Raw genomic sequence first — 72,089 nt, 5'->3', positions numbered from 1 at the left:
CTTTAGCTTCAATGGGAGCAATGGGGTCTTGTCCAAATGTGCTTGCGGTAGAGTCTGATTCTACTGCAGAATATCCAATTGGTCGTCGACCTGCATAAAACGGCCTCTGTGCTTGTACTACAAAGAGTAGTGCAACGGCTATTGCGATTTTGTACGCAGACATTTTATCTGGAAAAGATTAACAGATAAATAAAGTAGTTATATTATCACTTTCCATCAGATGAGTCTCCTGCCAGTTTGCCGCCCTATACATATAAAAAATTAAATAGCAAAATAAATATTACAAATAAAAGTAAATTTGAGATATGAACTTTAGCTAAAATATTAATATTAATATTTTTCTATTTTAATAAATTTTAAATTCAAGGAAATACTAATAAAACGTAAATTTACCTTTAATTGATATATTTTAGTGTTATAACAATTGAAAAAGTAACACGAGTCGTCGTCTCCAATTATTATGAGCATTAGGTGCAGCGAAACCTTTAAGTATCCACTACGCACGCGTATGTTGTACATAAATGGAAAAGATTAAAGAACGTAGAAATGTCACTCAAATTTCATAAGAAGAAGAATGTAGAAATGTCAGATATTTCATATTACACCATTTACAGTGAAACTAGTTCAGTCCCGACTTCGTACGGGTAAAATTATGAGATATAAACATTCGCCAATCGATATATTCGTATTAGTTCCCAGAGTTGGTGGCGCTGAGGCGATGTAAGCGATGATTAATATTTCTTATAATGCCAATGTCTATATATCTAGAGGCGTTGGTGACCATTTACCATCAGGTGGCCTATACGCTCGTTCGCCTACCTATTCTATATAAAAAAATAGCTCAAATTTTCAAATTTATATCTATTTATTCAATGTAGGAGAAGAAGCATTTACTTATTGATAGTCTTAGTAAATACTATCAGCGGTTCCGAAAAGAAAATTGACCTTGACCTTAGAAAAACCGGTGGAAGAAATTCAGTGGGTTTTTTAAATCTATTATAAATTAACATTTTATTTCCGATTAACGATTATATTAACGATTTCCTTAATATACCAAATACTATATATTGAAATAAATTCATAACAAAAATGATATGTTATTTTACCAGAATATGTGATTCACATATTATTTTATATGTATATCTGAAATTAACGAATTTGTTTTTCATTTTACAAGACAAAAAAAAAAACATTCCAAAATTGAAACTGTACATAAATAAATATAATAAATAAACTCTAGAAATGGTTTTGATCTATATAAGATTATATAAACTAGAAAAAATTAACCATGAAATTAGTTTTCTTTGATTTTCATGCAACGAAAATGGATTTTCATAAATTTGTAAATAATAAGTTGAGAGCCATTATAGCTAGAACACGAATATTTTAACCCAAGATTGCGGCACCTGGGGCATCAGGTAGCAGGTTAAATCACTAACCCGCATCGGAGGAGCAAGGTGGAATATGCTCTAAATTTTCCTCAAGGAGATAGGCTTACTTATAAATATGTTAGTAATAAATATAGGTACGGAATGTAAACAACTGATTTTATGTAGTAACTACATTCCGGACCGGTTTGATGTTCACGGCTAATTCACACGAGAAACGTGTAAATAGTAAGAGTCAACTAAATATTTTGGTTTCGTTTGATTGTATTAAAATATGGTAATTTTCTTTAAGTCTAAGCTAAGTCCATATGGCTTCCCACTGCTGGAAAATTGGGACTGGGAAGCCATTCCAAAATCTAAAACTTATTCAAGACGTGTATAATTATATGTCAGAATTTGTTTCGATGGTTGGACTTATGGTTTTTTGCAGATTTTCTTCAATTTTACCAATTAAATAACAAATAAAAAAATCATGATCATGATATAATTTTTTAGACTGCGCGATTAAAGCAAGAGTGCTAATAGGGCCGAGACAATAAAACATTCATATCAACATAACAATCTGGTCTGACAGACAGTCACGCCAATGGAACGACCCTGGTATTCTTTCACACCAACTCCTAGAAAGGAAAGTATGCTGTAAGATTATACGCATGGTACACTCAAAACCAAAGTAGTATAAGGAATTAACTGTATGGAATGTACTGCATCACCATCACAGCAGTCATTAGCCGTAGCCGGCAAGTATTTCGAAGAGTTCCCAAAACCCAAAGTGCATCTGCATCTTGTCTTATGTGTACTGGTCCGTTTTTACTCCATTTTTTACCCAAAAAGTTTAATTTCTTAACAAAATATATTTAATATAATTAAGATGGAAATATTTTAGTCAAGTGTAAATCAGTAATTAAAATATTAATCTAAATAAGCTTACACGGGCTATTTTAATTACATAATTTCAACAAAAACAAAAACTTTATTTATAATATAGTATTTATTGAGAACGATATTATATTTTAACAATTATCAATCAGTCGCCAAGATTTTATAATTAAATTGCTAACAATATGCTAGAAAAAAAAATTAAAGTCACAAATATGGCACAAAATAATAAACTAAAGAAACTAAACATTTAAAATTAATTAACAATTAAAAAAGCACATTGACTCGCATATAACAATTTAAAAACTAATCTTTGGCAACAAGGGCTTAATAATATTTTTATTTTCTTCATCAAAAATTGTTGACTGCGAATACGCTGGGCCTTATAGGATAAGTTTGTGGGTTGTTTCTCATTGCGTCGTATTGTCTCCAATTCAAATACCAAAACGGTTGGTTGTTAATAGGCATTGCGTTTAATCTGTTTATTAAATCTCGGTCGCCTCTAGCTTCAATGGGGGCGTATTGCTGTTCAGAGAATCGGTTTGTGAGGCCATTCGATTCTACTGAAGGATAGCCGATCGCTCTAAGGCCAGCATAAAATGGCCTCTGTGCTTCGACAACCGCGCTGATTATTGCAAAGGCTAATGCAATTTTGTATACTGCCATTTTATCTGTAAAAATTCCGTCTTACTATTCAGTTGCAATGTGATTTGGTAAATAAATAAGAATTTATAATGTAAAAAATGCAATTTAGCATAAAAAAATATAAGGCAGTAAATAATATATAATACAAAATGACTTTACGCATTAATTAATTTTAAAAATAGAACAAATAAAATATATGCAATTGAATAAGTAAACATTGCGGTAAAACGATACCGCAGACTGATATAAATGTGATTCAAAAGTTCATTTACCTCAAATATATAAAACTCTTGTATTGAACGCTAAATGCTTAACGTGACTCGTTTCCGTGAAGAGCTCTACTGTTATGAATGTAAGTGCAGCGAAACGTCTAAATATACTGCGCAAACGCTATCTATCTATACCGTACCGGTTATCTTCTACGTCATAATATATAGAACGAATAACTGCGTAGAGGCGTTATTTATTTATTTGTATAAATAAAATTCCTTAGAAACTTAAAATAAGCATTTTAAAATAAGTATAATTTATTTAAAAAAAAAAAAACAAAGTAAACAGAATAAAAGTGTACCACTGAATCAAAAACTAGGACATAAAAAAATCATTAAAAAGCCTTCCAAATTTATTATTACCGACAAAAAGAATAGCAAGAAAATTTTCAAATATAAAGAGAATTATAGTAAATATTTAATTTTAACTTTTATAAAAAAATATTTTAACTGAAATAAAAATACAATCTTATTTGCATGACCTACATTAAGTGAGCTCTTAAAATTGTGCAGTACTTTCTATCCATTCTTAAGCCCCACGTAAAACCCCAGCGTAACACGTCACGCGGGAATCATCGTTCTTGTTCATGACGTAACGCAGACCAACTAAGAAGATCTGTTGTATCACTGATTTTATGCAAAGCGTCTTATTTCATCTTATTTCATTAAATTATCAAAAACTTTGGTTTCTTGATTTTATAACCTAGCAAGAGTTTTTTAAGAGGGAGTATAAAGCAAAATTGCTAAACTTTTTTTAGAGGAAAATCCAGTTAAAAGTGAAAAATAAAATATTTTACGTAAATTGCATCATATTTTTCAAATTTTGTTGCTGATCAAAAACATCAAAATAAAAAGATCACGAAATATTTTCTAATCTTTAAAATATTCTCATTTATAATAGTAATACTAATAGGCAATTAAGACAAAAACTGGACGATTATATTTACAAATAACTTAAGCTGTCACTGGGTTTTTTTTTCAAAACCCTTTCGTTTTATTTTTGTAGCTCTCTTAATACTGGCTGTTTGTGCCCATTCTATGAATCAGCTGTCATATATAATATATGTAAGTATGATGATACAAAATTTACCTACATTTATGTGCAATATGTTTATTCTTGAGAATCATTCGGTTTATTTAAAAATACTATTATAATTTTCAAAGACACCTCTCAACTAAAAGTTTAATTTTATCTTTAAATATTATTTCGTTTAGTTTGTTTAATTTCTGTTGATTTTCAATTTGTTCTTTTTTAAAATAATAATTAAAGTTGTAACTAGTATTGTCATTTTATAGATCACGTGAAAAGTTGTGCTTTTAAAATATTGTCGAGTTTATTTTTATAATCTGTTGTTGATTTGATGCGTTTTGATACTTTTATTTACAAAACTGAATTATATTCAAAACATATTATTATTATCAACATATTAACAAATATATTTAGCTTACTCTTAAATTAAGAATAAAATAAATAATAAAAAGAAGATTTAATATTGATTTTATAACAAGACATTTACAAGAATACAAAAAGTAACTTAGTGTCGGCATTGCCTTGAAATTTGCATAATAACAAAGGCTTACTTCGTACATCACGATTCTTCCTTACAAAAGATTTTATCTTTTATGACTAAACTCATATTTCTCAGGTCCATCAGTATTCTTTTTTTATCTACTATTGTCAGTTTCTATATTCACCTAACGAATCGTTATTGTATGTATATCAGTTACTTATACTCGTAAGTAACGCTTACTAGTACTAAGTCATATACATACATGCGCCTTCGCAGCTTACTAAATGTTCTTTATAAGGACGCTTTTGAATTACGCCACTTAAAAAATTCGACCACCCCCTGGATAAACATTTTTTTTTCTGCCACCCATTTGCCAGTCTTTCTACTTATTTTAAATTTAAATAAACCCAGTTACTCTTGTTTACTAATTAAATTATATTTAAAATACAATAACATAATTAGAATTTTATTTAAAATTAAATAATTACTTATCCTGTGTTTTTTTTAATGATATTTGTGTTTAAAATTACAAAATTTTACTAATTATTCATTTAAACATAATTGTTGCCAAATCGAATTGATATGCTTATATTTTCCTCAATCAGTATCATATTATGCTCTTCATACTTATTATACGTAGGTAACTGCATTTTGTGCTCATCGAATTGTTTTCAACTATACATTTGTCCCTGTTTACAAGTATTATGACAGTTATAATAATATTTTTTATCTAAAATACATTGACTCATTCTATTATAATACCATTTCATAATATAATGACGGTTTTTACATTTTTCTAATTGTAATGAAATATTTGTAAGATAGTTGATATAATTCTCGCTAATGCTATACATATTTTTGCAGTGTAGTTTTTTTTTTTTTGTTTAAAAAAAATGTTTTATTTTTTGACAAAAAAAAACTCGGCTGCTATTATAAAAGTCCAGTTAATTGCCTCAAGATAATATTATTGTTCGCTGGCACACCTCTGTATTCTATTCTCTATTCCCTCGCTCTAAAATCCAAAGATAACACCTTAACAGGACTGGAGAATATGATGCAGGATCAATGGCTTTTACTCGCTTTTCAAAAATAGAATCACTTCAAACTTTTTAAATCCGAACTGTTATTGATTTTTCGACATAGCTCAATTAACTCATGTAGACTGAGCTGTAATTTGAACCCGAGATTTTTATATATGCAGCTGTATAACCTACCTACCAGAACAATGAAGTCGGTGTATATTAGTATAGTAGGTATAAACATAATCTTAATCTAATTATTTCTATGCAAACTTACTCTCACTCGACTTATGAAATATTGAACTGTGAGAAATTTCTTACTGTATAGATTTTCAATGATTTCTGTGAAATAAGTAAATAAAAATTTTTATTCATTTTATCACTCGCAATTTTATCCTTTCTGCTGTCAGTAAAATATAAATTGTTTGTTAAAGCTCTTTGAAGTTTATCAGTATTTCGTTATACACAAAGCTTTGCGAGATTTTTAAAGTGCTTTATTTTCTGTGGGTCACCAGCATGATATCTTGGAAAAAAAAATTAATATTCAATAATAAATTCATCTGAGATGAGAAAATTTTGAGATAAAATTAGATAACTGCCACCTTCCCGATTAAGATACACCCACGGCACTCAACCTAGAGGACAAGTCTTACCCCTCAAACGCGGGTGAAGCCGTGAGCGGAAACTAGTACTATATATAAATAGGTCAAATTCTTAGACATTTATATTTATTAGTGAATCATAATATATTGTGGATCATTATTAACTGTCTAAATGTAAGGAAAATAACACAAATAAATAGATAAGGTTCGTCAACATTGATGGGCCGTTATTTATAGCATTTACCTTTTAATTAACGAAAAAAACAAACGGTAACTTTATGTAAATATGAAATACATTCCATTCATTATAACGATACCATATTTCTGCCATTCAATTTTCTGCTTTAAACATTCCCATTTCCCCTTTGTATGTGATTGAAGGGCTTGTGAATGTAGTTTTCGGTCAAAACTAGAAATAGAACTGTCAGTAGCATGAATACGCTTTCGAACTATTTCTGAGTTCGTCTATATTACTTATCGTTTAAAAGGCTATTAATAATAAATCAACGTATTGCTTTTAAATTAAGATAATTTTTTTCAATTCTTAGAAATAAGCACAATAAAATTTAAATAAAAATTCTACGTTTCATAAATGGAATTTCAATTAAATTATGCGTTATTGCAATAAAGTACCAATAATAATTTATTTCTGAATATAAACTATGACGTCATCATTACGTACCAGTACGCGTTCGACAAAATCATAAGGAAATCAAAAACAGTCCGATCATAGATAATGTAATTACCGTTTCCTTAACACATCATAGTATTAGGAATTTTATGATTTTTATTGGAAAGATAGATTTCAAGTGTACTGCAATGAATTTCAATCGATGATTAAATTGGTTAAATATTTATGTATAAGGACTTTATTTCCTATATTGTTCGCCGGTGAACTTTAGTAAACAAAGAGGATAAATTTCCCAAGTGTGAAGACGTCATGGCTCTCGTGAGATGACTTATTTGTGAACGATTTTATCCAGAGATTATAACCTGAATTTTGATATTTTGTTGAATATAGTAATAATATTAATTATTTATTTATTAGATTTGATAAATATTAAATCGTCGCTAACTTTTCAATGATTTCACATGACATAATAAGGAAGTAAGGTTTCACTCTCGCTTACGGATTTCAATCTTAGAAAGCATTTAATTATTCAAGACCTTAATTTGGAAACGCAACAATTAATGTATAGCTTAATAATAAGAAAAAACTAAGCAAAAATTCCTAAAAAGTTCCCGATTATGCATATGCCTGCAAATTGACATTAAAGCAGACTGCCGATGACGCTTCGAATTCTTCTATATTTTTCATAATGATATAAGATCCAATTAATAAAAGAAAATAAAATATTTTTTATAAATTATAATAAATAATATATTTTTTAACAATAAATAGGTACTGAGTAATGAGTAATTACTAATTAATTATAATATGCTCTTTGAATTATATAATACAAAATGTATATATACTACTATATACGAAGGTAAAACAAATCGCCCACTGAATATTTTTTATTTAAGATTAACTTGTTTTTATTTACTTCGCTGATATGCAAAAAAGGCTTCGATGGTCGAGTCGCCTCCGTCCTATCTATGGGTGATAGGAACAAAATATAAATACAAATATTTATTATTGGTTATATGGTTGAAATAACAAATTAATGATAAATGACGGTATCCAAACGGACATGCAAAATGACTTATGAACATATATGTAATGTATGATGATTTTATACTCTGATATAAGTGAAAATATTGGGACCACGCTCGCTAAATTAATGATATAATAGATTGCTATTTTTCCTAACCTTAAGACTTCTGTCAAGTCCTCAAAACTAGATGTGATGTGATGTAAGACTTTTTGATACTTGCAACTTGTTTTTCCTTATTCAAAATCTTGAATAAATTGTCATATCAACTTTTAAACAAATTTTACTGCCATATTATTTTATTTATACAAACTGAATATCATTTAGTACTTAATAATATTCATATTTTAATAATTTTATACATATTCTACATCATAATTCAATTAAAAAGAAACGAATAAATTCAAATAAGTATAATAAAGAATTCCACTGTTTGATACTTGACTCCAAAGTAAGTAACTCTTATGTGAAGTGAAACGGGATTACTATAGAATCCCAGAAAGTATTTAAGCTGATTTCTTGTGATTTGGGTGCGAATAGTGATAAAACAGCTATGCCCTCTTTTTTGTATATCATAACGGTGTTTAAAATAACTCCCATGTTTTAAATTAGAAAAACAATTATCGATACAAATTTCTAGATCCAATTTTTCCATCCCCTATGTTACCTTTAGATGAATTTACAAATTGACAATGACCTTTTAAATGATAACTTTTGTAAGCAGAACTCTTAGAAACATTTTCCATATTGCCAACTTCAAAAATATATAAATAAATTTCACACTTTTATCCCCGATATTATATTTCTTATTGCACACTTACGTCATCGATGTCACCTATGATATTTGATATTTGCTTAGGAATTCCTTATATAAGGAATTGGTATTGAGAATAATCTCCGACGATTAGGTTTCTCTAAATCACAGTAAATCAAGTGTTTTAAATTAAATTCTACTAACTCTAAGTGTCTTCTAAATTCAAAATTTATCTACAATAAATCTAAGATCAAGACGAGTTATTAAAATAATTAATAATAAACCGGTATATTTATTTATACAGGTTTGGTTTTATAGATAATACCATTATACAAAGTGTAAATAGAGAAGGTATTACATAAAGTCAGTTTATGAGCAAATTGTTAAACGTGTAATGGGCAATCTAAATTTATTTACATTTTCAACGAGGGACTTATACTTAAATAGTTACGCATATGTTTTTAGTTTAAGTATTATTCGACAATAACAAAAGCTATATTGCAATAACAATAAATTTTATCAAACGTCATTCGTGCGTTTTCTGCGTCAATTAATGATTTTGTGGTAACTTATTTTTATAAAATAATAATAATACTTTCTAGGGATCCAACTCAAAGATTATTGGGTCTGTTCTTGGGATGATTTCAGTACACCAATCCGTTTCATATACATACATATATACCATCGTACCCTATTGATTTTGACTCGGATAATGTAACAAGTTGCACAAAATCAATCCTTTTAAAATATATCTACGCGACATTATATAATGTAGCAAATAATCAATACCGATTAAATTACAGAATATTTTAGTTCCAAAGGTTGGTGACGTATTAGCAATGGAATGGTTAATATATTATATATTCAATGTTTATGGGCGATCATGACCACTTAACATCAATCATAACATCCAATTACATAATAACCATTGCGAACCAGTGGTAGCTTTTATTTTAATCTTGTAAAATGACGATTCAAAAGCGCTTCTAAGAGCTTACTCAAAAAAGGAATAATTTGATTTGCAGCGACAAAGTGCTGGAACAGCCTTCTCTTCTGATTCTCAAAACCTTTTTACCCTAATATAGTCGTTTAGTAACAAATACAGTTATAAAGATTATAAAGAAGATGGAGGTAATTTCCGAAAATTTTGTGATTTCAAAAATTATTACGCCGATATTTCAATGAAACTAGTCGAGAAAAACGGTCGAGTTCACTTGAATACGAATGCGTTTCTTACGGCCGCTGCATTAAAATTAAGAAATATAATAAGAATGCTTTCTATAATAAAGCTGTTGAGTTTATATAGACTTGTAAAAAAGTCGATGAGGTATAGCTATATATTATGTTTAATTTATAAATTGATAAAATATAAAGAAAAAAATAAAATGTTATTAATATTTCTTAGTCAGTCGTATGTTGTAGTCAGCCGGATCTTGCTAGTATTTAAATAGTTTGAAGCATTGCTTACAATAATCATAGGTCTGTATTTTCGATTTTAATATACTTTGAGTTAAAACTGATGCGGGATTTCAATAAATTAAGATTAATTTGGATTAAGTTAAATTGGATTGCTGTTGTATTTAAATGAATTAAATTTAATTTAATTCACATGTTATTTATACATAGTAATAGATTAATTAACGAGGTAAACATAACGATAATTTTCATTGTATTTTAAATGTCGGTAACGGGCATTCCCTTAATGAGTACAATTGAGAAAAATTGTTTTTAGAACAATAAAATATAGTGATGACGTCTTGACCGTTTGCAGCAGCGGCGTCTTATCTTTATAGAGTTTAAACAACTGCACAGGATATTATAAACCGCAAGTATGTGCGTAAACACAGATGCTATATCTATTCCCCAACTTTTAAAATCTGAGGGGATGGCAATCCGACACGACCAGAGATAGCTCAGGCAGGACCGGTAACTTTACGTGCTTTCCGGAGCACGGCAGTGTACACAAATCTAACTTCTAGACTCCGAGCTGCTACTGAGTATCTTCAACAGAATAACCGAATAACTTTTTTACTATTACGACCTGGAATTTAAACCAAGACCTCGGAAATATTCGGCATAATATCTAGCCACTAAACCAACTAGGCATTCATATATAATAGTAGCAATAGGTAGGTATATTTATAAAATTGCAATAACGGAAAAAACTTGTCTTTATTAAATGAAATTATAATTAAGCTGAATTTAAAATAAGATTATTGGCCTAATTGTTTCAATATACCTACTAAACTAATAACTTTTACTTAGCTTATAATCATTAAGGATTCAAAAAATAATAAATGATAAATAATATAGTAAGTAACAGCCTGTAAATGTCCCACTGCTGGGCTAAGGCCTCCTCTCCCTTTTTTGAGGAGAAGGTTTGGAGCTTATTCCACCACGCTGCTCCAGTGCGGGTTGGTAGAATACACATGTGGCAGAATTTCGATGAAATTAGACACATGCAGGTTTCCTCACGATGTTTTCCTTCACCGAAAAGCACGAGATGAATTATAAACAGAAATTAAGCACATGTAAATTCAGAGGTGCTTGCCCGGGTTTGAACCCACGTTCATCGGTTAAGATTCACGCGTTCTTACCACTGGGCCATCTCGACTTATTATAATATAGTAAAAGCGTCATTATTGCGCTATCGGTACCCATACACCCATGGTTGTCTGTACCACCAATATTATTCCATGATATCGTATCGTTGTCGTTGAGATAAAAAACGTATTTCCTTGTATATTGCATTCCAACGCTACACGAAGATTTAGTTTGACTCAATCGTATTAGTAGAAGGAATGGAATTCCTTGCGTTCCACCCGCAGACTGAGCATTAAAGGCACTTTATAAGGTTCTTATATTATTAGGGTCCCGTAGTCAAAGAAGGAATCCTTATGATTTCATCGTGCACTATTCACATACCACAACATAGTTTCTCCGCTTGACGGATCTGCATTGAACTTTTGTGTACTAAGTTTCCAATGAACGTTCTTCACTGATAAACGTTATATAGGGGTAGATAAGTTAAAGAACATTGTGTTTTCTTCCTTCAAATGTGAAATCAATAATAACTAAAAGAGGTATCAATATTTGACTAAACATCCGCTAAATAGCGTTTATAAGTAAGGCCGTAATAGATCTTTAGTCATTAGTATCAAAGTTAATTTTTAGTTCACATAACAGAAAATTTTATTACCAGGAAACGAATAAAAATAAATCAAATAACATAGCTGTTAAAGTCATTTCTCCACACAGATTTTATTCTGATCAAATTGCCAAATCTCCGTTTCACAATTTAAAAATAAATAACGAATAGGTTTAGTTAAAAATGACATACGACACCAATATTAACAGGCAAAAAAATATCTATGGCACTCACACTGTATCGCTCTTTTAACTGTATAGAAAATATAAACTGAAGTGTTTAATCGAGTCAAAATTACTGAAACTTAGTGTATAAAATTATCCAAATTTTATGATGAGTCCACTTACTTAACAATATTACTCTACTGTCAAATAATAATTTGCTGAATTTTAGTTTGAAGGGTGAGTGAATAGGTACAACATTTTTATACTTTATTTTGGTACTTCATTGGTACCTCGTATTTACCGGTTTACTTATATAATTTGTAAGGGCAAGTAGAAATGGGCGAAGATGACTTACCATCATATTTGTGACTCTACCTATACCAACAAAATTTAAAAGAAAGTTACAATGGAATCTTCTTTTTAAAGAAAGCATCCGCTTAGATATTACTTTTAGAAATATTTTCTAGAGGAAAATTATCAGAAATTTTAAGTCAGCTGTCTTATCATTAATAAATCCATAGTAAAATATATATGTAGCATAAACTTTATATTCTCTATTTCATAAATCGATTCACGAACTAGAAATTTAACCCTATATAATAAAATCCTAATTTTGAAATATGATTATTAAAAAGGATTACGCTTCACGCAGCTTGCCTAACAATGTTGTACAAGCATCTAAACAATTTAAACCGTATGTTGTTGTAGGTTGTGTGCTTTAATATATAGCGGTCCTTGTTACCTCTAAGATATAATAGGCCTCTGTTTGATATTAATTCATAAAAGAAGTATTCTTCTATTTTTAAAGTGTAATTTGGGAATCGTGTTTGGGAAAATTCGTGAATCGATTATTATAGAAAGAGTCGCGGGAAGCCGTTGGATGCGGGCAGCGCAAGACCGGTCAACGTGAAAATCTTTGGGGGAGGCCTTTGTCCAGCAGTAGACGTCTTTCGGCTGATATGAAGATGATATGATGAATTTGGGAATGTCGACTTGATGACCATTGAACGAGCATATTTATTGGTAGATATTTACTTTCATGAAAAACACAGTCAATGTGCGGTCATACAAAATACCTGAGTAGTTTAGTCTCTTGTGCATGCCATTAAACTGTCACAAATAAAATCGGAATATATAAATACTATTAAGAGAATAATAAAGTATTGCTATTTGGTGTTTGAATAAATGGTAAATGACTACTTTGTTGCCTCACACATAATGCGCGAAGCACTAAGCATAGTCGTGCTACGTGTTTCAAATAACAGTTCTGATAATTTCTAGAACAAAAGGCCTAAGAGAAACGGAAGCATTACATAAATAGTACTAATGTTAAATATAAGGTAAATACAAACTGTAAAACGGTCGCTATACTGCCTTCCTTATATTTCAAATTTTCAAATGGGGTAATCCCGAATAAATTCCTTAATTGAGTTGTAAAAATGAATAATGTATGTTTTATTATGTACTAATTAATTATTTAATTGGTAGATATAATAAGGTACTTCTTACTGTCCTTATTGGTTTCATATTCTGTGTATAAATGATTTTATGTGTGTTATTTAAAATACAAAAAAATATTACCTCCTCGTATCTTATTACATTTCGTTCTAATCTTGGAGACTTTTAACATGTTTTTTCTTTTCATAATATAATTTAATTTCTCTTTTTAGGGGTTTTGTATTCTAGTACAAAAAATATATTTGCTAATATTACACAGCTAAAAAAAACTAAGCAGAAATTGGTCCTTTCCGAGGCGCGGGGTTGTATGTCTAACTTCCAGACTTCGGGTTGCTACTAAGAATTTTTCCACAGAAAAACCAAATATATTTTTTTCGACCGACCGGGGTTTGAATTTCTGTCCACGAGATCTGCGGTCTTATATTTAGCCACTAAATAAACGAGGAAGTTCAGTTAGTAATGTTTTATCTTAGCGCATTGAAATTACACTGTTACACTTCAAATTGTATCATATTCATATTTAATACACCTTAGTTCTTACCAATACAATTAATCAAGTTTTGAGATATAAACTTAATCTATAATAAAGGCAAGTACGAAGTGTAGATTCAATCGATTGATCAAAAATATGCTTTTATTTGAAAAGACAGGAAATATTTAAAAGGTTTTTTTTTAGAAAAAAATAGACATGATAATAGCTTAAAAAGGTACTATAGATATCTATTTTTAATAATTAAAGATCATTAAAACAAATATTTGCGAATGCCATTTTTTTGCTTTGTAGTTGTGCACACGAGCTTGCAAAGTAAATAATTAATTGGACGACTTAATCTATATATTCTTAATTTCTGAATTCATATAGCAATGAATATAACATCAATACATTTACAAAGGTACATGAAATGAGAAAATTTCATTTCGTTTCAAATTACAAATGACAAGTTGCAGTACAAACCGAATATCAATATCCTTTGGCTTTTATCTTGAACTCCCGAAATAAACTCTAAACTGTATTGTTCCTCGATCAAAGCAGAGGATTTACGGTACGCTCACGCTTTGATATTAAACGGATATGAGGTGTCTCGGGTCCCGGATACAGAATCTACATAGAAGCTATGAATGTATTGAACGATTATAGAGAACCCCGCGAGATATATTAATGTGTACTAAAATTAATATCGAAATCATACTTGGTTGGTTGTTTTTTAGTATAATCTACAATTTGAGTTACTTTATTTTACGATGAAACAAAGTTTAATTACTTAAAAATGTTTTATATGAATAAAATCATTTAAATATATGCCTTATTTATTAGTTGGTGGTAGTGCTTCGTGCAAGCCCGTCTGGGTAGGTACCACCCAGTCGTCAGATATTCTACCGAAAAATAAAAATATATATATATATATGAGTTATACTTTTCGGTTATTTATAGTAAAATTCACGGTGATTACTAAGGAGAATGACCAATAATATATGGACCTTGGTCCAAATATCCATAACTAACGAGACCTATGAAATAAAATAGTCTTCTAAATAATGAGTCATTATACCGAGACCGCAACAAAAAATATGCAGTCAGTAAAAATTTATGACTATACGAATTAATAATAGTAAATAAATAATGGTTATATGAAATTACTAATTACAGACACAAGGGACATATCATCTTAGTTCCCAAGGTTGGTGGCGCATTGGCGATGTAAGCGATTGTTAAAATTTCTTACAACGCCAATGTCTATAGGCGTTGGTGACCACTTACCATCAGGTGGCCCATACGCTCGTCCGCCTACCTATACTATAAAAAATATTATTAAGTAGTATAATTATTATTTTTTCTTCACTATTTATTTAAATAGATCCATTGTTACTTACTAAAAGTGACTCTTTGTTTAGTGAACTATAAGTCAACATAGGTCTCGTTAGTGGATATTTGGACCACTTTTGGTCATTCTACTTTATGTTATTGTTTAAGATTTGACTTTTATTGATTTGACATAGCGAATTTTCTAAACTAATTAAATTTTAATCATTTAGTTATAAGCATAAAAGATTTTACTAAACCGTTTCAGCCTTTTGAATATAGCCTCCTTGTTCATAACGTAAAACATTAATATGGTTCCAGTGAGCTGATAAAATACCAAAGCTATTAAACCCAAAGACTTAAATGACCTTATTTTGTGTATTATGTAGAAATTTAATGGCATGACAACGTATCCATCATAAGTCGCCTAATGTTATAGTGTACGGGTGTGTTGCCCTGACGCTTAATTAATATTAATAATATTTTATTTAGTTTCTTCAAAAAAATTATACAAATTGAACACTTAAATATCGACTAAAACTGAACAAACCGTTCTACAAGACGTTTATATGAACTAAAATAAGGAAAAGTAAATATATAAAGTAAGAAGTAAGATATAATAAAAATATAAATGGAACAAATATGATTTCCATGCTTATGTGACCGTGAGTACGCGTGTACGATTTAATCCTTTTTGTAATTACTCTTTGTTATTTGCCAACACCATGCTATATTTGACTCTAATTTACTTGGTGGTTTATATTATGCAAGTCTGAGTAGGTATCCACTTATCAAGTATTCTACCGCCAAATAGCGATGCTTAGTATTTTTTTGTTCCAGTTTGAAGGGTGAGTGAACCAATGTGAGTACAGGTATAAGAGACATAACATCTTAGTTCCCAAACCATTTACCATCATCATCAATCTGACTATTGTTTTTTGTGTTTTATACCTGTCAGAAGGCAACATGAGCAGTTGAATGTAATAATTGAGACCGTATAATATATAATATATATATATAAGCCGTAATAGTTTGTCACCATCCAGCCGGAACAGAACAAGACTAATGATAAATATTCCTGTTTGGCATTAAGGTTAAGCTAATGGTAACTACACTGATATATTTTTTATAGTATAGGTAGGCGGACGAGCATATGAGCCACCTGATGGTAAGTGGTCACCAACGCCCTTAGACATTGGCATTGTAAGAAATGTCAACCATCGCTTACATATCCAATGCGCCACCAACCTTGGGAACTAACAATTGGGAATACAGCAATACCAAGTACTGGTGTTTTGCGGTAGAATGTTTGATGAGTGTGTGGTACCTAGCCACCCTGAGAACCCCCTAGGAATTGGAGGCCCGCAGAGGCGGGCCAACCGTCGGGACGGCACGCTAGTATGCGCAAGCGATCCCGTGACGTCCCCCGACAAGACGGAATGGGTACCGCTGGTTTTTAGCGGGTATTCCCACATATTCCCCCACCTCATGTGGGGGAAACACGTAAATGTGTTTTTGCAGCAAAAAAAAAGGGTGGTACCTAGCCAGATGGACTGGCTCAAAGCTCTATCATCAAATAAATGCAAATTTGAATGATATACAAGTAATATTCAAATATTCATTTCAACTGATAAAATGTAGGGTGTGATGTAATGTAGTGTCGGAGCAAAACGTTCTCAACAAAATGGGTCCAGCGGAAAATCGATGCGTAGGCGATATAGCTAATTAAGCCATTGTTAGCGATTATTATTACTTACGTCATTGACTATATTCATAACAAAGTATTATTAGAAATGTATTCATAATAATTAATTGTGTATCAATTAGATGTTCATAAAATCTGATTCGAATAATTAGCGAGCACTTGGCAACTTGTTATTGACCCTTAGTATATATTGTTTGTAGTCTAAACTAAATGTTGTTTATTATACAGTTAATTGTATAATAAATTAAATAAAAAAGAAGGATAATATATGTTATGTGCAGTAATGGCTTTGTCACTTTCTAAGGATTTCTTCTAGATAACCTTTAGATTAGGAAATTTGAAAAATGAGATTAGTGTTATAATAATACACATACATAGGCCATAGGTATATGTATTATATTTAACAGCCAAAACAACGCGTTTGCTAGTAATCATTATAGATTCAAAAACGAAGGTCACATTTTTACACAATCATATATGTCACACATGACTCACAATATGACTATTTTTTTCAAAATACAGTGTCGTAATTTCTCGTGTCAAATTCGTTATGCCTTTTTCAATACATTCATTGTTCTAAGGTTTAGTTTACAAATGAATAATTTAACGTTCAAAATTTACGCTCAATTATACCGCTGAATTTCCTTTACATTTCACGAAATGGCTGTTTCTTGTTCGTATATTCACATAAATATTTTAAGACGTATATCGATGTGTCTGGTTGCATTGATTATGTTTATTCATAAAGTTTAAAATTAGGACTTCAAAAAGGATTCGATGCGATTCAATTGGCATTTGATTTCGATGTTATTGCATACAATTTGATTTATTTATTTTAGCAAATAATTATAAGGAGCGTTAAGTTATAATACTTTTTATTTATGTAAAAATAAACTAGATACGATTGGCGCATAATCGTATTACATAGCATATATTACATACACAGATTATACTGTATCAGAAACCGTCGCTCAAGTGTCAATTACAACTTCAAACTCAATCGGATGAATAGAATCTTATATGTATAAATGAATAATACTACTAGCTACACCCGTGGTTTCGCCCATTTTTTACCAAAAATAAATATAGTGTCGTTTTTTTGACAATAACTTGATTGCATCATAATATTTAATTCGATTGTTAATAAACTTAACTTTAATTTAGAAACTTTAAAATTGCTTCAATTAAAAAAACTAATTTTAGAAGGCTGTTTCTTGATATTTGTGATTATAATTTTACAAGGCTTAAGGCACGGCTAAAGCCGTTTGAGAGCATGCCTTACTTCGTCCAAAGTCAGTTGGTCCAAGTATACTCGTGCCACTTCATTTTACCCCCTCTACCCTCGCAGCTTCTATCGTCAAGTTCAAATCAAGCTTAGCTCGCTCTGTATTAATGACTGACTGAATTTGTTGGAAGTTGCCAGCAAATTCTATAGCGCATTGTAAAGAAGTTAACGATACCCATTCTGTACATTTTTTGCGAACCTCTGGAATCTTTTTTAGATCCTATATAATTCCAAAATGACAAAGGATCTTTTAGAAACTGACTCTGAACACGTTGACGATAGATTATGTGCTCTAGTATTATCATACTTTTCACCTTTGACCTACACTGAGCAATCTTTTAAAGCAATCTATTGACTTGACTGTTTTGTGGTGTCAAGTCGTGTGATTTTCATTCATGATGCAAACGATAATGTAAACGGTTTTTGCTTAAAAGCTTTTATTCAAATATCTTGTAATCTAAAAACTGTGGTTGAAATTGTTAAATCTAATGCAATTTTAGTATGTAGCGATATTAGTGTAATACAATTGTTGCAAATAGATCATCCGAAAGAATAATTGCAACAGGATTTCTAATGCATATTTCATGAAATGCAAGGTAATTTAATAAAATAATAAAAATATATAATTATTTTTCTTTTTTAATTACAGTCAAATATGTGTGAATACAAACTGATGTCACTCAGCTTTAAATTGTCTGCTTACAACCTGAAGTAATAATCACCACAGGAATGGATTTTTTTTTTTTATTATAAAATAAAATTTATCAGAATACATAATTAATTATTAGAATATATTATTAATTGAGTTCATTTGTGTGTTTTATTATTACATCTTGGTATTTTATACTCAAGGAAATAAAGTTTTTTTAAATACACAACTGCATCAAAAATTATTAAACTTCTCTGACAATAAAAAAAAAGTGAGAAATCTTAATTCAAAAACCCGTTTTGATACATTTAAACTGTATAAATAACTTAGTTTGTAAGTGATGCATTACTATACATAATGAGAATGGAATAACATTATTATTTACCTTATTTGCTTTGTATACAAAAGCTTTTATAAAACGCAGAATTAAAAGAAATCTGTTTTATAAATATATAAAATATTTGTTAAAAAATATAGTTCCTTTATTTACAAAAGTCATTTACGTTATTTATTATAACGCAATGCATATATTTATACTTTTAATTTACACTTGATTTTCGTTGACAGAAATTCTTTGGTGTCCTATAATTATTGTTGACAGTAATATTGTCGTGATTAAGTTATCATACTTATTTGTATTGTTATTTATATTTTCAAGGCTACCTCATCACACCTTTTATACATACGCGGCCGTATCTATGAATGTCTTCTTCTTTTGAATTTCAAATCAATGACGACAGAAAAAGACAAATCTCTGTTAAACTAAATACCCTCAAAAACTTTACAAATACTCTTGTAGACTTCGATTAAAATGGATTTATTAACTTTCCTCTTGATTTTTTTTTTGATTCGTGCTAAATTTGTTGCAGTAACAGCCTGTTGATGTCCCACTGCTGGGCTAAGGCCTACTCTCTCTTTTTTAAGGAGAAGTTTTCGGAGCTTATTCCACCACGCTGCTCCAATGCAGGTTGGTAGAATACACATCTGGCAGAATTTCAGTAAAATTAGACACATGCAGGTTCACGATGTTTTTCTTCACCGTCAAGTACAAGATGAATTATAATCACTAATTATGCACATGAAAATTCAGTGGTGCTTGCCCGGGTGGGTTCCAACCCACGATCATCGGTTAAGATACACGCGTTCTTACGACTGGGCCATCACGGCTTTTATTTGTTGTAGGATGTCTGCAAATGCGTTAGTATGTATATACTTATATAATCTAATATCTCACACATGTAGCAGATACCTAATTCCGAAATTCGTAGTCCAAGTCGATAAAAATAGGAAGCTTAGGTAGAATTACAAGCTTATTTTTTCTTTTATTTGCACGTTTCATAAGTTATACGTCTTAACAAAAAAAATGAATCAAAGGTAACAAATAAATTAATTAGTGAAACCGATCCAACAATGTCAATGCTGAATGTCAATATCCATATTGACATTCAGCATAGAAATGAATTTTCACTTGAGTGAACGTTCTTTAGAGTGAATGTGTGTAAACACTATTGTACTCCCGCGCTTCAAAAGCATATACAGTTCCTGCGGTTGTACTCAGTCTTGTTGAATTGTATTCCCATCTGGCTATGATCGTGAGGGAATATATAATACACCTGTTTTTGTGCACTATCGTTGCGATAATTAGTTTTTGAAATTTACTAAACCGATAATTGTGCTTAATTAATGCCTGATGAACTTTTGAAGTTATTAAAAACTTGCATAGACCAAAACTTGTTTTTAGGTTTACTGACTTTTCAGACGGTTCTATAGAACGTACTGATCTATACCTTCTGTCGTTTGCCTTTGATAATAAACGCCAACTCTAAGATAGGGTATTTCATTAGTATAATATTTAAGTGTCAATATTTTTATGTAAACATTTAGATTTTGAAAGGCGGTCCTCATTATCTCAATTTAAGTTGTATGCTTTTTTATATCAGCCTATATATAAATAATTGATATTGCGAATAAAAATCAAAAAAAAAATCTCACAATATGAACATAGCGTTATTCTATAGAAAAAAATCTATTTTTATGAAATTTTAAGCGATACACTAAAATGTATTTACTTTTTGCTTAAAATTTCATCAGTAGTATGTATTGTGGCCATACGTTTCTTTTTGTGTGGAACAAAACTACTTTTGAAAGTTCTACTGTCTCGAAAAAACTCTCAAGTCCTCATAGTTCTCATGGCAAGAACGAACATATAAACCAGATATGAACACCTAAAATTTATCATCGTCCTTATTTTTCTATCGCGATCAATGATCAGTCCCCTTAATTGAACAAAATATATTGTAAAAGACATAAAAATATAAACATGCATCTTATTTACCCATGTAACTAATTTACAATTTAAAATCTCTATATTCTTAAAATTTAGATGGAATTCATTAATCATCCGGTCATTTAAATTGTTTATTAAGTGTAAGATGAAATTATTGCTTTGGAGTCTGTATGATAATTTTGTTTTCAAGATAGATGAGCAAAATAAACGTTTACGACGCTCATGACATACATTATGTATTCGTTACTATCATACATACATCTGTAAATATAGAAAATCGAACTGAAGAATAATGCGAATCTTGGTCATAATTTTGACTTACAAAAATTGGAACCGTTACGAAACAAAAACCCTGTATTTTCAGTTCATCTTGGAACTAAATTTTCTTATTATTTTCCTTATTATTGTTTAAATTTTATTTAAATACGAATAATTGTATTTAAATAAATGTTACGATCTCCGACGCTCCAATACCCGTGCCATCAAGGCTGCGATTAAGCAAAATCGGGGATCGAAAGTGTTCGCTTGCAAGTTTGGGAGGCCGCGTCTGACAAAACTTGAAACTGAAAATGGTGGGATCGTTACCTCTAGGCCTGAGATTGTCGGAGAAGTAGAGAGGTTTTATGGGCAGTTGTTCTCTTTAAGATCGGATAAACCCGTGGGAATCAGTATTGATGACCAGCGCGCCCCTCTTACGCGCCATTACTCCGAGGAGCTCACGGTCGTTGACCAAGGCGAGATTAGGGCGGCTCTAGAACAGCTTAGAAATAACAAAGCTCCGGGAGATGACGGAATCACAACAGAGTTGCTTAAGGCAGGCGGGACTCCGGTCCTGAAAGAGCTAGCAAGCCTCTTTAATTCCGTCATCGAACATGGCAAGACCCCGGAAACGTGGAGCGGGAGTGAGGTGGTACTGTTTTTCAAGAAAGGTGAAAAAACCCTCTTGAAAAACTACAGACCAATCTCCCTCCTGAGTCACGTGTATAAGCTGTTCTCAAGAGTCGTCACGAACCGTCTCGCCAGACGACTTGACGAGTTCCAGCCCCCAGAGCAAGCCGACTTTCGATCAGGCTACAGCACCGTGGACCACACCCATACTGTTCGGCAGATAGTGCAGAAGACCGAAGAGTACAATCAGCCGCTGTGTATGTCATTTGTGGACTACGAGAAAGCCTTCGACTCCATCGAAACCTGGGCAGTGCTCGACTCATTGCAGAGATGGCATATCGACTGGAGATATATCAAGGTACTGAGATGTCTGTACAACGCCGCTACAATGACTGTCCACATCCAGGACTATAGGACGAAGGAGATCCAACTGCGCAGAGGGGTGAGACAGGGGGATGTAATATCCCCGAAACTGTTCACTAACGCGTTGGAAGACGTTTTCAAGACGCTGGATTAGACTGGGTATGGAGTCAATGTAAACGGCGAGTACATCTCACACCTTCGATTTGCCGACGATATCGTCATCATAGCAAAGTCGCTGGACCAACTCACCGAAATGCTGCGTAGCCTAGACGAGTCTTCCCGGTGTGGTGGACTCAGTATGAACTTGGACAAGACCAAGGTCATGTTCAATAGGCATGTCGTGCCGGGACCGATATACGTCGAAGGGAAACCTCTCGAAGTTGTTAGTGAATATACCTACCTAGGACAGATAATACAAGTCGGTAGGAACAACTTCGAGAAGGAAGCCGATCGAAGAATTCGCTTGGGATGGGCAGCATTTGGCAACCTTCGTCAAGTCCTCAAGTCGTCTATACCACAATGTTTGAAGACGATTGTCTTCAACCAATGCGTCTTACCTGCCATGACATACGGTGCCGAAACGTGGACACTAACTGCGGGACTAGTCCACAAATTCAAAGTCGCTCAGCGTGCTATGGAGCGAGCTATGCTCGGAGTATCTTTGAAGGATAAGATCAGAAATGAGATTATCCGGAAAAGAACCGGAGTCACCGACATGGCTTGCAAAATTAGCAGGCTGAAGTGGCAGTGGGCTGGTCACCTATGTCGTAGGACCGATGGCCGTTGGAGCAGACGAGTCCTAGAGTGGAGACCGCGAATTGGCAAACGCAGCGTAGGGCGCCCTTAAAAAGGTGGCGGGCACCAACTGGATGCGGAAGGCGGAGGACAGGGAGCTTTGGCGCACCTTGGGAGAGGCCTATGTTCAGCAGTGGACAATGATTGGCTGTTGATTGATTGTTTTTTTTTTATAGAATAGGAAGGTGGACGAGTATATGGGCCACCTGATGGTAAGTGGTCACCAAACGCCCTTAGACAAATATAATAGAAATAAAAAAAAACTTCAAAGATTCAAATTAATACTCTGTGTTGAAAAGGGATGTTTTTAGTAGTAATATTTAATGTTATTATTTAAATGACATTCCACAGCAAGTACTTTATTTAAATACTCTGCCAACAATTTTTTTAAACTTGCTCTGCAAAATTCAGATAAATTAAATGGATGGTATGAAATAAAACAAAGTATTTTTAATGTTTTATTTAAAATAAGTTCATTTATTTTTTGCAATAAACATAGACATATACTGATTTAAATAATAAATAAAAAGCTTAAAATATGTACAATACAATTGATTTTTTTATATACAGCTATATTATGTTTTCAATTTACAAAATAGTTTGTGACACCAATGTGAAATGTATGTATTTGCTACTGTCGTTTTTAATTTTATTTTAACAAACATCGAGATATGTGCCATTTAAATATTAAAATAGTCGAAGTTTTCTCCTTATTTTTAATTTATTTTCTTTTGTATGTTGACAACATCAAAGAATAATTTTACTTGGCAACCATACTTTTCTTTTAATGCAAGTTTATGTTTGACCGAGTAAAATCTGACATGGCTTACATGCTAATTTTACATTTATGCAATTTTAATTATTCTTCTTTTGAAAGTATAATTTTATTTATATAAGAAAATGCTAAAAAAATCATTAATTATTATGAACCGGATACACGGTAAGACCCAACTTGTTTTGTTCAGTTTGCGCAGTTAAGCGGCCACAAAAATGTGTATAACGATTTACGTCTACTACACGGTACGAATAAGCGATATTTGATTTATTTCGTAGTTGAAGAGATGAGATGGCATAGTAGATAGGACACATGAATAAATAATATTAGCTGAAGATTGAGATCTGAAATGTACTACTGAGTTTATATTAACCTAATTTGTGTTTACTTCTCGGTGGAAAAATATCGTGAGCAAACCAGTGTTTCTAAAATTTAGTTACTTTAAATTCTGCCAAATGTGTATGTATCCATTACTCTCATTAGGCAGCGTTTTTTTTTTATAGTAAAAGTAGGGCTACCTGATGATAAGTGGTCACCAACGCCCATAGACATTGGAATTGTAAGAAATGTTAACCATCGCTTACCTCGCCAATGCGCCACCTTGGGAACTAAGATGTTATGTCCCTTGTCTGTAATTACACTGGCTCACTCACCCTTCAAACCGGAACACAACAATAACAAGTACTGTTGTTTTGCGCTAGAATACCACCAGTACCACTAGTGGTGGTATAAGTTCGAAACATTTTCTATAATCGATTTATTCAATAGTGAGACAATTTATGTTTAATTGATTGATTGATTGAGACAATTATGGAACGGTACGCCATTTTTACTTTTGTTCGAAAACAGTTACAAAAAAGTTTATATTTGCAATACAAATAAGCCGTTTGATCAAGTGTAAGCTAACAATTTATAAATAACGCTTTTAACTGTGGAAACAGATTTATGCTAAGAAGCGTGGACAATATTGCATAAGTAAAGGCGGAGTAGAGATTAAGGCAGAGAGTAAGCGCAGTCGGTTTTCGAAATTTATTTTAAAAAAAAAACGATTTATGCAATGTGTTTTTTTGTCTTTACTAAATCACTGATATTGTAATAATAATTAATTTAAAGAAAAACAAGATACAATATGTTTAAATAACACCGACGATAAAGTGTTCTCTTTTTCGTTTTTAATGTACTTTGAATGATTACAGCTGTTTTTCATCTAAGTACATAATCGACGACAACGACCCTTCAAATTCGCCAACGGATACACAAAGATTTTTTCAAAGTATTCATCCCAACATCTTTCGCAGGAAGTACTTAAAAGATTTCAAAGATCAGCAGTGCTATTCTGTAAGAACTCACTTTATTACTCACCCGTGAAATGTTGACAACCGACTTATGGTGATATGATATTTAATTTCTGACATTTCACGACTGTTTTCTGCATTGAGTTTCGAGTTTCTTTTTACAGAATAGCCCTATGTGTAAATGACAAAATATATACAAACATTTATTAAAGTTCTAAGCTTAGCAATATTAATTTTCACTTGTTACAAGTGAAAGGATTGATATAAAATTAATTATTGATAAAAGTTGATGAATAATACTAACATTTACAGTTTTGCTTCTCTGCAATGGAATCAAGTAATTCTTTAGTATAAGGACATGTATAATTATATAACAATATTTAACATTACTATAATGAATATTGATCGTGATTGCTCGAAAAATATTCTTTATTTATTTATATTGTAAACAATTAGTTATAAACAAACAGTTTATAATTATAATATTTACTTTATATCCAATTATTTGTATTTGAATAGCGTTTCCATAACACGAATTAAACAAGCAAAGTGCGGCCATGATTTAATAAATCGCTTAAAATACACATTCATAAATTTACAAATAAATATTTAAATTGTCTTTGACATAATAGTATTAATATTTACAAATGATTTTATATCTGATTATAACTAGAGCACATTTAATAATACATAAATTTATTATTTTACATCAATTACCTTACGTTAAATGTCTTTTAATTGGAAATAAATAAAATTTATACTTGTATTTCTTTCCGTTCATGTTAAATGCTTAAAGGTTATATTTAATACAACAATATGACGATCGTTGATATTTTATCTATATTTACTTATCTATCAATGCATTTCTCATTGACATCCGCCAAGAAATCATTGGAGTCCCTGACGGTCATGATTGTGACTCCATCCGCGCTGTTCCTGGATATGATGTTGTTCTTCTTCTTTGAGCTGCCGTAGTCGTAGTTAGATATAACGACACTTTCCGTTGGATTCCTGTTAAAATAATTATTTGTTTGTTAATTTGAGAACTAAACGCAAAAGTTGTTATTTGTTGTTCTTCGAGGAAAGGAAAGGCTAAGTTACAATTGAATTTATAGGAGTTCTTCTACCTCGTCTGTTGGAAATATTTAATAAATTAGTATATTTGTTGCCTCACCTCTACGTATTTTTGCTGCTGTATTTGCTTAATTTATTTATATTTATAATTTATATTAATTTTGAATGTACCAACTTCGTACCTATTACAGCAATGTCGCTGTGGTTCTTCGATTGATGTGTCAAAAACAGCCTTTCTCGCCAGCCTAAAACTTGATGTTTCAAGTACGTCCTTCTCGCAGCAGAGATAACGCAGAAAGTACTTCTTGTAGACGTCACTCATGGAGTACAAGGCGATCGGGTTGAAGCAGGAGTTCATAAATCTGGTAGATATAAAGATAATCAATTCATACCTATTACAGCGATGGCGTTGAGTGCTTCTAAAGGACGTCTCGCATATAGCCGTTCTGGACAATCTAGAACTGCAAGTTGGATGGAGGGCGCCTCGACGGCAGCAGAGATATCGGTTGAAGTGCTGTCTGAAGACGCCACTCACGCAGTATAAGGCGACCGGATTAACGCAGGAGTTGAGAAAACTGTTTGTTTATAAAACAATATTAATTTATTTTTATACTTTAATGCACAACAAAATTAAATTGCACAAAAAGTCGGGTCAAAGTAAACTGCACTCTCTACCAACTTACTTTAAAAAATACACAACTCCATACATCAACAAATCCATAATCAAATGTAAAGGAGATCATCGCTTTCTATAGAAGAATGCTGATGAAGATACCGTTGTCGTTACAGAAATAAAATAAACCATTTGTATGATTCTAATGAAATAATGACCTGTATTAAAAAGAATGTGTAGCTACTAACTGAAAACAATTACTGGGAATCATAGTATGTCATGTCATAAATCAAGAGCTCATAGACCCAATAACAGGAAAAGGGAAAACAACATATTATTTAAAGTTTACTTATACGCTGTGACATAGTTAATTAATTAATGAGGACATAATTCTTAAAAATGGAACCAACTTCAAAAGAAAAATCTAGATTAAATATGACGAAACGAAACGGAGTGTATAAAGATAATTTCCCGTTTCATCCCAAACAAAAAAGGATTTTCCAAATCGGTTCATAAATAACTGAGTTCTAAGGTAACAAAAAAAAATACAACAGAATTAGAAATTTTCTCCTTTTGAGAATTTTTTAAATTTTTAGTTAAAAATACCTTAATTAATAATAATCATATATTGAAATAAATACAAGCCATTGAAAGTTTTCCAAAAAACGTGTTCCAATTAAAAAGACATAATACGATAAAACGAATGAAACCAATATTCCTTTGTTTCTTAGATAATTACCGATATCGTTATCATATACGTATTACATTTTACTGCGCTAGCTGATTTCATCTCAGCTATTGATGCGAGTTCCCTCGGCCAAGATGAGATGCAAATTACTCATAAATTTTTACCCTCATCTTTTTCAATTGTCAGCAAAGTAGAAGACATCAATTTTACGAACCTTAGACAGAAAGCGATTATTCGGAGAGCGTGGGTCCAGTCATTATAGTCGCTTTGAGCTGTCGGCGACATGTAGAACCAAACCTCCAGTGCATGATACGGTAAGAAGCAAATGAAAAATACTGAAACAAAAAATAAAAAGTTAAATACGCTCATACCGCTCGATATGTAATATGGCATAAATATTCGCAAAAATACATTGATCGAATTCCCTATAAAAAAAGCATTGACAAGTGATATTCGGAATTTAGGCGTCTATTTAATATTAACAGTGTATGAGATATGCGTGAATGATAGATTCAAAAATGATAAATTGAAAAATAAAAATTTGCTGCGTGTTGATCTCATATATATTTATTTTTTTATGTATAAATTATTTTTATTATTATCTTATTTTAAACTGTTCCTGTCGGCCGTAGGCGTCAAATATTTCAAGCGGTTGTGAAAATCAGTGTTAAAAGTCGAGAGCTCATCGTTAGAAGCTTTTAGGTAAATAAAATAAATAAACTGAGTGGCTCTAATATTTGTGACGTTACACGACTATGTAGTTCAAATATACTTTTTTGGTATATATTTTTTTATTGTAATCAATTCGTAATATTGTATAAATGATTGCAAATAAAGACGTCATAATTACACAGATAACTACACTTATATATTTTTGAAAACGTTTACGGAGCTAATGAACTTTAATTAAAATGCACATCATTTTAATTAAAGTTTCTACCCAAAAACATAGGTTGCTACAATTTCATTTTGTATATAAGTATAATTACAGAAAACATCAAAGTTATAATTCTAATATATATGGAAAAAATGTCGTTACAAGAGACGCTTCCCCGCTGTGAGTCGGAGGGGATTAAAGGGGAAGTCCACTGAATATTATTATGTAAATTATCATTTCCTTTAATTATGTTAACCTCTATTTATGCGAAGTCATATTTTTAGTATCATTAAAGCTTTATTACTGAATTGAATGAGTTTTTTCGGTAAGAAAAATAAGATAAATTACGTTGCTATATAAACCACATTATCTGGTAATTTGACCAAAGAAATATAACAATAGTATATATTTCTGAAAGGCTTCTTTCTCATATAATATTACACTGAACCGTAATTGGCTATTCCAATTTTCTTAACAATAGAAAAATAATACTGATAATTCGTTTTAAACGAGCCTTTTCATCTATTTCGTCTTTAATCCTAATTTGGTATTACGTTAAATTGGAGAACTTGAATCTATTATAACATTATAACGACCTTATAAATGGTTTACAAATTTTATTTTACGGAATACACGTTTTGTAATAAATAATGAACGAAAGGTATTTCTTAATAGTAAATATGTAAAGGTAATTTTAAAGTAACATCCCACTGTTGGAGTTAGACTTCTCTAGTCTTGAGGAGCAGTTTCGGAACTTATGTCACCACCCTGCTTCAATGTTCAATCTTCAATTACACATACACGTGCTTACATTATGTCAGTATTTACCTGTACATGCAGATTTCCTTATGATATTTTACTTTTCCGCCAAGCATGAGATGAACTATAAACACAAAAAATATGAAATACCAATGTGCTTGCCTGAATTTAAACCCGCAATCTCCGATCAAGATTCACATGTTCTAACCATTGGCCATTTCAGGTCATTTCCCTTCACATATTAAATATAATTACTAGCATCTTTATACTTGTTTGTAATTATGAAATAACTACTATGACTGAATTGATAATAATAACAATCAATTTTCTTATATATATATAAAATTTACTTTGAAAACGAATAATAATTTAGACATATTTTAACAATCGTCATTCTAATAATCTTATGGCACGCCAAATCTTACACGAATGGAAAGGGATTGAACAGAGCAGATTGCATGACCAATGGCTTTACATGCTTTCGAGGGACGGGAATGTTACACTGCTGACTTCCAGATAACACATAGTTTCTCAATAGAAAAATTAAAGTTAATTTAACATCGTGAGGAAACCTGCATGTGTCTAATTTCATTGAAATGATGTGTACTCTACCAACCAGCATTGGAGCAGCGTCGTGGAATAAGCTCCAAACCTTCTCCTCACAAGGGAGAGGAAGCTTTAGCCCAGCAGTGGGATATTAACAGGCTGTTACTGTTACAGAACAAAATCAACGGAAAGTATTGAACAGGGGTTTGAACCCAGGACCTTGTGGTCTACCTTTTTAACCATCCACTTTACCAACGAGGCAGATACTAGTATAAGATAAATTATATCTTGTTTGAAAATTCAAAGTTAAAACAAAACCAACCCCGCATTATTCAGTCATCGATAAAATAGTGAAGTAGCATTTGAAATGGATAAGATATCTTTAGTGTTCTTCTAAAGCTTTTAAATGGATACCCCACTTATTTTCCATTAAACATTGAGTTCCTATTTTAAATTCACAATTGGTACTTCACATAATGCACTTATGCGAACGGTATAGCTTGATTACGTTTTAAAACGATCTACACGCGTTGAGGTTCATATTTACGGTAAAAGTATAGTAGTAATTTATAGTAGCTTCCTGTATGTTTGTCATCTATGCCTTACTAAAACATTCATCCGATTGTGATGTAACTTTGATGAGTTCTTGTGCATATGCTCAATTAGGTGCATAGACCAAAAAAACAAGATTTTTTCTATATATATTTGCCCTTCAATATAAACGCTACCTTAATTCTACCAGTGCCAAGCCTGGACAGGTTGTACAGTGTAGAGTAAATACAAATGATTTCAAATTTGAATCTCGCTCTAAGTTTATATAAGAAACGATGTCGTGTCTTATGAATATTAAATTAATATAAAGCAGTACATTATATGCCTTCTATTCTATTCTATATTAAATTTCACTGAATAGATTTTCTTCTAATGTATTCAGTGATTATAGATTTCTTGTACACACATAGGTATAAAATAAGAATTATTATAATTGCCTTTCAATTTGATTTTTTGTAAACTTATAATTCTATGTTGTTAATAAATGTTGAAAAAGGTACGAATCTTGCAAGAATTCAAATATATTTTCAAGTCAATTAAATTTCTATTTAACAAACATTAAATTCATTAGATATGAATGACGGACGTTTTTTTCTTTACGTAAGTTAATCAGAATTAACTAAGTAATCATCGCCTTAACGAATGTATAAGGCAAAAACAATGTACGAACGCAATTTGCTAACCAATTTACACTTTGTATGAATATTAAAATTATACAACGAAATTGTGGAATTACATAATTTCTCAGAGTGGAGTGAAGATTCATAATAATGTTTATGAGATAGAACAAAATCTTTGTAATGTATTTCACAAGCGAATAGAAAATTTATCATTTTGCCTGTTGTCCTATAAACAGGCCGATTTTTGGATATAAGTAAAGTATAAATGGTATTAGTAGGATTTATTAAAATCATTTTGCAATTGACGTAAATTTTTCACACTTATTCCATCCGTATGAGTGATATTTAATTTTTGAATATATATTGGGCGCCTTCAATCTTTATAATATAAATAATTCACTACTTTTGTACCCTTATTCCACACATATATATATATATATATATATATATATATATATATATATATATATATATATATATATATATATATATATATATATATATATTATCAAATTAATATGGGTTTATCGTGTTTCAAATAAAATAAATCCGATCCGATCCAATAAAATATAATTACAAAAATCAGCTTAAAATCGGCGAAGCTATCGAATAACATACAAAAACAATAATAACGCTAAAATGATAGTCGTTTTATTTTAAGAGTCAGCGAGAAGAACAAATTTATCAAATTGAAAGTCTTAATACTCAGTTTTCAATTTATGTAGAAGTGTATTATAAATTTAATCCATAGAAAAATATTTTGAGCCGTTGTTATTATATCTGTACTATTAAAATTCTAATTTGAATTAAAGTGTTTTGTATAAGATTATATGATTAATATAGGATTATGTGTTCGTTATCAATGTTTGTAATAGTAATTTGTGTTAAGTACTTACCAATGACAAATATCAAGACCATGCAAGCGACAGACTTTCTTGCTTTGGCCTGTGCTTCGCCTTGCCCACCGTGTAGCGCACCCGGCATCTCCTTAGTACTCGCCAGTAGGCGTTGCGCCATTAAGGAATAAAAGAATGCAATCACTAGAAGCGGTAAAGCGTAGTAAACGACTGCCTTCGTTAAAGTCATCCATCTATTAAAATAGAAATAGAACATTAAATAAGATACTTGCTACCAAAATCGTATCAAAAAAGTAGATTAAAATATTTGCTATATATTTACTCAGGCACAGATATGTATTTAATTAAAAGGAACAATTCTCATTTCTATATATAATCTAATAGACGAATATTCACAAAGCTTACAAAAAATAATAAAGAATATGAAACAGAAGGAAAGTGAAAATAGTATTTGCTCCAATAACACAGTGTCTTAGTGTGTATAATTACGTTTCAATTAACTATGCAAACTAATAGACGAAATGGCTAATGGTTTTTTAAAAGCATATTGCATTATAATTGTCATATGTATACACAATTGCTTTCTAATTATACATAGATATTTTACATACATATTAAAACTTGAATATATTATCAGCTTGTCCTAGCACTTGTTTTCCAGTTATTATTGGTGTTAATAACACTAGCAGCTGCATAGATTTAGTAACTTTTTGTGAGAAACTTATAGCTAGGGCTATAATTTAGTTAGGGCTATATATTTATACGTGATCAAAGAAACCATCCAACCTACATCTTGTGCTAGATTAATAAAAAATATGTAAAGGAACGACCGATCGCTCGACTATCAATAAACTTACTTAGCGTAATGATTTTCTTTCGAATAATAAATTTGAATTTAGATTTAAAATATAAGGATAAGGACTCACTTGGAATAATTATGCCAGTCCGCTGGATATGGGGAGCAATAAACAATTGAGACATTGCTGTCGATATCTTCTGTGATTATTGTGGAAAAAAGCGCTGCCGGTGCTGCAAATATAAGTGCAGCGGCCCATATGATTGTCGCACACACCAAAGGAAGCTTGCGTAGCTAGAAAAAAGAAAACAAATTAAAAAAGAAACGAACTTCGTCATAAAAAATATATGCGAATTTTCTTTTGAGTGGGAATACGTTGGTATATTTTTTGTATTAATTTTGAAAATGTTTTATATTTTAAATGGCGTTCCGTTGCAGTCTCACAGCTGGGAAAATTCCTTCTATCTTCGTAACGAGAAAGTATTATATCATCACGCTACTCGATAGCAGATTGGTAGATACACATCTATTATGTGTATCTACCAATCTTTGTTTGTTTAATTTAATTTAATTATCACCGAGAATTATTATAAAGATAAATTAATTATATGAATTCGTGATCTTTGATTAATATGAAATTATATTATATTATTATAATTACTAATAGTACTATATTAGTAGTTCTTCATATATTAAATAAAATTATTATAAAACTAGCGTGGGCGATCATAAAAGGGTAAAATAACACGAAGAATTAGTTTTTTTTAATTGTGTCTGCTGATGAACACGCTAATCTTCGAAATCACTAAACAGATTTTCTCGTAGTTTTAACAGGTAGATGAAGCTTAGCTCGGAGCAACATTGGCTTTTCATTGAAACAGAATGACATTGAAAAATTATCGTCATTTAAAAGTAATTTTAATTTCGTCTTCTATCTTCAATGCATGTAATAAAGTGGTTCTACTACTCCGTCCGTACCGTCTGTGCTTTGAATAAATTTATCAAAAAAGAGCGTAGTCTAAACATAAAAGAGTAACTGAACAGGAAAATGATTTTTTTTATATATATAATCGTAACAAAACTTACTTTGTCGGGGACACCAGCTAGTCTATTAAGCTAAGCTGTCCATTTGTTTAAATAACGGGTCTTAATCATCACTAATTTTATCGCAAAACAACAATGATTTATACTTCAATGTTACAGGTGAAATGGTCATAGAGCCAGCGTAATTACAGGTACAAAGGACATAGCAATTTAGATTCCAAGCGTGACAGTACATTGGTAACAATGATCATATATTATTTACAATGACAATTACTATGAGTAAGCACGAGCATACCAAATAATACAAACGAATACAATTTTTTTATGTTATAGGTAGGCGGGCGGATAAATGGACCACCTGATGGTAAGTGGTCACCATCGCCCATGGACATTAGCGATTTAAGAAATATTCCTCACATTATTAGTACACAATTCAATATAAATTTCATTAAATTTTTTATCTGCCTTTGTATTAGAATTTGTCTGATGTAAATAAATTTTCACAGACATTTTTTTTAGATTATTGTAAATGGCATAAAACAGCAAAAATTTTATTACTTTATTAAAAAAACAAAACCAGAAACGCTTTTTAAAATTAAAATATGGATATTGATACTAACTGGTAGAACTTCGTGCAAGCCTGCCTGGTTAGGTACCATCTACCTATAACCAGCAATACTTAGTATAGTTGCGTTCCGGTTTGATAGGTGAGTGAGCCAGAGTAGAACTATATGCATAAGTGACATAACTTCTTAGTTACCAAGGTTAATCGCGCATAGGCGAAGTAAGCGGTGGTTAACATTTCTTACAATGCCAATGTATATGTGCATTGATGACCACTTACTATCAGGTGGTCCAAATGCTCGTCCGCCTATTCTATAAAATAAAAAAATAAAAATTACACAATAAAGAACACGCTATTACGTGTAATTGAGATGACACTTCTGAAAATAACAAAGTTACAGTTTAAAGTAAAATGTAACATACTTAATGCTATTCCGTCCTCGACAATAAAGTTTCACTAACGAGCTGGCTGTTCACAACTTCCTAATTAAAGGGGCGTTTAGTTTAACACTAGTTATATAGTAATTAACAATTAAATTAACCGCCCTATATAACAATGGGGACTCATTATGTGAATCTGACATTATACATATGAATACGTTTAATTTCTGGTGAGTGCGAAGACGTCGTTGTCAAACGCCCTACGTTCATTAATATTACATACATATGAATTTCGAAGATATTTTGATTCACAGATTTTAAGAGAATTGCCAACTTTCACCATTACTTTCTTTTTAATTTATTTTAAGACGTCAGACGAACTAAGGAAATTCATGAATGTAGAATAACTTTTTTTTCATTTCGTCAAAATTTAATACCACAACGATGTCAAGTCACGACATTATAAGGCAGATTTATTTTTATGATTAAAATTCATAACCATGGTGGTTCAGTTTGTATGAAACTATAAGTATTTAAATTTCACAAAAATGTAATTCAAGTAGCCTAGTATTTTCATCACGAATGTTTAATAAAACTAAACAAGAAATGTTATTAATGCATTGTTAGATCTAATAGTCTGAGATAAATATAATCGTATGCTAGCCGATATCAAACCGGTCAGCTGAGATAGCCCGGTGACGAGAACGCGTAAACCTTAACAGATGATTGCAATTCCAAGCGCAGACAAGAACCGCTGAATTTTAATTAAGCACATGATTGATTGATGCTTAATTATTATTAAGCACATGAAAATTAATCTCGGTGGTATACAAAAACATCTGGAGTTGCCGTGGAGTACCGGCTTAGAATAGTACTCCCCCAATCATATCCCGTGGGTGTCGTAAGAGGCGACTGAGGGACGGGGAAAAGGGGGGATGGGCAGCAGCGTCCCCCCTCCCATAAACATCTTACCCCCCTACTGCGCTCGCCAACACGCTTGCCCAGCGCGGCGAGTATGGGCAAACCCCTCCCTTAATGGCAGTTACCGGCAAGCCCGCTAGGCCCGACCAAGGTAGCGGTCGCGGTATCGGCAGGGCAGGGGGTGCTAAAAATCACCGGTTCACGGCAGGCTACCGTATAAAGCGACTGAAAATGGCAACGTATAATGGACGCTCGATGAGGCTGGACCATCACCTCGCCGAATTAGAAGTAGAGTTAAGTCATATAAACTGGCATATACTGGGGTTATCTGAAGTCCGAAGACAGGGGGAGGACACGATAACTCTAGAGTCCGGTAACTTACTCTACTTCCGCGAAGGTGATAACCTCTCCCAGGGTGGTGTCGGTTTTCTAGTCAAAAAGGATCTCATTAGCAGCATTGTGGAAATCAGTAGTGTGTCGAACCGGGTAGCGTACCTTGTCCTAAAACTTTCCGACAGGTACTCCCTGAAGGTCGTACAGGTATATGCGCCAACTTCGACATACTCTGATGATGTGGTCGAAGCGATGTACGAGGACATCGCAAAGGCCCTCAACGACACCTCGAAGGCCCACTACAATGTTGTTATGGGAGACTTTAATGCTAAAGTGGGAGTACAAGATAGCGGTGAATCGAAAGTCGGACCTTACGGCTTGGGCTGCAGAAATCACAGGGGGCAAATGCTGGTAAACTTTCTCGAAGCGCAGGGGCTTTTTTTGATGAATTCTTTCTTTCAAAAGAAGCCTCAGAGGAGGTGGACCTGGCGAAGCCCCGATAACGTGACAAAGAATGAGATAGACTTTATCATTTCGAATAAAAGGCACATATTTAGAGATTTTTCAGTGATCAACAGGTTTAATACCGGAAGTGATCACCGCTTGGTTCGAGGCACTCTAAATATCAACTTAAAAGCCGAAAGATCGAGAATGATGAGGTCTACTCTCCGACCTACCATGCTCCAAGCTGCTCAAGGCTCCGAAAAGTTCCAAATGGAACTTCAAAATCAATTTACCGCGTTGGAAACCATAAGCAGCATTGATGAGAGAACCGACACGCTGGTCAAAATGCTGCAAAACACATCCCGCAAGTGTTTTCCGCCACAGAGAAGAGACAACGCACCAAAACTCTCTGCTGAGACACTCGAGCTCATGAGAAAACGACGAGAACTACCATCGTTTTTGTCAGATAAGGCCTTAAATCGAATAATAGAAACGCTGAGACGGATAAGATCAGAAATGAGATTATCCGGAAAAGAACCGGAGTCACCGACATAGCTTGCAGAATTAGCAGGCTGAAGTGGCAGTGGGCTGGTCACGTATGTCGTAGGACCGATGGCCGTTGGAGCAGACGAGTCCTAGAGTGGAGACCGCGAATCGGCAAAGTTTCGTTGTCAAAATCAGTCAGTCGACTCGTAACAACCGTAACTATGATAGACACAACTCTATCGAGATATTGAGAAAAGTATAAGGTATTCTTAAGGTCATCGGTCCACCTGGCTGGAGGGCGCCCTACGCTGAATCGGCAAGCGCAGCGTAGGGCGTCCTCAAGCCAGGTGGACCGATGACCTTAAGAAGGTGGCGGGCACCAACTGGATGCGGAAGGCGGAGGACAGGGAGCTTTGGCGCACCTTGGGAGAGGCCTATGTTCTGCAGTGGACAATGATTGGCTGTTGATTTGATTTGATTTGATAAGGTATGACCCATGAGACGCGGCCCAAATCTAAATATCTTAAAATAATATGAGGTCATGGAAATAAAAATACCCGCTTACACTTTACAATATAAATTTAGTAATTTTGTATAAACGATAATTTAAAAACGAAGAGCATGCGCTATCTCTACGCTTATTATTTAAATTTTTAATTAAACTAATTTTACTTTAATTAATATCTTTTTGTTTTTAATATAATATACGTATATTATTTTACTTATCTGCTTCTATTTTGGCTTAAAGCAAAATAATATGTAATGTAATAACTTTAAATACATACTAATAGATTACCTAATAAATAAATAGAGCAGTTTAAATCCATCTAATCTATATATATACATAATAATAATAATATATACATTATACATTATAGATAGATTAGATGGATCTTGGCTATGATATTTTTTTTTTATTAAGTCATCATTTTAAAAAAATATAAAGGGTAAGATATTATGATCTTATAAGTTTGCAAGAACCGAGTCATGATTCATAAAATCCATTTACTTGCTTCGATACGAACTTGGCTCAATTTTATGATTGCAATTACGTACGAGTAAAATATTTGCCTCTGTCACGTAGAGGCTGAAATTTTATTGAAAATTCTTTACAATAATGTTAATTTCGTGAATTGTATATTATTGTTTCCGGATCGTTTACACGCCATTACATATTTTTTTTACTTTGTATTATAACATTCGTAACATGAATAAAACTAATTGATACTCAAGACATCAATTAATTACGTAACAAAAAGTTTTCTATGCATCAAAAGAAATAAACTAAAATATTTGTGTTTATAATTAATCTCGTGCTTGGCGGTGAAGGATAACATCGTGAGGAAACCTGCATGTGTCTAATTTCACTGAAATTCTGCCATATGTTTATTCCACCAACCCGCATTGGAGCAACGTGGTGAAATAAGCTCCAAACCTTCTCTATAAAAAAAGGAGAGGCCTTAGCCCAGCAATGGGACATTCACAGGCTGTTACTTACTAAACTCTAAAAGGAATAGTTAATTAGTAAAAACATGTATTAATAGTTGAAGTTATTGCTGTTTTTGGCTCATGAATTTATTTATCTAATAATGTGTCTATTACATACACCCTGATCAAGTAAAAAGTTAATATATTTTTTTATTTTTTAAATGCTGTTAACTTTTTAATTTGAATTTTATTTTTTTCCCAGACGAACGTAAAATCTCGCAAAGAATAGAGTTGTTAAACTGTATACGTAAATTTCACGAACTATGTCGAATTTTCTGTGATAAACCTTTGTGAATAAATATTTACGCATAATTTGGCAATTTATCACTCAGTCAGTTCATCTCATAATAATATACAACGTTCTGAGGAGATATTCTTATATTATAAACTATCTTTTGTAAATTTTTGACTTATATATAAATGTTAAAGCAAATTAAAATAAAACGAAACATTAGATTATCATTTTACATTATAATAATAACTAGGTATAAGTTGCAATAATATATGTAGAAATCATTCTTTTCGCTGAAAGCACTAAGCGTTTTTTTTTTATAATATATAGATTTTTTAATATTCTCTTTAGTATAAATATGTTACTAAAATATAACAAAATATTACCTGAAGCTTTCTAAAAGGGTTGACAATGGCGCAATATCGCTCAGCTGATAGCGCGGTGAGTGTGAACACGGATACACCAATACTTATATCCTTCCCCGTCTCCGATATCCTGCAAATGGCTTCCCCCCACGGCCACGATTCAAGTGTATAAATGACGGACACAAAGGGCACGCAGATTAGGATAACGAGCAAATCTGCTAGCGCAAGGGAAAATATGTACCTGAAAACGTATTAGGGAGTAAGTTTCGTTTTTTGAATAAATTTAAAATTAGAAATGTATTAGTCATCATTTGGAAAATAAGCACAAAGTTATTACACGTCAAAATTACTCTAGAACTATTAAATACACTTTTCTTTAAATATTACGTGACATTCTTTAAATAAATAATTAACAAGTGCTAAAAACAAACACTACACTTTTATTTATTAATTTCAATTAATATCTATATTTAAATTGGTTATTAATTATCTTTTAATTTTCGAAAAAAATTTAATTATTAAAAGAAAATAATAAAGTGAAGATCAGATTAAAACTCAACCTGGTCCAGACAAAAGCGTATCTCTATTAGTCAATTTTAATTTATCTTGAAATATATTCAACAATTTGGTTAGTTAAATTTCTTCTTCAGAAGGAAATATAGTGGGTATGTGTGAACACTAGTGCAACTTCAATTTTAATAATCTCATAATCCAATGAGACGGTAATCCGACAAGACTGTAGAAAGTTCAAGTGCCAACCAACCAATAACAAAGGATCAGTTTTCTGGAAGTTACCAAACCAACTTACAAACTCCGAGCTGCTACTTAAGATCTCGGATTCTACTATGAGGTCGCTACTAGAGACGGAGTACTCAACCTTTTCTTTAAAGGGGCCACATACACGTGATATTCATGTCGCGGGCCGCAAACAAAGTATTTAGGTAACAATTTCTTAGGTGTCGGGATTGTTACAATTATATGAAACAACTATGAATGGATTTATCGAACGGTGCTAATATATACCTTTGAAATTTAGTATAGTTTAAAATAATGTAACATCAAGTAGGCCAATCACAAAAGCCCGGCGTTGTTGAGTACCGCTGTACTAGACAATGGAGTCGTTTAATAAATATTATAATACATTTTAAATACTTACGTATTAGGTGCATTTCGCATTCCCCTATGTCGAACGTAAACTATAACCAATGTACCATTACCAAGAACGCCTACAATGAAAATGATGGCAAATATGATAGGAACCAAATAGGTCTCAACGCGCTCTTTGTATGGAGTGTAATCGCTCTCCGACGAATTGAAGCCGAGCATCGCCGTACTTAAATTTGACTGCGCATACATTTTCCCACCTGGAACAATGAAAAATAAATTTATTACATTTAATCACATCAATATATTTTTATTCCAGTAGGCTTAAAAAGACATTAAGTCGTAATGTTCAGAATTAAGATTCTACCGAAAAAACCCGGCATGAAATTCAACTGAGTTTCCACTCAGCTTATATAAAAGTTTCTAATTTAAATTTGGATAGTAATGATAACTTAAAATAAGGAAATAGGGCTTAAAAGATGATTTGATAATATTCCTCGTTTTATTTGTCGCCTTCATAATATTTTGATAGTGTAAATAGTGCCCTAGTGTTTAGTTTATAAAAGTTATTTTGGTCTTTACTGAATGCAATTTCTTTGCAATTATTTTTTGTTACATAATTGCTATGTATCATGATATGTAACAAGATATTTAATTTATATCTAGTACAATTTTCCCGTGGCATGTTTTTAAGATACATTAAACTGTAATAATTGTGAATATAGAACTAATCCGTTACCGAGATGACCCAGTGGTATGAACGTGTGAATCTTAACCGATGATCTTAGATTCAAACCGTGGCAAGCATTTTCATGTGCTTAATTTGTGAGTATAATTCATCTCGTGCTATATGATGAAGGAAAATATCGTGAGGAAACCTGTTGTGTCTAATTTCACCGAAATTTTGCCACATATGTATTCCACCAACCCGCATTGGAGCAGCGTGGTGGAATAAGCTTATACCTTCTCCTCAAAAAAGGGAGAGGAGGCCTTAGCCCAGCATTGGGACATACACAGACTGTTACCATGTAGAAGTAAAAATAAACCCATAACATCAACTTTGCCGAGTTCATATGAACGTCAGTGCCAATAAGAGAGGAATTTGATTCTATAAAATAAATCCCGGAAATACACCGATTTACACTAACTAAATTTAAAGCCAATTTCGAGCTCCAATAATAGAAGACGTTCTATGAAACCGCGAGCACGGATATACAAGAACGTAATAAATTGATTTTCATAGAATGTATATTCAACATGTTGCGAAGGTCATGAATACCGGATGTCATATTTTGACAATCAAATGCAAGTGTGGTGCATTGGCGTGCTTCAACATTCTAGCCAATGAGCTTAGACTGGTACATTCGATAATTTTCAAAGCAATTTCTATCGTATTTCTTTCGATAATCTTTGATCACGTGACTTTCTGTTTTTAAAAAACAAATTATAGTCTGGAATAATCATAGACAGAAGACGTTCTATGAAACCGCGAGCACGGATATACAAGAACGTAATAAATTGATTTTCATAGAATGTATATTCAACATGTTGCGAAGGTCATGAATACCGGATGTCATATTTTGACAATCAAATGCAAGTGTGGTGCATTGGCGTGCTTCAACATTCTAGCCAATGAGCTTAGACTGGTACATTCGATAATTTTCAAAGCAATTTCTATCGTATTTCTTTCGATAATCTTTGATCACGTGACTTTCTGTTTTTAAAAAACAAATTATAGTCTGGAATAATCATTAAGTCAATAGAAAACGAATGCTATTATAGCAATATTTTACGTTTTTTTAAGAATGTATACAAGCTTGTGTTTACTTGGTGATAGGGCTTTGTGTACCCGTCTAAGTACTACCTACTCATCAGATATTCTACAGCTAAATAGCAAACTTAGTATTGTTGCGTTCCGCGTGAAAGGGTGAGTGAACCATTACAAGCACTAGGGATATAATATTTTAGTTCCCAAGATCGGTGGCGATGTAAGGAACAGTTAATATTTCTTACAACGCCAATGTCTATGAGCGATGGATTTTATATATAAAAAAAAAACAAGAATTATCGAGAAACGTCTAACAGTATCCATCGTTTTGTTGTGAATAGTTACCAACTGTTTAATCGATACCAGAGCTTAACAAACAACCCATATCAACGCTAGCACGATGTATAAAGGAGAACATCCCATCTAATACAGCCGTCATAAATTCTTCCTTTACACTCATATTTTTCGTAATTAATAAACAGCATAGTGTTCGGTACAAGAATGAATTTACAATAATCAATCAATTGTATAATCATAATCAAGCATAATCAAATACTAAATCAAAAATATCTGTTTCTGTTAATCATAGACATATTGCAAATTAGCAACATTGACTGTTATGCGCACGACACCTTATACACTGGCCGCGTTATTATTATCGGGAACACGTTTGAATTTTCATAATTATTATGTGATTCCATTCAATATAAAACTACTACCGGTCAGAATTATGATTATACTGAGAAGAACTGGCAAGATTACAGTTAGTAATATGACATGATAACAGTGAATAAAATAAACCAAATAAGCTAAACGTCCGGCTACGCACGGTTATATAAGAAGAAAAATGTATCTTGGATAAAATTTGCGTAAAATCCGTTCTTAGTGAGCGTCTACATCGGGAAACAACTGTTACAAATTTCAAGTCAATGAGATGAATAATTTAGGTCTTATTTCCATAAAAAATGTGAATAATTTAAAACGACGTAATAAAACACATGAAAATATGATATTGAAATATAAAATATATTTTATGTTGCCGCAAAAGCATCTAAAATTTATTTAAATTTTACGTCTGTTTACAATGACAAAAATTAAAAAAATACGATTTCATTATCAGTATATAATTTACATGGATAAATGGCTTACTTTGTTTGTTAGCCATTTTAATTTATAAAATGGCTAACAAACAACAATAAATGCAAATCTGCTGAACCACACTTGCACGTTTTTTTAACTTTCACTTATAAAAAATATGAAAAGTAAAGATTTCTTAATATATTTTGTTTACATGGTTTATTATATACCTATTTGTTTGCTTGTATAAAGTGAACGTAGGAAACACTATCGTGAAGTTGCATTTGCCGTTGATGTACATAAAACAGGCACTGCCTTGCTTATTAGTCTCTGTGCTTTGTGCATCGCCAGTGTGCGTAATATGGGGTCATCTATGCCATAGCCTTCCCTGACAAGGCATTTTTATGCTTGTGTATATACGAAGAATAGCGCATTATCTTTTTGTTTGGCTATATGCGAACATTTGGATTGTGGAATCTTTTAGCTTCTAGGGAAATATTTAAGACTGGAATGAATACTTATATATATTATAGTCTATCGGGTTTCTGTGCGTGCAAAGCAATTGCCGATATTAATAATTGTATTTCAATTGAAATAAGTTATTGCGGTATAGATGAGATGGCCCAGTGGTTAGAACGCGTAGCTCAGCAGTGGGACATTAACAGGCAGGTACTGTCTAGTATATAACTGGCAACTAATTGTTACTGCAGATAAGCAAGGCCTTCGTCGCACCTGTAATCCTTATCACGATTATAATGGCTCTGAAATTTTTCGTCCTCTATGAGTCTGTTATAACTACCGCGGGTCTCTCTGAGGCCATTTACAATAACTAATGCTATCGTTTCCGTTTGTACTCACCAGTGGAACTTTTGTGTCGTTCTAGCGATTCTCTAGTACTGGCTACTTATTTTTGGTGGTAATTATGAATATATTGCTCCGCTGAAATATATATTTTTTTTAAATTGTAAATAAAAGTTCCTAAAATAAAGTTACGTCATTGATTTTTTCGCCGTATTTCTGATAGAAATTATCGCTTGGTAGCATTTGAGTCGCGAATAAATAATACATATATATAAAATAAACATTATATTTAAAATATAAGGATGAGAACATTATTGAAATACATTTATCTGTTTAGTAAGTGAAGCATATATAAAAAAAAATCTCTGATAATAATTTATATCACAGAGAAACTGTTATTTAATATATTGATTATTGGAGTATATACTATAAATAAACTTTAACATAAACTAGTGTCTTAGGATAAATAATACGTTATTATTATAAATAATAAAATACTATAGTTACAAATGAAAGTATATGTTAAATTATTTATCCCATTAAATTTAATGGACGATTTAAATTTTTGGAGAGACAGATTTGGTATTGTTGTGTAATATGTGGTTTGAAGGGTGAGTCATCCAGTGTAATTACAGGCACAAGGGACATAACATCTTGGTTTCCATGGTTGGTGGCGCATTGGCGATGTAAGGGATGGTTAACAGTTTCGATGTATGTGGACGTCGGTGACCACTTATCATCAGGTGGCACATTTGTTCGTCCGCCTTCCTATTCTATAAAAAAAAACAAAGAGATGAAGTTCAAATTAAGCCATATTTGTTGATTTTGCTCAAGATTATTAGGTTTAAAATGATCTATAATCGTTTAATTTTAGACGGTAGAAATGAATAAAAAAGGACACTTGCCAGGTGTAAAACATCAATATTAAAATAATATTTGAAATAATTTGTAATTAAAAACAATCAGTAAATAAATATGGAGTTATATCAATAAGAATATAGAATTTCTTTCATGAAATAATTGATAGATGTTTCACGTCCACATTTAACTTTTCTTTATTATTAATTTCACTATTTACGTACATGTAAATACGTCATACATTTGTGAAAGCAAGTAAAATATATGTAGGTCATGTCTGGGGTTTTATTAAATTTTAAACAGTTTTATAACCTTTAGTCGTATATTTTCCTCCCAGAGCTGTATACAGAACAGAGTATGAACTAAACCAAGGGTACGTGCGATGCATACATTAAATGACTAATGTTCCAACTTCGTTTACTTGTGTCATGGTGTATGTATGTTAGTTATCGCATAAAATTTCCACTATAACGAAATACATAGGTACAGATTTTGTTATTAAATTGCGTATTTAATATTATTTGTATATTTTCCTGTTTCATATATGGACGTATAGTTAATATTATACTTTTATATACATGACTTTAAAATCTATCTTGTTTTAATAAACTAATTTTTGTCTTGTGTGTTTAGTGCCTAATTGAACCTAAGTTCAAGTCTCAGATCGAGCTAATACAGATTGTATGAATTTTTCTTTCGAAATATTAGTGACGTAAGTAAGACAGTTGTCAATATCAGGCGAAAGGTGTCACGATCCTGTCACGAGTGTAACGCGCCTTCGAACGCCGCTTGGGGGGCCCCCAAGCGCCTTTTCCTGACGAGTGACAGCCATAGTCGGCGAATACATCTCGTTACCGAGCTATGGCATTCATCGTGCTGGGTGGAAATGATTATGGCATTCTCGCAGAAGCGGAAGCGAGAGTAGGACGCCTTTGCTGACCCGTTCCGCTGAAGAATACCGAGGAGAATGTCAATCAGTCAGTCTATAAGCCTCGCCGGGTCTAGGGAAGTTATATGTATCCAGTTGGCAGTATCATTGGATCACTCTACATGTATATAGGAAGCCGTTGAGATTTTTCTCGGTCGTATAGGTTTGGCGTCCCAACAAAATATGAGGGTGGTGGAATAGCGCTTTTCATGCACAAACGCTTGTATATTCTAATATCTCCTGCAGAAATTGAAATTGTGTAACATATTATATACCGTCTCACACATATTAAAACGAGTAGATCGATCAAATTCCGGTCTTAAATTAAAATGAAAACATAAAGTTTAAATTTGAAGTGACGTTTTTAAAATTGGAACATTTATTTTTCCAAAATTGATTTTAATATTTAATATAAGATTTATAAAATAAGAGCCAATCCCGGAACCCATTCGGGTTTCAATAAGGCAAACTGGAACTGGAATCTGAAATGAAACGTATCTGACGATAATATTATGTAGATGGTGTGATCGAAAGTCGATCATGGCTTTTACGAAAAGAAATAAAATATTCCAACTTCTACTACTTGCTATAGAATATGTTCCTATTTTGAATATACTTAGTGATTATGACTTCAGCATATATGTACACTTTCTAAGAATAAAAACAAAGTATCTGAAGGCTATTTCATCTGCCCACGCTTTCATAATCCCGCCCTTGGGCTGTTTACATACGGTGCCGGATTAGACAGACTATCTATTGCTAGAATAATAAGGCCAGGCTGTACTGTGAAATAATACAGTGTTGTTTTTTTCCCGGTTTAAATCATCACGAAGTTAACGTCACATTTGTATCACGGATTATAAACGTGTGGAATTGTAATCCTTGTGTAATATTGTATATACATATTGTGATTAAATCTATTACAGAAATGCAAAAATATAATTAATATACCACGGCACACGGCCTATTTTTAGTTCAATTTGGTTTAAAAACAGAATTGTAGAATTAATGAAAACAATATTTATTTACTGTTTATACAGTTCGTTAAACTAAGCTAGAAACAATAATAATATCATTTTTATGGACACTGTATGTTCAGTTTGATCAAAGCGAACAACAAAGATACTTTGGTATACACTTGGAAATTAAAGAGATTCAAACAATTTTAACAAATGAAATGTTACTCTGCATGTTATAAATGCTAAAGGAGCATAGTTTTATAAAAGGTTATGAAAGAATGAAACAGTAATATATAAAATATGTAATAATATACACGTATATAATAAAAAAATATATAACACACATTCATAATGTCCTCCAGACAGATTTCAACCACGGCGGCCATCTCAAGAGAGATTAGCCAACTACGCAAGAGATATTATAGTGCACAAGTATGTGCGCAAACACAGGTGTACTCTCTATTCCCTAACTCTAATAATCCGATGGGACGGCAATCCGACACGATCACGAATAAAACGAAGACACGAATATCAGGCAAATGCCGTGGAATATATAGTTTTAATATATATAGAACAAAGATAATATGGAAGAAACATCCACAGCTATTAACCAACAGCAAGAGTATTTGCCCAACAGTGGAGCATTTAATGGCTGTTATTTTTATTACAGACATTACACCCCATTCTACATATTAAACGTAGCGAAGGTATTTTCACACTGCATTTAAACTGCACCTAAACTGAGATAACAATATAACGAGTTAAATGGGACTAAAAATACGGATTCAGTTGAGCTCAGAGACGTGATAACAATTCCAATAATACTATAGCGTTATGGGTGTACATTAAATCTGATGGAATAAGTGTAGTGACTTTGTGTCTATTCTTATTTATTTTAATAATTCAAAAGGAGGAAACTAAATTATTTACTGGTGGTAGAGCTTTGTGCAAGCTCGTCTGGGTAGGTACCACCCACTCATCAGATATTCTACCGCAAAACAGCAGTACTGGATATTGTTATGTTCCGATTTGAAGGGTGAGTGAGCCAGTGTAATTCCAGGCACAAGAGACATGAAATCTTAGTTCCCAAGGTTGGTGGCGCATTGACGATGTAAGCGATGGTTGACATTTCTTACAATGCCAATGTCTAAGGGCGTTTGGTGACCACTTACCATCAGGTGGCCCATATGCTCGTCCGCCGTCCTATTCTAAAAAAGAAAAATATATATTGATTTAAAATAAAAATAAAAAAAGATTTTTCTTCTTTCGAATAAATTTATCTGTGATATATAATTATTTTAAGTTAATCAATATGAATGTTTGTCACAATTGCGTTCAATATTCTTTGATTTTTAAATGTCAAAGAATTTTGCAGATTTCAAACTCATACGAGAAAAAATATTCACTTAAAATAAATAAGCAAAATAATTATTCATGTTGTCCACGATTATAAGAAACTTTGTCTACCAATGACCCTACCAATGAATTGTCTACAATGTTTGTTAGCTTATTAATAATAATATAAAAAATGTTTATACAATTTTGCGCCAAAAATCTTATACATATTTCTTTGTTAAACTAATAAAGCGGGCGTCTACTGTACTCGCAACAAATAATAATTTAATTTTTGAATTTAGAAATCGAACGTATTATTTATTGATATATTTCTTTACGAGTATATGAAAAACAAAACTTGTAGCGCGCCTCGGGTAGAACTACGAAACATCTGCACTAAACAGAATATGTTATAAAAAGTAAACCAACCGATTGTTCTTTTTAAAAAAAGGACGGACAATTAATGTCGTCTTTTATCTCTTCGATTATATATCTCAAAATAACATAATTAATACTCATAATAATATATTATAGCTGCTTACTAAGAACATTTATTTGGCTGTTTTTTATGCTTCAAATTCTTATGATATGTAACCGGATAATCAAATTATAAAAATGCATAAACCATCGATAAGCTTTTTTCTTTCGTTTATTTATAATATAGGTAATCGAACGGGCACATGGGCTACCTGATGGTAAGTGGTCACCACCTCTCATAAACACTGATGCCGTAAGAAATATTAACCATTCCTTACATGCCACAAACCTTGGGAACTAAGATATTATGTCCCTTTGCCAGTGTAATTACAGGCACAAGAGATATAACGTTAATATTTCTTATAGTGTCAATGTATGTGGACAGCGTTGAACTCGGTATGTATACCAAGTGGCTCATTTGCTAGGATATCTACTTATCTTGTTATTAATAAATAAAATGAATAATTTTCCTCTATGCGTTCCTTAGCCATTCGTCGGATATTGATGAAACTTTGATGTCTTATTCTGCTTATGCTCGACAAGATTCTAAACACAAAAAAAAATAGTTTTTTTTTTCTTTTTATGTTTATCCTTCAATACAAAATTTTTAAGTACACCTTTATTCTACCCGTTAAAAATCCGGGACAGGCAGCTAATGATAAATAAATAAAAAATAACAACTATTTTGAGATACAGCCAAATATAGAAAGGCAAATATGATCGCAACATAAATTCAATAGTATGTCAAAACCAGTATATAGGTAACGAATATTTAACATGAATTTATTGCGGTCGAGTGCACACGTCAAAGGCATAATCAACAGAACTTTGCTTTTGATAAGTATGATTTATCGATCAAAAACGGTTGTTTGTAATTAAAATTATTAAAATTGTTTTTTTATATCTAATACAATTTCTTTTATTAAACTTTTTATAGTGGCTTTAGTCCATAATAGCTTTTTTTTAGCCTTTTGCCGTCCACTGCTAGACGAAAGCCCCCCCCATAGAACGCCAACCATCCCCATCTTAGGCAGTCCGCATCCATCCCATACCTGCCACCTTTTTTAAGTCGGTCCACCTTGCCACAGGGCATCCTACACTACGTTTGCCTAAGCGTGGTCTCCACTCTAACACGTGTCGGCTCCATTGGCCATCAATGCGCCTGGAGACATAACCAGTCCACTTCCACTTCAGCGAGCTAATTCTATGCACGATGTCGGTGACTTTAGTTCTCTGGCGAATGTCCTCATTTCGGATTCTATCTGCCAGAGAACCCCCAAGCATCGCGCGTTCCATTTCTCGCTGAGCGACCTTAAATTTGTGGACCAGTCCTACGGTGAGTGTCCACGTTTCGGCACCGTAAGTTTATAATAGCTATATATACTCGTAATTAGTCTATAAGATTGTAAATTCTGATATGAAAATTTTCAGTACCAGCTCGGTATTTCAAAGTTGGCAATGCTTACATAATAGTTATATATAAATTTTTATTTACAATACAGTAACAGCCTGTAAATGTACCACTGCTGGGCTAAAGCCTCCTCTCCCTTTTTGAGAAGAAGGTTTGGTGCTTATTACACCACGCTGCTCCAATGCGGGTTGGTGGAATACACAAGTGGCAGAATTTCAGTGAAATTCATGTGTCTAACATGCAGGTTTCATTACAATGTTTTTCTTCACCTTGATGGTGAATTATAATCACAAATTAAGCACATGAAATTTCAGTGGTGCTTGCCCGGGGTTGAACCGACGATCATCGGTTAAGATTCACGCTTTCTTACCACTAGGCTATCACATTTTCAAATAAAGAAAAAAAATAAGGCGACATGCGGACGAAGCTGAGGAGAGAAAGTAGTGAATACATAAAACATATTGGAGATGACCAAAAACTTGATATTGTAGATTGGTGCTGAGCCAAAGAATGGAAAAGTAATTTTAGGCGAACGTTTTAATATTTTCGTTCAAGTTACGTGATGGTATACCATGAAATATGAAGCTGAATACCGAGGTGAATTGATTTTAGTTCGCATACATAAAAAGAGAAAAGGTTTTCGACATGAATTTGCGTAGTTGGATTTAGAAAGTCACTACTGATTAATGCGTACAGTACAATACACCTAAATGCGTTGCGTCCTTAAATTCCATTGCGTGAAGACATTTAGCAACTGTGAAAAAGTTGGTATTCAGGCTGTTACTTTTTTACCTTTTCCTAACCCCATTATTATAATTCAATATGAAGCCCATCTTGATATAATTATCATTTTTAATCCCAAAGCCCCGAAGTAAACAACTTTTAATAGACTTATACGATTAAAAATCTTCTTCTTTGTATCGAGATTGTGATGGGAGTATTAAGCTTAGTAAAATTTAGAAAAATATAAAGGGCTTATAATAAAATCTATTCGACAGCACCTACTCATCAGATATTTTACCACAAAACCGCAACACTTATTTTTGTGTTCTGGCTTGAAGTTACACTGGCTCACTTGAAGATATGATCGTAGTTCCTTAGGTTAGCATTGACGATGTAGGGAAAGTTAATGTTTCTCATAGTGCTAATATCGTGTGTGACCTATATACCGGACTGCCTCGTTCGAATCGGTTCAGTAGAGGAAGTTTAAAAACTTACACAAGATTGAAAAAACAAATCTAAAATAAATTAGTTAAAAAAGTATATATATATATATCATCGTGTAACTATACTTTGAAATATTATGACCAATATAACAAATTACTCTCATAAACATTCATATTACTAATTATTTATAAAAAAACATATCCTAAATATAAAGTAGTAGCTAAAATTAATCTATCATTTTATTAATTTAAAATACTAACTGACATATCAACTCACAGCCCATTGCACAGCACAAACTATTGGGAGTAGTATCATGCAAATTTACATACTGCTTTCTTGTACATAGTGGGTGAGCAGTAAGGAATGATTTTTGGTAATTAAATTCCTAAGGTATGGACTGGAAGGTAAAGGAGGTAAAGGTGTGTATGAAAATCCTTTATTTTTGAAGAAAGAGCTATGGAAATAAGTACTTAGAAATTATGAATTATGAGGCGAGTGAAGCCGCAGGTAAAGCGCTGGTATATTATATTTCGAGCAGCAATTATCTGTTAAAAACAAAATCAATCAAATCAACGTACTAATTTAATAATAAAATATTGGTTTTCAATTAATTTTTGAACATACAATTTACATCAAGTACAGCGGTGAACGAATTAACATATTTACGAAAGAACCAAGCGTCGATAGAGAAAAAGTGCTCTCGAGGGACGCCCGGCAGATGTGAACATCAGAATTGATGGTAATTGAAATTTATAATTAAAGTAAAGCAATAAATATATATGGAATTTAATAAATAAAAAATAATTTCGTTAACAAAACTAAAATATATTTATTATTATTATTATTATAAATAGTAACGAAGTATATACTCGTATATAGTATATGTCCCACGTACACCCAACGAAGTTGAGGCAAGAGAGACGGCATGATAGTATAAGAAAGCATCACCGTCGGTTGCCAACACGGCCAACGAGCCGGTATTCTCTACCTCTAATGTGCACATATTATATGTTTCACGTAAAAATTCTAAAACATAAAAACTCCTTTTTGTAGTATTATTGCTGTATAGCCTTTATACCATCGACTTCCTTATCGACTTAATTTAAAGATTTTTTTTAATATTATCTCAAAAAAAAACTTCGGAGGAAAAAAAGGTATAATACAATATTATGTTTTCATTTCATACGGCAACTAATCAATTAAAAAAAAGCATTTCATTCAATCACTTTGTATTAACAGGGTTTGCATTTACATAACGCGTACATGATGTCATTGGAAATTTGTAGTTATTTGTGCTATCACGTATAATGGAGAAACTGCTTCTATTTTTATGCACTGATTTTGACAACTGAGGATCTAGATAATCTACGCTTGCGGAAATTCTAACCCTAACTAATTTATTATTTGGTACGATATCATATAAATCTGAATCAGAGACACATATTGATTTTTCATCTGGCGTGTTGGATTTAGAATATATTTCTTCATTTTTATCTTCAAACACAGGTTTATCGTCCTTACTTGTGAGTTTTTTTTTTTCTAAAACAGCGACACATATCTTTTTCATGATATCTGGTGGTATAAAAACAGCTGCATCTCGACTGTTACTATTTACAATGACCCGATTACTTTTGTCTGAAGTTTTTTTTAAATCTTCGTCATCACTATTTTGCATATTAATGATTTCATTTTTTCCTTCTGATTTCATTATATACTTAACGTTGTTCTGGCAATCTTGAAATTCTTCATTCATTTTATTTAAATGACCGACAAATAATAGTTCATTATTATCGAGATTAGAACTTGGATTGATATGCTGTTCGTTTTCGTTTTCGAAGGTAGTGTACACTCGACGTTTTTTACAAGATTTTTCAAATAGCAAGTAAATTACCATAGCAATTAAGATCACGTACCCAGCTCCTATTACATGGAGACAATAAATTGGTAAGATCACAATATTTTCTTCCATATCTGACATTATACCTGAAACAAAATTCCACGTAATAAGTTTAATTTTTAAATTAAAACAATGAATTTTAAAACTGGCTGTTCAGCTTCCTGGTCTATATTATTATTATAATTTTAGATTATTTTTGTATTACACATTACAACTTTACTGTAAGCAGTAATTGTAGCATTAATATCCCACAGCTGAGCAAAGACGTTTTCCTCTGTTGAACTATTCAACATTTTTAACAAACTAGGTATCTTAAGCACCCAGTAGTGCTTGCCTGGATGCGAACCTTGAACCTTTCAATCTTTGTTTGACTTTCACGTATTTTGATTACAGTAATAGCGAATCATGGATTAAGAGAATAAAAAGAATTAAGATTAAACGTTAAAAAGTTTATAAAGAGTTCTAAATCTAAGCAAAAAAAGGTATTAAGGAATTTTAACATTAAATCGTTTTCTTTTTGTGTTATACAAAAATATAATGCGTTTGGTCCACCTTTCTCTCATTTTGAAGAAGTCCTTGTTAAATTTATATTTTAAATAATTTTCATGCGCTTTGAAATGATTAAACACTTACTTTTTTGATAATAATCACAAAATTGGTAAATAGCGATAAAACTACACAGATAATAAATAAAATATATTTAACACATAACTCAAATTTTTTCTTTCACATTTTAAATTTCTTCACGCCTTATTCAATACTAAACGCTGAACGTTAAATCCACTAATTTTATACTTTCCTTGAGGACAAACGATTGCAATGACGACAGCGTGAGTCGTGATTTGTAACATTATTATTAATACAATTAATTTCCTTGCTCGATAAATTTGTAAAACATATAACATTTGTACAATGTTTTGTAATAACTGCTTTATTTCTTACGACTGGTAAATATAAGCTAGTTGGAAATTCCGAGCCTGTACGTATTTATACGACCAATCGGTATAACTTAATAGCAAAATGATGTCGTGGCACTATCATTACAAACTTACGCACTACTTTTTCTCGGTGTTGACAAGTGTTTGACTTAAGTCGCAAGTTGTTTGCTATAACTTGCTATAATTTAAATTTGTTGCTTAAAAAATTAAAATATTGTTTTACTATTCCTTCGTCGCTGATTAGTAGGGCACTAATTAAGAGTGCGTCTAAGGCTAAACTGTTTTGTCTGTTTCTATTTACTTATACATATTATGTCGATATTTTTTCATAGAATAGGAAGGCGGACGAGCATATGGGCCACCTGAGGTTAAGTGTTCAACAACGCCCATAGACATTGGCATTGTAAGAAATTTTAACCATCGCTTACATCACCAATGCGCCACCAACCTTGGGAACTAAGATGTTATGTCCCTTGTGCCTGTAATTACACTGGCTCACTCACCCTTCAAACCCGAACACAACAATACCAAGTACTGCTGTTTTGCGGTAGAATATCTGATGAGTGGGTGGTACCTATCCAGACGAGCTCGCACAAAGGTCTACCACCAGTAAAAAAAGATCATGTACAGTAGTACCTAATATTATATATTTTAAATGCCTTCTCTGTAAGTCTTATCTCACTACGGCCGGTTGCGTGTATGAGATCGCTATTAGTAATGAGTTGCATGCAATAAAGTTTTCATCTTTCTATCTTGAAACCATTAAGATTAGATTTCCTATGATTTTATGTGTGGACAACGATTGGCTGTTGATTGATTGAAATATATGGGATGAAATGCTATTTGAAAGAAACACAACAAACTAAAAAAGTGCTAATTTTTAACATCATATTTCCATATCTTACCCTCTGTTCTATCCTTCCAGATTCTTATTATTTTTGTCATTTCAGTCAAAAAAATGTTACATGAATGAAAACAAAAGATATTTTTCACACTTAAACCAACTTAAAAGTTTATAAGGAAAATGTACAAAATTATTTTATTGAATGAACCGATGATTATGATTATATACGGCTCAATTTAAAAAACACCATACCACTGTGTTTTAATATGGAAATATGATGTTAAAAATTAGCACTTTTTTAGTTTGTTGTGTTTCTTTCAAATAGCATTTCATCCCATATATTTCAATCAATCAATCAATCAACAGTCCACTGCTGAACATAGGCCTCTCCCAAGGTGCGCCAAAGCTTCCTGTCCTCCGCCTTCTGCATCCAGTTGGTGCCCGCCACCTTCTTAAGGTCGTCGGTCCACCTGGCTGGAGGGCGCCCTACGCTGCGCTTGCCGATATATTTCAACCCTATCCAATTTAACATTAATTTACTAATTAATATAATCATTTATTAATTTTCGTAACACTAAAAATATTTTTCCGTAATATTTTCCGAAGATTTTCATCAGGTTTTCTTTTTAACTTTAGTTGTAGGGCTATAATTTATATATTTTTTATAATTTGTTTTTTTTTTTAATATCTTTGTAACACGAGGTTTGTTGACGCCCGTTAATATAATAAGTTGTGGGTAGATTGGGTTTTACGCGGGTCACCGTATCGTAGTGACGATGTATTTTTTGATTTTTTTTGTCTGCAATAAACCGTTGTACGAAACACATGAGTTTTATTCATGGTTCTTCGAGTCGGATAAATAACAAATTAGTTGAAAATAAATTAATCAAATAATGAAAAAATGAAGAGAATATAAAGGAGATAACATACAGATATAAGCAAAACGGCTATTAATACGTGAGTAGTTCCTGTGTGACCAACCAAAAGTTGTTCAGGAGCCAAGACCTGACAAAGTTGAAATAGAAACAAAGTCAAGACTGCTGAGGCCGGGTCGCTGGTGCTGCTTGCTGTATGCCAAGTGCTGGGTGTCCGAAGCTGGGTGCCGGGTGTCGGGTGCCGGGTGCCGTTAGTCGTCATTGAAAACCAAGCTTTGCTAGTTCAAGAAGTTACTGCTGGCTGCGAGCATTTCCAGATGAGGAAAGTTTATAAACCGAGGTACTGAGTTTATTTATATAAAAGTGAACGTGAAGTAACGTGAAAAATAAATGATAATTTGAACTTTATAAAAAATCGTAACGGTTTTATAAAAACATTCAGTGAACTAAGTTATAAGTTAATCAACAATTATTTAGTATAATAATTTATTTGAATAGTACAATTTAATAATTAATTGGAAAGTTTAATTAATTATACAAACGAACTTTATTATAACAATAAATATGGAAAAATTTATTAAGTACCAAGAAGATCATCGGGGTCAAATACAAAGAAATTTGGCAAACTTTAAAAAGTCACCAAAGTCTAGAATTACGCAATCCTATATAGAAACTAGACTTGAAATATTAAATGATATTTGGAGTGAGGTTAAGGTCACTCATAAGCAAATAATTGACATAGCTACCCAGGAATCTAAGTTTAATTGTGATTATTTTAGTATGAATATGTATGAGTTAATTGAAGAAGAGTATACTGCATATAAATGTGAACTTAAAGATTATTTATTAAAAGTTAAAAGTGTTAACTTATCAGAAAAATCGGAATCATCGACTATAGCTAAAAATGGCGGTTATCCTATTCCTATAAAATTACCGGATATTAAACTACCCGTTTTTTCTGGTAAGTACACGGAATGGCCGACGTTTAGGGATTTATTTGTATCAGTTATTCATAATAATAAGCAATTAGATAATGTTCAAAAATTGCATTATTTAAAAACTAATTTATCGGGAGAAGCCGAACAGCTGTTACGACATATTTCTATTACTGATGCTAATTATATTACGTGTTGGTCACAATTACAAGAGCGATATAATAATAAAAGATTCTTAGCTAATTGTATTTTTAAACGTTTATTTTCGCAAAATAATTTAACCATGCAATCGGCCAATGGTATAAAGAACCTTTTAGACACAACGAAAGATAGTTTAAATGCATTGTCTAATATTGGTATCTGTACCGATTCATGGGATGTGTTACTTATTTATTTAGTTTGTCAAAAGTTAGATTGTGATACCCGCAAACAATGGGAAATAAAATCAAATGAGTTAACCGATGATTTACCTACCTTTTCTCAATTCGAAGAATTTTTAATAAGTCGTTTTAGAGCATTGGAATTCTTGGAACCTACTACAAGTAGATTTAAATCAAATAATTATAATCAACCTAAGGCACATCACGTCTCTTCTGCTTCATCTACCGTATGTCCGTTTTGCTCCGAAAATCATAAAATGTTTCAATGTAAAAAATTTCATCATGCTGATTATAAGACTCGTATAGATTTTGTGCAAAAGCAAAAGCTTTGTTTTAATTGTTTTGGGTCTAACCATAGTGTAAAATCTTGTTTCTTACGTACCTCATGTCGGATCTGTAACCGTAAACACCATACACTACTTCATCCTCAAAAACCAAATCGATCGATCGCGTCTGCGGTACCTGTTAACCATGCTGTTGAGTCAATGCATTTTAGTGATGATCAACCGCAGACTGACCAACCATTGAATATGGTTACTAATTGTTATTCTAGCAAGGATAAATATACTCAGGTATTATTAGCTACTGCATTAGTCAGGGTCCAAACTAAAAATGGAAGCTACCAACTGCTGAGAGCTTTGCTCGACCAGGGGTCACAGGCCTCATTTATAACAGAATCAGCAGTACAGTTACTTGGAGTCAAGAAAACTTTTGTAAAGAGTTCGGTGTGTGGATTGGGTGGTAATGTTAGTGTGTTGACCTCAAAGGCTGTAGTCAATATAGCTATATCATCAATCCATGACACTGAAACTGTAATTGAATTGGGTGCTCATGTTTTGAGCAGATTAACATCGTTTTTACCAATCAAACCAATAGTCATGAATAACTGGCCTGAACTTAAAAATTTGAAGTTAGCAGATCCAAATTACCACACTCCTGGTAAAATCGATATTTTATTGGGGAGTGATGTCTATGGAAAAATAATAGAGGAAGGTCTCCTTCGTAGCCCTTATGGCACCACCATAGCACAGAAGACTAATTTGGGTTGGGTACTGTCAGGTCAAGTTATTTCACCTACCACTCACAGTATATTTGTGAATTTACATACACAAATGAGCGATGATGAACTTCTCAAGAAGTTTTGGGAACTAGAAGCAGAACCTACCGATAAAATAAATCAACGCTTAACACCAGAGGAACAAAAATGTGAAGATTTGTTTGCGACCACAACAAAAAGAGACTGTAAAGGAAGATATATAGTAAGATTGCCTTTTACAAAAGAAACCCCAGCATCAAAATATGGAAATTTAAGAGAAATAGCTGTGCGCAGGTTTTATGGACAAGAAAAAAGATTAATCAGAAATAGAGATTTGAAAAAACAATATGATGACACTATTGAAGAATACTTGCAATTAGGTCATATGGAACAAATCAAATTTAATAAAAATACAGAAGCTGTTTACTTGCCACATCATGCAGTGATTCGTGAAGATAAGGCTACAACAAAAGTGAGAGTAGTCTTTGATGCATCATGTAAGGGTGAGAATGGCATTTCTCTTAATGACGATCTCATGATAGGACCACGTCTACAACCAGATCTACGACATTTAATTATGAAATTTCGCCTAGGTCCAATTTGCCTTGTCGCGGATATTGTGAAGATGTACAGAATGGTTAAAGTAGCTCAACAGGATGTGGACTATCAAAGACTCGTTTGGCGCAGAAATCCAGAGGATGACTTAAAAGATTACAGACTTCTTCGCGTTACCTTTGGCACATCCGCAGCTCCCTATCTAGCAGTCAAAACATTACAGCAATTGTCTTTGGATGAAGGTACACAATTTCCTTTTGCTGCTAAAAGAGTTTTGGAGGATTTTTACGTCGATGACCTTATGACCACTTGTGACACGTCTAATGAAGCAATATTTCTGTACAAGGAATTAAATAATTTGATGATGAGAGGCGGCTTTAAGCTACAAAAATGGTCAAGTAATAGCAAATTAGTTATGAAAATTTTGAGCAAAAATGAAAAAAGTAAAGAATCTATGGAAATGATAACCGACCATATAACAAAGGTTTTAGGGCTGACTTGGAATAGATCAACAGATAAATTCGTATATTCAGTACATCTAGAAGAACAAATTATTCCAGTTACTAAACGACGTGTGATTTCGGATATATCTAAGCTTTATGATCCACTTGGATGGATTTCGCCGTGTATTATACCAGCAAAAATTTTAATCCAAAAATTGTGGATGTTAGGTATCTCGTGGGACGAGGAGTTACCATCTTCGTTGAAAAAGGAATGGGAAGAGTATCGCAAGAGTTTAAAAAAATTGTCTGAAGTCGAAATAAAGCGTTGGATTGGACTCCAATCAACTAATTCAAAATTAGAATTGCATGGATTTAGTGACGCATCAAATGCAGCCTATGCTGCTGTTGTTTATGCAAGAGTGCTCGATAAAGACGGACGAATTCATGTAAACTTGTTCACGTCCAAAACAAAAGTAGCACCAATAAAGCAAATATCAATACCTCGATTAGAGCTGTGTGGTGCAACGTTACTTACAAAATTATTAAAAGAAGTCGCAACAATGCTACACGTAGAACCATCCAATATACATGCGTGGACCGATTCGACAATAGTGCTGGCATGGCTGCGTGGCCACCCTAGTCGATGGAAAACTTTTGTAGCGAATATCAGATATATTGACAACACTTGAAAGTAATCAATGGTCACATGTTAAGTCTGGTGAAAACCCAGCAGACATCGCGTCACGTGGGATGACTCCTAGTGACTTACAAAACAATATTTTATGGATGAACGGACCCAGTTGGCTTTGTAATGATATTGTACATTATGACAAACCAGATGTCGGTACTAATTTAGAAGAAAGGAAAATTAAAGCTTATTGTATTAATATAAATGAAACGTTTCAATCACTTTGTGAAAGATTTTCGCGATTAAAAAAAAATGATTCGAGTAATTGCGTATTGTAGGCGCTTCTTACATTTCAAGAAATCTAAGGAACCTCGACCTCAGTTTACTTATTTGCTAACGTGTGAAGAATTAAAAGTTGCATTAATAACATGTATAAAACAATGTCAACGACAGGAATTTGCCGAAGATATTTTATATTTTAATAAAATGAAAGTAATGCCTAAAAAGAGTAAACTATATTCACTTACCCCATTTGTAGATGAAGATGGATTATTGAGAGTCCGGGGTCGAATAGACAATTCGAATGTCAGTAATGAGGTCAAACATCCAATTATCATACCAAGAAGTGGTCATTTTACGAAGTTAATGGTTGCAGATGCACATGAAAAAACATTACACGGAGGACCACAAATGATGACCAGCTTCTTCAGAGGAAAATATTGGATTATTGGTATAAAAAATTTAGTCAAGGAAAAGTACAGGAAATGTGTCATTTGCGCACGTTTTAGAGCTTCTACTCATGAACAATTTATGGGTCAATTACCTACAGCACGCATCTCTGTTAATCGTCCATTTTTTGTTAGTGGAGTGGATTATGCAGGACCCATACAAATAAGAACAACCAAGGGCCGTGGCCACCATTCCCACAAAGGATATGTTTGTGTGTTTGTATGTATGGCTACGCGTGCAGTGCATCTTGAGGTCGTTAGTGATTTTACATCTCAAGGTTTTTTAGCAGCATTTAAACGATTCGTAGCTAGAAGAGGTCACTGTGGTCAAGTTTGGAGTGATAATGGAACCAATTTTGTAGGTGCTTCTAAGGAATTGAAAACTTTATTCTCCAAAGAAAATTCCAATTTGATGCCCGATATATCAGCGAGTTTATCTAACAATGGAACATCTTGGCAATTTATTCCTCCACATGCACCTCATTTCGGTGGATTATGGGAGGCGGGCATCAAGTCAACCAAATACCACTTAAAAAGAGTCGTCGGTAATTCCACGCTCACCTTTGAAGAGTTGACTACGGTTCTATGTCAAATTGAAGCATGCCTTAACTCAAGACCTATTGCACGTCAAAGTGTAGATGACCCAGAATCGGAAATGCCACTAACACCAGGACATTTTTTAGTGGGTGGTCCATTGGTTATACCTCCAGATTACAACTTTGAAATGTCAACTATTAGTACATTGAAACGTTGGCAATTGACTCAACGCATGGTGCAGGATTTCTGGAGACGATGGTCATCAGAATACCTTACGCAACTTAATCAGCGATACAAATGGGCAAAAGTATCACCAGAACCAAATATTGGTGACATTGTAGTTGTTAAAGAAGACAATCTTCCTCCAGCAAAATGGTTATATGGTAGAATAGAAGCAAAGCACCCCGGCCCTGATAACATAACTAGAGTGGTAACGATTCGGTGTAAAAGTAATTTGATTAAACGAGCAATTTCTAAATTATTAATTTTACCGATTGCAGACTAATTTCACTAAAACTTCTTTACATATATTTCACGATACAGTCCATTTTGTCAATTAAAACAATTATTTTTTTGTTAAGTTTTAAATTGCATAATTATGATCAAATGTAAACAATAATGTTGTAAAAGGGAAAAATTGTTAATATTGTAAAAATAAAATGAGTAAATTTTGTTTAATGTATATGTTCCTTAAGAACTGCGTTCTTGGGAGGCGGCATGTTGACGCCCGTTAATATAATAAGTTGTGGGTAGATTGGGTTTTACGCGGGTCACCGTATCGTAGTGACGATGTATTTTTTGATTTTTTTTTGTCTGCAATAAACCGTTGTACGAAACACATGAGTTTTATTCAAGGTTTAAAAAAATATAATATGTATTTATTTTTGTCGTAACGAGCCATTTTATATTATGATATGACATTAAAATCATCAGTATTCGTTTATTAATTGAAGAAAAAACCTCGACTATCTTCCGAAGGTTATTCTCAGGGTATTCTTTCTATTCTTTTCCGAATAGAAAAAATTTCCAGTAGTAGTTTCTAATTTGACAATCAATAAGTAAGCTTCTATGTTAAATCAATGATTTTGATTTGAATCGATTTATGGCTATTATCCGTAATTGGATCACCGTACTCGGCGTTACCAAATTTCAATAGCTGTCGTACGTAAAATCTGTGAAAACTAGAATATGATAGACGGACAGATAGACACGAGAGTGATCGAGATGAATTTAATTTTTGCATCGAACGTAACAAATCCTAAAAATACGCTTATATTTTTAGTGTGATATAGATAGTGTGACATGATAATGTTGGTATATTCATGGATACGGAAGTGAATTCTTCGATGGCTAAAAGATATTTAATGGATTTGGCATAACATATTCTCGATAGCTTAAGGGACTAATTTATAAATAGAATATAAATACGAAATCAATCTAGAAATTAACGGTTATACCCAAAAATGTTGTTTAAGGATTTGTGTTTGTTGTATAAATATTGTTTAAGAGGGTAATAATCTCATGTTATTATAATTTATAAGAATATTTAAAATAGGGTAATACAATAAATAAATTATTCTTAAACAATGAAATTTATTGTAAGTGATTAAAATTTTAAATACTAATGTAAGCTTCTAGACAATTTTATGACATTTTAATATATAAAAATAAGGTAGTCTGATATTGTGATTGCTGTGATGGGATTTTAACCATTGTAACATCAACTCATCAATTTCATGTATCTATCATCAATCTATATTAAATCTTATTTATTGTATTATTGCATCCACTGGTAATAGAAAGGCTGGTTTATTTAAAAGCCTAAAGGATCAAATTTGTTATTCAATTTTGTACTGCATACTACTATCAAACATACTATCATTCTTGCCACGTAATTATGATTTGTAGAGTAGCTATTAATATTAATTTGTGTATGGGTGGGGATCGGGAGGGACTATTTTAAATTTGACTTAAACAAAAAAAAAGGTTATTAATCAAATTTACGTAGTTATCTTTCGTAGTAATAATTATATTAATAATACGTCAAAAAAATTGACTATACGTATTAAAATGTTCAATGTATGTAATTACCACGTAAATAAATTAATATTTGAAAATTAGAGTATTTTCACGTTTTGTAAAATTCCCTCGAATTGTAAAATAATTTCCGAATAGTATGACAGTAGTTTTAATTATGACTACCAGCCATTACATAGCCAGCCAGCCAAAAAAAAAAAGCCGAGATGGCCCTGTGGTAAGAATGCGTGAATCTTAACCGATGATCGTGGGTTCGTTCATTTGTGATTATAATTCATCTCGTGCTTTATGGTGAAGGAAAACATCGTGAGGAAACCTGCATGTGTCTAATTTCACTGAAATTCTGCCACATGTGAATTCTACCAACCCGCATTGGAGCAGCGTGGTGGAATAAGCTCCAAACCTTCTCCTCAAAAAAGAGGAGAGGAGGCCTTAAGCCCAGCAGTGGGACATTCACAGGCTGTTACGGTACGGTACCAGCCATTATATAAACACATCACTCGAAGAACATTAAAATGATATCAACTACTTATGGATTAGACGCTTGAATGAATGCAATTCATATTTTTGGCAGTCATTTGACAAGTCATGTTCGTATGCTTTTCGCTTATTGATTTGCCTGACGTCATTCGTTGTTCAAAGTCTTACCAGTGAATCGTAATAAAGTTACTGATAATTTAATTATTTTGTTTAATAGACTCACATTAGGTTCTCAAGTAATTAAATTATTCCAAAATGTATGTTTAGTAATTTTATTACTATAATCATGGTAATAATAGAAGGCATCGATATTCCGTAGCAATATGAAACGATGCCTGATGTTTAAGGATATTGAAGTCAACGAGGATATTCGACTACTTTTTTGCAGCCAAACTCCTTTTAACGTACAAAGGATATTTTTTTATAACAAGAAAGCTATATAATACTTAATTATATATAAATATAATATATATTTATTATCTCCTCTTTCATATTTAAATGCACTGACCTATTCTCTTACAAAACTTCTTTTACCAAAAGTTGTCTGTGAGAGGTCGATATAAGCTATAAAACCTTCTTTGCGCACCATTTGTTGTTAGATTTATTGTTTTCTGTTACTTTTATGTCATTTGTTATATACATGTTGTGCAATAAAGCATTAAATATAATAAAATAAATAAAAAAATATACTTTGATTTTTAATAATTGTAAATATAGTCCTTGTTAATTTGTGTTTTTATTTATATTTTTGCTCGATCCTATATTTAACATTTGATTAAAATTACTTTAAGTAAGTTTTCGAAATTAACGTAACACTTTAAATTAGTTTAACTAAATATTTCCGTACATATGTGTGTGTTAATTTAGCCAATCAATGAACAAACTTTAATTTCACATAGTAATTAGTTTGATGAGCAAAAATATAGTTTAATATAGTTCATCCGTGATCCTGAAAATTAGACGATTTATACTATGTGTATATCGTGGAATAAATTGGCGTCCGGTGACCTGTTGGAATTGATCGAGGTTATTTTCATTATACATATGATTAACATTTGAAATGGGCTCAATGGAATTGTCAGCAAGCTTACTTTTTTGTAATGACTTGTTGTTGTTGGCCCAAATGGCCTCGACAGCTTCAGCGGGCGGGGTGCGATTCTTTAAGATACTTAACCAGATGTTGGAAAGACTATCCATTACAGTTACAAGAAAGCAATCTAAAGAAACTGACTAACAATTTTGAACATGATCATACTAAGACATATCTGGAAATTCTGTCTATCTATGTCTATTATACGACAATATAAGGTTATTTTCGATAAATCCAAAAACATGCATAGTCGTTTTGTATAATGACGATGTTACGTATAAATAGCATAGATTATATAAAGCCTTCAATACCAAACTATTTCTAGAGCAAAACTCCGAAACTACGGCTTTTTACGTTCAAACGCTGTCAAGGAATTTTTGCTACTTTCCTCGCCCAACATTCCGCTATTTCTTATATCGTAATAAATTTATACGAATACGCAGGAAATAGTCTGTAATTTTTATTAAACTATCTTTGCGCTTTCTCATTGTTTATTGAGTTTAATACGATACTTTGTCTTGTCTTTTACACCAATAATAATCTATAATTTGCGTTGAAGCTGTAAAATAAAATAGCGGCGTGTTAATATCTCACTACTAGACTCATATCCTGACATGACATGATGTCATGTTAAGAAGGTAGTAGAACTGATAAGCAGACGTTTTTCTACGCTGCTTTGCAGGAGTTCATTGTTAATTGTTTGCATGTAATTAAAACTCAACTACAGAAGACATCTAAAATATCTGTATAGCATGTATATAACCTGTTACTATTATATATTTCACAAAGTATCATACATATAAATACTTATATTCATAAGGAGAGCGTATTAGTAAAAGCCAATACAATAACCGTTAGAATATTTACTGAATATGGTTTACAACGAACTCTGATATATCATAATAAAATAAAAAATAAAAAATTAAGCAAATCTTTCACAAGCTAGCCAAATCTAGATTTATTGAATAACCATTATACGTATCTATTGTTCAAATATCTGTTGATTGTAAGTCGTAGCGTGTTGTTAAGTATTCAATATAAATCTATAATTATATTATATACTTGGCTCCTATATATTAAAAATATTTGCAAATTAATTGCCTTTCACTCACTTTATTAAATATTTCAGTGCTAGTGACAAGGATGAGCCAGTCAGTTTGATTACAAGCTACATAACTTAGATACCCAAACGTCTTAGACTAAGTCAATCTATAAACTTTTTATACTATACATGTACCTAAAATAAAGAAAATGAAGTTATTATTTAATCTACCTGCACCTTAAAGTTTCATTTGAGAATTAATAGTAGTTTTAATAATAATATACACTAATATTATAAATGCGGTGGTAACTCTGTCTGTGTGTCGCTTTCGTTGTTACGCTTTCACGACTTAACCATCTAACCGATTTTGTTATTTGGTATGAAGCGAGCTTGGACCCTAAAGAAGGACATAAGCTACTTTTTTATGCCTAACACCTGCTTCACCCAACACCAAGGCGAAACCGTGGCCTTTTCAAATGCAATAATTATTAACAGCTAGAAAACCCAATATTATATATTTATGTGTTTTTATACTATTTCCTTATAAATAGATATATAGGAAATGAATTGTGTATATTTTTGCCATCGTTTCAGTTCAAGGCATGATTCCGCTTCGATGACTCACGTGCTCACAGAAAAAAGTCGCATACTTCTTGGACCATGACCGACGTCTCTGCTTCCCACACAGTTTACACGAACAGCATGTGGATTGGGAGGTATACCAGTCTGCAGCACAAAGGGAAACCAACCTAACCTTAACGATTATATCGAAATAGGCATGATGACTGATTTTGAAATAACCTTCTATAGTACACGTCTACTATTACTGAAAACAATTTAATTTCAGTAATAAACTAACTGTTTACGCAAATAATTGCATTTTCATTTATCTATTTTGAATTTCGCTCGAAAACACCCGCAGGTGTCATGGCGCCTGCAGGTGACGTCACGCCTCAATAAAAGACAGTAAACGTTGTATTATGTCTATACTCAACGAGGAAAGGCAGAAAATATTGCGTATTCCCTAAGGTTAAAAATGAATTCCAAAGTTTACTAGTGGTGTACGGTACCTCTGTGTAAAAATACATACGAATGCCAACCAGATCGAAAAACAATCTACAGAAGCAGAACGACCATATATAAGTAAGCAACGAAAGATGATGGTTCTTTAAGAATGTGAAAAGCAATTAAAACAAAGTATGGTTACAGAACATTTTGAAGAAATTGAAAATTGAGGCAGAGATTCATAAAGATTTATTGTATATTTATGATATATTTAGATCTATAGAAGTATTCGTAAATATGTAAATTCACAAATTCAGTACTAGTGGAGCTAAATGAAATATTGTCTTAAAAGTTCTTATCGGTAAAAATATTATGGCTCTTCATATGCGAGTAATACTATATAGCTGATATAATGAACACTAAAGATAAATAAAAATGTACTTACAAGGAAGTTTTCACATTTCGAAATTCAGATGAGCAAAAGTCTTTATTTAATGAAAGAAACTCTCCTAACATCAAAAAATCCTGGGCAAATTAGAGGAATTTGCCTTAACAAAACCTTGTTCCATCATTAATAGATCTTGGATGTTTTCTTCACAAAAACGTGAATAATCAATGACTCAACTAATTAAATGATGCAAAATAATTTTGAAACGCGTAAACACAACAACTGTTCAAGAGAAACGGTTATAGATACAGAGGCGTGACGTCATTAGCTCTGATTGGTGGCTCAAATGAAATGGCCGATTGCAGAATTTTATACTTTTATTTTATTAAAAATCTTATTAATCTCAATGTGTATATTAAAATGGGATAATTTTTTAGAATCATTTTAAAATAGTTTCTTCTCTAAAATCATTTATTTTTCAATTCTTTAATACTGTCATCATGCCTATTGTTTGCATTTTAGTGTAAGCAAGCTGAATGCTAATTTCACAAATAAATATTTGCAGTGGGTGGCCGGAAGACTAGCTATAGAGGAGACCAGACAGCGGGTGGTTAGGGCGTTCCCATGCCTTTTATCATAATTTCTATAGCTGTTATATTAAAACAAAATCACTGTCACTTGGACAATAAAGTAATTATGAAACATTAGCGACTTCATTCGATTGCAGTGACATCCTAAAGAGTTATAAATTATGTAAAAGTAAATTCCGTTCCCAACTCAACTTGACTGGGATTGTCTCGAAAACATAAGATTGCTCTTAAAGTTTCTCAACAAGTTCTAATAATATCTTATGAAACATTTTATTTAGTCTACAGTGTTTTACAAATTATGTTGATTGATAGAATTATCATTATTTAAAAGCCTTTTTATAAGAATCCCTTTAATTTTAATTTGTTAAGAATCCCCGTCAAATGACGCAGCGTTCGCAGGCATCCTACAAGGTGGACCGACGATATCGAAAGGGAAGCCGTTGGATGCAAATAGCGCAAGACCGGTTATCGTAGAAATCCTTGAGGTAGCCCTTTGTCCAGTTGCGGGCGTTTCTCGGCTCATTTGATGATGATGATGAAAAGCCTTTTTTATAATTGATGATACTAAATATAATATTATATTTAGTATCATCAATAACGCGTCAATCTTAACCGATGATCGTGGGTTCAAACCCGGGCAAGCACCACTGAATTTTCATGTTGCATTGGAACAGCGTGGTGGAATAAGCTCCAAACCTTCTCCTCAAAAAGAGGAGAGGAGGCCTTTAGTCCAGCAGTGGGACATTCACAGGCTGTTACGGAAATATAATATAGGATCTTTCAAAGAAACTGATCCACACAGCTGGTACTTACTTAACCCAAAGACCACGAAAGTACTATCCACTCAAAACCATTTCTACTGCCAAACACCAATTGTTAGAATAGTTGTGTTACCATTTGAAGATAACATCTTAGTTAGTTGTTCGTTTGTTCGTGGCGCATTTAATGTGTAAGAGATAATAAATACTCAGAATCAATATGAATAAACACAAATTTATCTAATAGAACCTCATTGGTGTTTAATCAGATATCAACCCTCGACCTTCGCTGGAGGTCCACGTCCACTAAGCTCTCACAGCCTTACAGGGCAATATTTAAGTAATGATTTTCTAAGGAATGGAAATAACCTATAAAGTCTTCTTGAAATACTTTTAAGACAACTGTAGCTTAAACTTTTACCATCAAATCTGTAATAAAAGACAGACACCAGAACTTTCACAGATAAAATTTTTAATCGTTAAGCATTCAATTCTGTCCAATTCTATTACAGTCTTTTGAAATATATCATAGCACGACTCTTATAATGTGTGTGACGTATGACATATTTATACATATATTATCTGTATGTAATATTATTATTAAGAACTGGCTCATAAAAGATAAAAATTATAATAATAAATAAGGAAACTCTCAAAGTCACTGACGCTAAGGAGACATATATAACAATAGTATTATCGTTTGACAATTTAGTATAGTATAAATTGTTCTATATTTAATATTACGGTTATTTTTATCAAATCTTAAAAAAATCCGTTTTTAATTTCGGCCATCAAAATAAAGTCACATTTCATGCAAAAAGCAGACTTGAGTAATGGCGTCATTTCCCGATTTTATTACGTCTATAAACTTTTAAGGCACACAAAGGCGATACATAATGATCTCAAATAGAAAATTATAACATTGATTTTTCACAAAAGATTTGCTTTCAAACTATCAATAATAATTATACATAAAAAAATTACCACGGATTTTTTGCATTGTTATTCTGACAATTTTGCGTAACTCGAATATTCAAAATTTCAAGTCAAACTCAACAGAAAAATAGTTGAAAATCAATTAAGGAATTTCACCTTTACAGAAAGCGAGCATCGAAAGACAAGAAACAGCTAAGATGTTATTATTTGAAAAAAAAACCTTTCAAAATAAAAGTAATTATACCCCATACGTTTATTACAGAACACTTTGTTAGCTTAAAACAATTACTAACTCTTAAAACTTAATATTAAATTTTCGAAGTTTCCAGCATCTGTATTAGGTATGTCAAGCTTAGTGTACAAAATTAAAATTAGAGATAAATATAACATTGTGTCAAAATTATATCATTACTCTGGTAAATAATATTATTCAGGCACTTTAACTTGAACGAATGTTTCAAGACAAATGTTGGTGGAAAAGTTTTAACTCATTTAAAATTATAAATATACGTATACAGTGGTGCAAGTTCATGATCTGGCGAAGTACGTTTAAATTATAATAATAATATCCTGGGACATTATTCACACACGGCCATTTGATCCCGAACTAAGCAGAGACTACTATGGAAACCAGACAACTGATATACTACATATACTACTTTTCTTTTGTAAATACATACTTATATAGACAATTACGCCCAGACTCAGGACAAACAGACATATCGTGCACACAAATGGCTCGTCAAATTATATTTGTACAATGCACATTTATTTTTCGTGATATACATATATACATATATTATATACATACTATTTAAGAAAATACACACACACACACACATAAAAAACTCTATTTTTTATTTATAATAGATAGGCGGACTGACAACAGCTACTTTACATCGCCAATGTGCTACCAACCTTGGGAACTAAGATGTTATGTCAGTTGTGTCTGAAATCTTACTGGATCACTCACCCTTATAACCGAAGCACAACTGTACTAAGTATCGCTATTTGGCGGTAAAATATGTGATAAGTTAGTGGTACCATCACAGGTAAGGTTGCACTACCACCAAATGTATTTATTTTAATAACACAATGCTATGTGCCATTTACGATTTGTTACTATTTTTTATCCAGTCTGACCCTACTATAGTAAAAACCATACAATGAATTAAAGTACTGTACATTGTCCCCTTTTAAAAAACTCTTTGTACTTTAAAATTGATCGTTCTGTTTTAGAGTCGCATTTAAACGCTTAGTAGTAAAAGATGTTATTTATTACGACATAAAAGTTCTTTATTAAATTGTATTTTAGATTACTGTGTAAATTTAAACTGATTCAAATTGTGTTCCTTATAATATATGACGAATCTTTGTATCATCATGATTCAATTGTTTTAAATTATGTTATTAATTGACTGTTTAGTTAAAATGCGTAAATATAAATAAGTATGTATAGCCCTTTACAAATAAGAAAGAAATGTCATTTTAATATTATAAACGTGTAAAGAGTTTGTATTACTTATAAGAAAACATTATAATTTTCAAATTCTTTTGTTCTTTTCTTTTCTTATGTCTATCTTTTTCGTTCATTACATTTCTCAACCAAATTACAATCGTATTTATTATTTTACCTGATTATTCCAAACATTGTATATTATAATATAATTGTATGTGAATACAAACAACTCCTTTTAGTGGTAGGGCCTTGTACAAGCCCACCTGGATAGGTACCACCCATTCATCAGATATTCTGTCGCCAAACAGTAATACTTAGTATGGTTGTGCTCTAGTTTGAAGCGTAAGAGTTGTTAGTTCTAATGGTTAAAATTTCTCATTGCGCAATGTCTATATGCTGATGACCACTTATCGTCAGGTGGCTCATGTGCTCGTCCGTTTTATACGTACTTATAGTTTTGTACTTATATTATAAAATAAACTCCTCTTATAAATTACATAAAATCAAAACTTTAGTAAAGTTTCAAAAATCAAATGCTTATAACATACAACGGAGATATTAAATTTTAACCACAAACATCACATGCGGTTAATTTTAAATTTTAAATACTATCCTCATTTATGTGAATTACAATGCTATACTAAGTCTTAATTTTTATAATTAACTGTCGTAATTTACGGGCCGGTTGGCTTGGTTGGTAGATACTTGCCTTTCACGCCGAAGGTTGTAGGTTCGATCCCAGGACAGACATTTGTGTGCATGAACATGTCTGTTTGTCCTGAGTCTGGGTGTAATTATCTATATAAGTATGTATTTACAAAAGAAAAGTAGTATATGTAGTATATCAGTTGTCTGGTTTCCATAGTACAAGCTGTGCTTAGTTTGGGATCAGACAGCCGTGTGTGAATAATGTCCCAGGATATTATTATTTGAACGTACGTGTAAATATGGACATAATAAGAAATTAAAATTTCGTATCATTTATATGACCATTATATCCGCACAGATTCATTTTATTTTAAACATATTCAATAATTTACGAAAGCCAATTAAATACGATAATAAATTTATAAATAAATACGTATGTTTATCTATACGCTTAAATTGGCAATTAATTTTAGAGAAAACTAAACAAACGATGTTTATATTGCAATAAAACGAAACCATCTAAAAGTCTGTATACGTGTTACTTGATGTATCACACGCGTCGCGGACGACGTCCCAAATTTTCAGTACGTGAGCAAATATATGAAATGAAATGAGATGAAATGATAAAGGAATGTTACTGGTTGGTGGTAGGGCTTTGTGCAAGCTCGTCTGGGTAGGTACCACTCACTCATCAGATATTCTACCGCTAAACAGCAGTACTTAGTATTGTTGTGTTCCAGTTTAAAGGGTGAGTTAGCCAGGGTAACTATAGGCAGAAGGGACATAACACCTTAGGTCCCGAGGTTGGTGGCGCATTGGTGATGTAACCGACAACATTTCTTACAATGCCAATATCTATGGGTGTTGGTGACAACCTACCATCAGGTGACCCATATGCTCGTCCGCCTACCTATATTATAAAAAAAGGAAAATATACGTGTAAGTTAAATAATCAATATAAAATCATTTAACAAAGTACACATTCCTTTGTGAGAGACGG

General features: G+C 32.3%; 1 protein-coding gene across 1 annotated transcript; it reads right to left on the bottom strand.

Moving 5' to 3' along the window:
• Nucleotides 1–26,118: 26,118 nt before the first annotated feature.
• LOC126772036 (neuropeptide CCHamide-2 receptor-like) lies at nt 26,119–40,331 on the bottom strand. The gene is made up of 7 exons (XM_050492215.1): nt 40,132–40,331; nt 38,997–39,216; nt 32,848–33,011; nt 31,961–32,154; nt 27,925–28,045; nt 26,802–26,984; nt 26,119–26,346 (listed from the first exon to the last, which is right to left on the bottom strand). The coding sequence occupies exons 1-7, from the start codon at nt 40,329–40,331 to the stop codon at nt 26,184–26,186; spliced, it is 1,245 nt and encodes a 414-aa protein (XP_050348172.1). The 3' UTR covers nt 26,119–26,183.
• Between the last annotated feature and the right edge of the window lie 31,758 nt (nt 40,332–72,089).

This window comes from Nymphalis io, chromosome 11 (assembly GCF_905147045.1).
Source record: "Nymphalis io chromosome 11, ilAglIoxx1.1, whole genome shotgun sequence".
NCBI classification, from domain to species: Eukaryota; Metazoa; Arthropoda; class Insecta; order Lepidoptera; family Nymphalidae; genus Nymphalis; species Nymphalis io.
The sequence above is the reverse complement of the archived record's forward strand: the minus strand, read 5'-3'. Positions and strand labels throughout refer to the sequence as shown.

Excerpts from the sequence above, each read along its gene's own strand:
- LOC126772036 (XM_050492215.1), bottom strand. The coding sequence starts at position 40,331 with ATGTATGCGCAGTCAAATTTAAGTACGGCGATGCTCGGCTTCAATTCG. Across the intron at positions 32,155-32,847 it reads GACTGGCATAATTATTCCAA|ATGGATGACTTTAACGAAGG; the intron begins GTGAGTCCTTAT and ends CTATTTTAATAG. Across the intron at positions 26,985-27,924 it reads ATAATCGCTTTCTGTCTAAG|TTTTCTCAACTCCTGCGTTA; the intron begins GTTCGTAAAATT and ends ATAAACAAACAG.